At 50.4% G+C, this 69,763-nt stretch overlaps 3 protein-coding genes and 1 long non-coding RNA gene across 13 annotated transcripts in view; 1 reads left to right on the top strand and 3 right to left on the bottom strand.

The window, feature by feature from the left end:
- Positions 1-463, bottom strand: part of LENG8 (leukocyte receptor cluster member 8) — a 10,164-nt gene extending 9,701 nt beyond the window's left edge. For 4 of the 5 annotated variants that reach the window (XM_074369078.1, XM_074369079.1, XM_010961873.3 and 1 more), the window contains exon 1: positions 326-463. The gene's annotated coding sequence lies outside the window, so the exon portion shown is untranslated. Of the gene's footprint in view, positions 223-325 lie in introns of those variants that run through there. The other variant, XM_010961871.3, reaches the window with a different exon arrangement.
- A 3,730-nt stretch (positions 464-4,193) lies between these two features.
- On the bottom strand, positions 4,194-20,432 carry TTYH1 (tweety family member 1). 5 transcript variants are annotated; one of them, XM_074369104.1, is made up of 14 exons: positions 20,104-20,381; positions 16,886-17,064; positions 14,855-14,966; positions 13,796-14,016; positions 10,901-10,996; positions 9,525-9,597; positions 9,113-9,188; positions 8,524-8,579; positions 8,259-8,351; positions 7,993-8,085; positions 5,022-5,164; positions 4,853-4,898; positions 4,653-4,733; positions 4,194-4,532 (listed from the first exon to the last, which is right to left on the bottom strand). In XM_074369104.1, exons 1-13 carry the CDS (start codon positions 20,227-20,229, stop codon positions 4,695-4,697), a joined length of 1,353 nt encoding a protein of 450 aa, XP_074225205.1. In that variant the 5' UTR covers positions 20,230-20,381; the 3' UTR covers positions 4,194-4,532; positions 4,653-4,694. The 5 variants fall into 5 exon arrangements, with proteins under 5 accessions (XP_074225205.1, XP_074225204.1, XP_074225206.1 ...); XM_074369103.1 differs by lacking the exon at positions 4,853-4,898 and having other exon boundaries at positions 20,104-20,420; XM_074369105.1 differs by lacking the exons at positions 4,853-4,898; positions 8,524-8,579 and having other exon boundaries at positions 20,104-20,432.
- A 13,240-nt stretch (positions 20,433-33,672) lies between these two features.
- Positions 33,673-54,010, bottom strand: LOC123618804 (uncharacterized). 2 transcript variants are annotated; one of them, XR_012508944.1, is made up of 3 exons: positions 53,484-54,010; positions 47,603-47,757; positions 33,673-33,841 (listed from the first exon to the last, which is right to left on the bottom strand). It is a non-coding gene; the product is annotated as an uncharacterized LOC123618804 (long non-coding RNA). The 2 variants fall into 2 exon arrangements; XR_006727264.2 differs by lacking the exon at positions 33,673-33,841 and having other exon boundaries at positions 39,636-47,757; positions 53,484-53,745; positions 53,842-54,010.
- Positions 54,011-54,745: 735 nt separating this feature from the next.
- Positions 54,746-69,428, top strand: LOC105074340 (leukocyte-associated immunoglobulin-like receptor 1). Its single transcript, XM_074369125.1, has 11 exons — positions 54,746-59,917; positions 60,308-60,449; positions 61,402-61,489; positions 61,926-61,961; positions 63,671-63,967; positions 67,233-67,271; positions 67,567-67,677; positions 67,774-67,816; positions 67,898-67,935; positions 68,143-68,195; positions 68,740-69,428. Exons 3-11 carry the CDS (start codon positions 61,456-61,458, stop codon positions 68,884-68,886), a joined length of 798 nt encoding a protein of 265 aa, XP_074225226.1. The 5' UTR covers positions 54,746-59,917; positions 60,308-60,449; positions 61,402-61,455; the 3' UTR covers positions 68,887-69,428.
- The last annotated feature ends 335 nt before the right edge of the window (positions 69,429-69,763 follow it).

Genomic DNA, 69,763 nt, shown 5'->3' with positions numbered 1-69,763 from the left:
CGCCCGTCGCCTGGGGCAACGTCGTCCTCCCGGTGGAACAGCGGATCAATGGGGGTCGAAGAAGGGAGTACGCGGGGCCCAGGAATTCCGAGGGCGGGGGCGGAGAGCGGAGGCCGACGGCGCAGGCGCGAAGGTGCGCAGCTGCGCGCCCCACCCCTCATGCGCAAGCGCAGTGGCCTGTGCCCGCCACACCCTGCCGTCGCTCTCGCGCGGCGTCCGTTGGTGCGACTGCGGCCAAGGCCTCGGGGTCCGCGGGGCCTAAGGCCGAAAAGAAACGCCGTCTCCGCCCGTCCGCCGCCTACCCGCCGCCGCTGTCCACACTCACCTCGGCCGCACGCCCCCGAATGCACCAACCACGGCTTAAGGCGATAGCAACACGGCAGCAGGACTGCTCGCGAGCCGGCTGACTCTCGTCTTCCTTGCGCTTCTACGTCCTGACCGCGGCGTCTTTACGTCACGCGGAGGCCTCGCCCCGCCTCCCTGGACCCCGGACAGCCAGTAGACGCCGCGAGTTCAACTTGAGCCCGCCCTCCAGCCTACGCAATGACGCAGTGGGAATTTTAGTGGAAGCCAGAAGACTGGTTGGGGATGGTGGCCCCGAGGGGCCACGCGCGGCAGGGTTTGCAAGTACGGATCCTGAAAGGGCACTGATGTCTGGCTGAGGAATTGGGGCCATCTCCGTAAATAAGCCTTCCTTCAAATTCCTTGCAAGTGACCCTTTGAGTGTGCCAACAGTTTCCAAACAGGGCTCTTATAAAATTAAGCAGTCCAGTTCAGGGACCGGTCACCGTAATCATCACAGTAGGTGGTATTTGAGAAGCAGCAATTTCCTTCCAATCTTCTATTACTGTAAATTTTTCTGCTGATAACTGCGGATCATTTTGTTACTGTTAGCACTGCTGACCTTTTCCCATATTTTTACTCTTTTTACCCATTAAACGTTTTGTTTCTTAGAATAATGTTAGGCTTACAAAAATGTTGCAAAGATAATTCAGAGTCCTGCCTATCCTACATTCAGTTTCCCCTAATGCTATCGTCTGACATTCATGTAGTATGTTTATTAAAACTAAGACACCAACATTGGCACGTTACTGTTAACTGCAGACTTTATTTGAATTTCGCCACTTACCCCACTAATGTATCCTTTATGTACCAGAGTCCGATCCAGGGTACCCCATTGCGTTTAGTTACCCTTTACTTTTAAAGGGATGGATTTCTGGTAAACAGCATATAGTTGGATCTTTCTTTTTACCCAAGTGTACAACCTCTGTCTTTTAAAATAGGTGTTTGTAACTATATATATTTTTAGTCTTACTTTTTAAATCTTTTTAGGGGGTAACTAGGTTTACTTATTTATTTTTAATGGAGGTACTGGGGATTGAACCCAGGACCTTGAGCATGCTAAGCAAGTGCTCTTCCCCGGAGCTATACCCTTCCCCTATAATTGTATTTTAATGTGACTATTGGTATGGTTATCTTTAAATCTGTTGTCCTGAGGGGAGGATATAGCTCAAGTGGCACATGCGTAGCATGCATGAGGTCCTAGGTTCAATCCCCAGTACCTCCATTAAAAAATAATAATAACTAAATAAACAAACCTAATTACCTCCCCCTCCAAAAAATAGAGCAGGGTTCAGTAAATGTTAAAAAAAATAATTAAAAAAATTTTAAAAATCTATTGTCATGTTGTTTGGTTTCTATTTGTCCCATCTTTCTTTGTTCCCCTTTTCCTCTTTTTCTGCCTTCTTTTCCTGCCTACTTTTCATTTTGAGCCTTCTTTAAAAAAATAGACTTTGTCTTTTGGAGCAGTTTTAGGGGGAGCCTTTGGGAGGTGCTTTGCCTCAATTCCCCTTGCCTGTCCCGTGGTCAGAAACTCATGATCATAGGCCATGGCGATTTCAGGGGTCCCTTTGATGTCCATCTATCAGGGGTCACTCTCCCTCCTCCTTCCTTGCCTGATGTCGTCTTGGGAACCACAGTTTCACGTATTTTATCTGGCTTTTTGGCTGTTTCAGGAAGGAGTGCGAATCCAGTCCCTGTTACTCCATCTTGTTCAGAAGGCAAAGTCCTCGTATGTATCATTTTAAAATAAAAGTAGATTTACCTTTTGTAAAGGTCAGGGAAAATGTTTTTTCTTGGTTAGGGCTTCCTAATTAAAGCTCACTCCCAGGTCCCTTGGCAGGAGATCACATCTCAGGGAACTTTGTGAATATCTGGACGTGGACCCAGAGTCGCTAGAGGGCAGCATTGGAGAGCAGAGTGGCCAGAGCAGCAGGGCCCGCCCAGGGTCAGACAGCTCTGGGGTCCTGAGAAGAACGTGAGTCCATGCAGGTGGCCCCGGTGCCGCTCACTGGGAACCGCGGTCCATTTCTCTTTCCCAGCTTCAGACCCACACAAAGAAGGCTTCGGTGAACTTTCCTTGCAGTGTGCGAGATGGACATGATGAGCGAGCGTGGAGCGGTTCCCCCCTTGCAGGCCCCGCACTGGACTCCGGACACCTGGCTCTCCGGGCTCACAAGCCCCGAGCTGGAAACCCTCTGGGCTGTTTCTGTATTTTGGGATTCAGGGTTTCTCAGGCTTTCTAGGGAGAACGTGGTTTCCATTCCACAGAGCACACCTTCCCTCAGGAGCCTGCACAGCCCTGGGAAGCAGTTTCTGCAGAGGACTGGCTGAACGTTCACACAGGCAGGGAGACGGTTTGTAAGTAACCACACGCCAGGTCAGGCCAGGCTTTGCCATCCAGTGAGTTAGGGGAAGAATTCAGGTCTAACAGAGTTCTTTGGATTTTGGAATTGCTGTCTTTGACGCCCCTCTGATGGATGTCAAAGATGGCAGGCATGGTCCAACAAGTCCAGCGACCACCCGCGTCCATCTGGTAGTCAGGAACACGCCTGGGCCCTTAGCCCCGGCCCCTCTGCATTCGTCCACTCGGCTACCATTGTCTGTCACCCCCGCCTCAAATCTCTCCTCTCTCAGGTTTTCTCCTGAAAGTCCAAACCCAGCCGGGAGCTGCCGGGCTCCAGGGGGCCCCGCTGCTCGGAGATTTATTGGGCTTTTCCTTCTGCGAACTTGTTTCCAGAGGTCGGCCCATCCGAGTATTGCTGCAGCCACAGATGGAGTCCCCAGAGTAGGAATGTCGGTCAGAGGGTCTACACAGCTTGGATTTAACACACATGAGCAGATTATTTTTTCATAGGATTGCAGTTCATAGCCTCGGGGGCAGTGTGTGAATTGTCCCTCCACATCCTCGCCAGCAGAGAATATTAGCATGCCTTTAATTTTTTTGATAACTGGGAATATTAGCAACTCCCTTAATTTTTTTTTTTTTTTGATGGAAGAAAAGAAGAGTTTCTGGCTGTTTCAAAGTACACTTCCTAATTATTTGAGTTTGAGTGCCTTTTGGTCTGTCCGCTGGCACTGGGGTTTTCATTCATTGAATGTTCATCTTAGTGTCTTGTTTTTGAATAGGGCTGTCTCTTTCTTATTTGTGGAAGCTTTGTAGATGATACATACATGTTAATTACCTGTTTCTTTACACTATGTATTTTTAAAAAAACAATTTCCCCCAGACTATCAATTTGCCTCTTGACTTTATGGTAATTTTTTCATTCCACAATTTGCCAAATAAGGTATCTTTCCTTTGTCTTTAGGCTATCTTGCTTAAAATCCTTTCCTTCCAACATGTATGGTATACAACATACAAAAGTCTCCTTTCTCTTGAAATACCTGTCCCCTTACCTGTCTACATTTAGATTTTTCACCCATATCGTACGTAGACTGTCTTCTTCCAGATGGAGAGCTAATCATGTCAGCATTGCTTTGGAACTGGTCCTTTTCACCCTGACTTTAAGTCTGTCTTCTGTCACTCACAAACACACACACACACACACACACACACACACACACACACACACACAGATCTATTTCTAGGCTGTCTCTTCTGTTTCAGGGATAGCTGTCTCTTCCAGCGTCAGGACACGTGTGCTGCTTTTAGATTGGGGAGAGGGGGTGGTGAAGGGGATTTTTTCTTTTTTTAAGAGCAATCCTTCTTAACTGCTGCAGAGCCCAGACAAGAGCAGAAATACCTGGCAGCCAGGAGGCCAGGGTGGGAGCAGAGGTGAAGGGGTCTCTGCCTCCCAACCACGAGGCCAGACCTGGGAAGGGAAAAAAGAAGGACCCAGCTGCTTGTAAAATAAAGTTTTCCCTTTTATTTCAAATCAACCCATTCCCAAGTTGGTGCCGCACATGGAGATCGGGGCCCTAAGCCAACTGGGGCATGGCGGACGGGGCAGTCACATCCCTTCAGGGGACGTGGCTGGTGGCCAGGGGTGAGGGGATGCAGGGGCTGGCTGTGTGCCCCCTCCCTGGCCAGCCTCGGGCCCTGGCCTGCCCCCTCAGCATACTTCCAGGGCCAAGGAGACGCAGAGGGGGCAGGGCGGAGAGACAGTCCTGTTTAAGGTGTCCATGGCCAGGGTGCTGTTAGTGGTGGGAGCCCTGGTCAGTGGGGTCTTCTCCAGCAGCCGAGGAAGGAACTGAGGAGAGAGGCAGAGGCAGGACCAGATGGAGGCAGGAGGGCCGCCAGGGAGCCCAGTGGAAGGGAGAGGAGAGCAGAGGCCAGCTCTGGGAGCTGGGGCGCCACTCCGGATGCTCACCTGAGATGGGGAACAGGCTCCAGCCTGGCCTGGAGGAGGGGCTCAGATAGATGACTGCCACTGCACGAAGCGCTTGGATTCCTGCAGGAAGATTTGGGGCGGGAGGAGGGCATGAGGCGGGAATCTTGCTTTGCAGTGCAGACCCCCAGCCTCAGGGGTCCAGCCCCAGCCCCTCCTCCCGCAGACCCAGAGTCCAGTACCTGAGGGTTGAAAGGGTCGTCATCATCTGTGTCATCGTAGTCGTCACTGGGGTGTGACGGGGGAGTGGCAGAGAGGCAGGATGGGGTAGCCATCAGGAGGCTGCCCCCCAACAGTGGCTGGAGGGTTGTCCCCTCCCACCCCTGTCCCAGGACCCCCCCCCTTCCTGACCTGGGTGGGAAGAGGGCCCAGGCTCGGGGCAGGCTGCAGAGGGCGGCGGCCAGGGCCCCCGCGGATAGGAGGGAGAAGAGCAGCAGGAAGAGCAGGCCCTCCAGGGCGTCCTCGCACAGGCCCCGCAGGGCCGCGCCGTAATCCTGGGGGGGGGGGGCGGGCGGGTGGGGAGGGCGTCAGCGGGCAATGCACATCTGGCTGTGCAACGCTGAACAAGACACTCTGCCTCTCTGTGCCTCAGTTTCCTCCCCTGTCATCTGTGCTCAGCACAGGGCCTGGCCCACAGGAAGCTCAGCGCACAGCAGGGGCTGTGGTCGCTGTCCTCAGCACACCCTACAGCAGGAACCCACACCCAGCCATCACAGCAGCTCAGCCTGGATCCAGTGCCCGGCTTCCCAGTCTGAACATGACTGATGCTGGGACGAGATCACGTGTGGGTGGGGGCACCCTGTGCACTGCAGGAAATTGAACAGCATCCCTGGTCTCCACCCAGTAGATGCTAGTAGCACCCCCTCCCCCAACTGTGACACCCAAACGTGTCTCCACACATTGCCAAAGACCCCCTGGGGCAAAATCACTGGCTTAGAGCAACACAGAGAACAAGGCTTAGAAGCACAATGGGCTTGGAACTGCACCCTGCATGGAAAGCACACTCAGTAGACGCCAGCTGGCATTACTGTCATCCCTGCAAATCAGCAGAACCACCGTTTCCCGGACGCTCAGCTCTGATTCATTCAGCATGGACTGGCCAGGGGCCTGCTCTCAGCCAGGCATTGTTCCAAGGACCAGGGAAACTTCAGTAACTGAGCCCCGGAAGGTCACTTCAGACAAGAATGAGCTGCTGAGAGAGGAGGTTCAGAAAGCAGTCCTGGGGCCCCCACAGCAGCGATGGCGCCAAAAGGACAGAGCGGGAATGCCAAGACGTTAATCTGCTGAGGGTTCACTGGAGGGTTTTAAGCAGAGGAGGAAGTTGATCAGACTGTGTGGAAAAGGCTCAGCGGGCTACTGGCTGCTGTGGGGAGGACAGAAGGCAGGGGACAGGGGAAAAGCTCTGTCCCTGCAGGGCCGCAGGCAAGGACCAGGGCCGCGGCGGTAACAGTATGAGCTGTGCTGGGGGTCCAGATGGGCCTCGGGAGAAGGGCCATCAGAACTTGTTGGAGGAGTGGTTGTGGAGGACAAGGACAGGAGGCAAAAAGGATATTCCTAGGTTTCTGGGGAGAGAGGAGGAGTGCCACTGACCCCCCTGGGGAGGGGTCTGTCAGAGCAACAGGGAGGTCCGCTTTGACCAGATCAGGCACATATACAATGTCTATCCTCCGAACAGCCCAGCAAGGCGGATATCAATTCTTCTCACACTGCTGCCTTTTCCAGTGGCTGAAAGTTAAAGCCCAGAGAGGGCAAGGCTCTTGCCCAGAGTCACACAGCCTGGAAGGGGCAGAGCTGGGATTGGAGCCAGGTCTGTCAGGCTACAAAGCCCACCTTCCTTCCACTTCATCCCTGACATCCTTCATCCTGATTTTAATCTACAGGGACCCGGAGGAGGAGGCCTAGACAGGGGAAACTGAGGCCCGAGGTTAAATGGTGCATCAGGGAGAGTAGAGACCTGACCCACACTCTGCCTTCCTTCCTTTCTTCCACAATGACTCTTGGGAACTGTAATCCAGCCCCACGTCTGCCTGGACCATAGAGAAATCGTGGGCCTCAGTCTGCCCTTGAATAAAGGAAGAGGATCCCCTTCAAGAGTGCCCTAGTTCTTCTCAGGTGGTCTCTGATTCTGAGTGTGGGTTCAGTGTCTGCGCCCCCCACCCCAGCCCCCTTGTCAGAGTGCCAGTTTCAGAAGCTCTGGGGGCAGTGGGAGCCACGGAAGGGTTGTGGACCCGCTCAGATCCTTGCTATGGGACAGATCGGTCCCTCTGGGTAGGACTGCCAGATCACACACACAATGCCCAATTAGATTTGAATATCAGATGCCCAACTAAAAAAAATGTTAGGACAAGTATCGCCCCCTTAGGTCATGGGACATACTTATAGTAAAGAGGTATGTGTTGTTTGCAGAACCTGGCAGCCCTAGTCTAGAGGCTGTGGGGGGACAGACCAGAAGAGGAAGGACGCATATCTCCTCCCCCAGGGGAGAGAGGGAGCCTGAGCCTTGAGGGAGGAGATTCAGGGTGATAAAGACATTCAGGAAGCAGAAGGGACAGGACTGGGTGACTGCCTGGCTGTGGGGGCTTGGGGTTCAAGGATGCTGTGTGAGGTGCAGCCTCCACGGTGTGCACAATCTTGGGTGACCTCACCTTCCAAGTCTGTTCGCTGGGGCAATACGAGGGGTTCCTCTTCGATAGCGCTACTAATGAGGGCTCAGGGAGCCGCCACCGGCGAAAGGCTGCAGAGAGCCCACAGAGAGCCCGCAGAGGCCTTGTGCACACGAGGGGTTACAAGGGGGCACTAGTTTTCTTTTCGACCCTCATGACCGCCCAGGAAAGCAGGCATTATCTTCCTCATTTCATAGGCGAGGAAAACCAAGATGCAGGGCATTCACCAAGCCAAGACTGGACCTAACCTTCGGGACACAAGACACTCTCTTGGGTGCCCCGCCTACGCCTGCCTTGGCGTGATCACAGCAGACGCGACACATGAGCTTTACAGGTATTCACCCCTGGAATCCTGGTTCTGTGAGTGAGGAAACTGAGGCACAGAGGAGTTAGTGACTTGCCTGAGGTCTGGCCCCCAGGCAGTCTTGCTCCAGAATTCAGTAAGCTGCGATGGAAGGAGGAGGGGGGAGGGAGGGAGGGAGGGAGGAGAGGGAAAGAAGGAATATGGATGCTAGATGGATAGACAGTGATAGAGAACAGATGATAAATGACAGAGATTTCTCGGGGGCAATGGGAGGAAGACTAGAGGGGTCTGAGAAGAGGAAGGTCTAGGCAGAAGCTTCCCTGGGAGAAGAATTTGGGGAGGAGGACGGGGTCACCTTGTGCAGGCCGCGACAGTGCAGCAGTGCCACCAACTGGTGGAAGTTTCCTTCTGTCACATTCATTGTCTCCTCCAAGGACAGCAGAGGCTTCTGCGGTGGGAGGGGCTTGTTATCCCAGTACCCTTCAAGCCCCGCCCCTCCCACAGCTTGCTCACCATGGCCCCGCCCACAACCAGACCCTTCTAAAGCCCCGCCCACAGCCACCGACCCGCCCCTTTCCGCGGGCCCCGCCCACAGGTCCTGTCCGCGTCCCGCCCACCGACCTGCGCAGAAGGGAACTGGGGGACAGCTTCTCGCTCCAAGCCCTGCAGCTGGGAATGGATGTTGGCCAGGGCTCGCTGGGACAGAGTCAGCCTCTGCAGGAAGACAGAGGAGGGAGGTGGACCTAGTGGTTGATGCCCCCACCCCACTCTCCTCCCTGGGGACACAGGACTGGGGCCCCTGGCACTTTCATCCTCCCCCAGGACCCCTAAATCTAGGCCCCAGCCCCACCCTCCTCCAACCGGTTCCCTTGCCCGCAGCCCTAACCTGTTGAAAGGGGTTGGAGACGGCCTGGTTGCAGAGGAAATAATAGTTCAGGATGTCTGAAGCGGCAGGGGAAGAGGGGAAGAGGGGGAGGCTGTGAGCCTGAGCCCTGGGGCCTCCCTGGGGAAAGATCGGAGTGTGCAGGACCCTGTCTTTCCACACTCAGGGCCAGGGGCCCCCTCAGCTCATGACCTTCCTGTGGTCCCAGTGGCCACACATTCTGTGTCTGGCAACCCTCCCAGCCCTAATCCCTTCTGCTCCAGCGACAGCCAAAAACACGCTGATCCGCACACTCTCAGGAAAGCTCTGCCTCTGCCATCCCCTCCCCCCCCCACCCCGGCCATGACTAAACTGTGCTTCCCCCAACTTTTCCCAAGTGGCCTCCTGTCTCTCAGGTCCATCTCCCACCCCCCAACCCTCTTCTGACTCCAGCATCTTTATCCCTCCCTCTTTTCCAGACCACTAGGGGATGTGCTGAGAGCTTCTGCAGAACTGGACAGGGCATGCCACCCCACCCCACTCCACCCCACCCCAGGCAGGACTGGGCAGAGAGGCCTGAGGCTCCAGGGCCTGCACTGGGCGATGTGATCACCTGAGCCCAGCCCGGTCTCCTCCTGGGTCAGGTTCAGGATGTAGGTGTCAGGACTGGAGCAGAAGTCGCTGAGGCCCTGAAAGGGGCAACAGGAAAGGGGGCTTAGAACAGAAACTGCCCCAATTCCACACTCCTACAGGATTCAGTGGCCCCCCCAGCCCCTCTTCCCTCAGACCCAGGGGTCCAGGCCCCCAGCCCCTCCTCCCTCAGACCCAGGGGTCCAGGTCTCCAGTTTCTAGCCTCTTAGAACCTAGGAAACTGACCCCAAACCTCAGAACCTGTGATCCTGGCCCCCAGGTCTTTCCTCTCAGGACCCAAGGCATTTAATCCCATCCTGCCTTAGGATCCAGGAGCTAGGGGCCTTCAGCCCCCTTGAGTCTTGGAGCTCTGGGGCCTGGCCCCTAACACTCACCACGGCTGTGGCTGCCTCCAGGCCCAGGGAGCCCCAGCTCAGGACAAGAACCAGGAGACTCATCACTGTCATCCTACAGACAGGGAGGAGGGATTGGAACAGGGGTCTGGGGTTCTTAATAGCCTATCTCGCCTCTTCCCTTCCTCCATCCCAAATCCTATCACCGCCCCACCCTCCCCACAACCAACCTCTGGAGCCAAGAGGATAACAATTAGGGGCAGAGAGGTCGTGGGGGCCGAGTTGTGGACCTGTGGTTGTTGACGTCAAACTGAACATCTGGCCCCGCTGGTGGGTAGGGGGTGGGGCGAGGCCGTGAGGGTGAGAAGGGCCCTGGGCTGGCAGGATCCAGCCCAGGTCGGCGCCCTACCCCTGCTCCAGGCTCTGGGGGGGGGGGGCAGCTGCCCACCTCTGAGCTCCGTTTCCCCCTGCTTTGAACTCTTCAGGGCTTGCTTGCTCCCAGGTTCACCCATGGCTTGGTCAGCCTCCCGCTCAGCCCAGACTCCTCCTCCCAGGAGCGGAGACAGCTCCAGGGCTGAAATCACCCCCAGTTTTTCTCTGGGGATGGGGTTTGCAAGGGGAGAGGACTCAGCATTGGAGGGCCCATGGAGGGCTGGACCTGACCTGCCAGCACAGGTCACCTTCTCTAAGCCTCAGGGGGACCTGGATGGGAAGGCACGAGGCCCTCCCACCCCAGGGAAGGTGTAGGGGTGGTGGCGGGCACCAGCGTGGCCCCAGGGCCAGGGAGAAGGCAAGGACTCTTCCAAGTGGGATAGGCTGGCCTGGGTGGAATCCCAGCTCCAGCACTTCCTGGCTGTGCAGCCCTGGGCAAGTGGCCCAACCTCTCTGAGCGCCAGTCTCCCTTTCTGTTAAACCAGGACAGGGCAATGGCCTCCTGCTAGCATTGGTGTGAGGGTTCCAGAAAAGCATCGGGCATATCAAGTGAGACTGTAAAGTAAACGTGTGGTCCTTGATTCCGCCATGCCACGTAAGGGCCGCGGGACCTCCGCCCCGGGCGCCTTCTGCCCCAGGGCTCTTATCTGCCAGAGGGGTGTCCGACAGGCATCTCCAGAGGGTGGTCTGGCCACTGAAGGGGTCAGTGAGCACCGCCATCCTCAGCACCAGCATTACTGCTATTGCTTTTCTAGGATTTTGGTGTGCTTCCTGCTGTGAGGATGGCCTATTTCCTGCCCCCACACGTCCTCGGCTGCTCTGGGTCTGATTTCTTTCTACGTGCTCAGGGGCCCAGCCCAGGAGGTTTGCAGGGCAAGGGATAAAACCAGCGTGAGCCTGGGAACAGTGCCGTGAGACTTCGTACCGCAACGTGTGCCTACGAGGATGGCAGGTGTGCCACCTCCAGGAAGGCCACCCAGACTTACACGATCACCAGCCACTTGCTCTGTTTTGCCAGGCCCAGGAGTGTGAAGAGGCAGACCAGGAGCTCCAGGAGCAGCAGGAGGACATAGGCTAGCCACCTGGGGAGGGGGTGACAGAGATGAGGCCGAAACAGCAAATCCAGCCTTTGGGAGCCCAGACTCCCAGATCAGGACTCGGCAGAGGGCGATGGCGCCGCCGCACTCTCTGTCTGGCCATGTGACCTCCTTGATGCCCAGTCTCCAAACCATGGCCAAGCTCATCTGTGAGATCGGTGCACCGGGAGGTGGGCCACTATGCCCATTTGGAGCACGGGTCCAGGTGCAGAGCATCTGTGACCATACCCTACTGGACCACGCGGGAGCCCTGTGACTGGCACATGATTTGGCCTCTCAGAGCCCCAGTCCCCCAGCCCCACCCTGGAGAGTGGAGGGACTTACTCCCGGGCAGGCACCCAGCATCACAGTGCACAACGGAAGGGCTCTGTGTGCGCAGGCAGACCGCCTGGGTGGCAATGCCAGCCCCTCCGCTTCCTGCCTGCCTTTGCCTCCTGTGCCTCGGCTTCCCCACCAGTAACTCGGGGAGAACAACAGTTCCTCCTTCCAATGGCTGTTGTGAGGTCGATGGGCAAGCACCGAGGGGAGGGCCAAGCCTGTGGATGCACTTAAATATCAGCTTGAGCACGAATCAGGGACTTTTACATCTTACTTAAGAATTCAGCCTTAGTTATCGGTCTGTTCACTCTGACTGGAGAGGAGGACGCACATGAGGCCACTGCACAGCGCCTGGCATGTAGTAACTCCTCAGTAAATAGCGCCATTCTCAATGGCCCCCACTTGTCAGAGTGTTAAAGGAACTGCCACCCTCCTCTGCAGCAGCCTCTGCTTGGACCCCCGTGGGGTTCACTGCCCCTCCTTTCCCAGACTCCTGGAGGGTCCGGCTCTCCTGGGAAGGGGAAGCTGGGCGCAGTGGCTCCAGCTGACCTCCAGGCCTTCACTCACACTTCCATCAGGAGCAGGTGGCACTTCTGTCCTAAGTCTCCATGACCTCCTGCATCAAAGCTCTGCCCCTGGGGACCCCAGTCTCCTTCCAGGAAACTGGTCACATTCCTTGAAGGACTCCCGAGTGCCAGGCACTGTCTTATGGGTGCATCCAGAAGATAATTCCTGGTGATTGTGGGTCTTCCTCCAGCCCACCTGGAAGGGAGCTGAGGCCCAGTGCTTGAATCCCTGGGTTTGGCACAACCCAGAACTTGGATTCACTGGGACCCAAACCTGTCTGATGGCCCACGGGAGTGTCCTTGCTGTGGACTGCTTCAGCCCTGGTCTGCCCCACCCTGGAGCACAGAATCCGGGACCCAGTCTTCCCCATCTCTGCCCCCAGGCCTGGTCGGCACCCTCAGGTGTCAGATGAACAAAGGAAATACTTCCTAGTGCATGATGCAATGAGGACTCCATCATGTTGGCTGCTGGGATGGATGGCTGTCCCTGACGTCTGTATAACTTATCCCCTCCCCTCCTTCAGATGTCACCTTCTCTATGTCACCTTCTTCCAGGATTACCTCCTACACCAAAAACTACCAGCCTCTGTCCCCAGACTATATCGCTGCGCCCCCACCCTGTTCCCCTCTCCTGCCTAATTTTCTCCAGAACTCTTGCCACTCACCCCCTTACAATGTTTTACCCATGCCTTTGTTTCTTAATGCCCCCCACCGCTGCAAGACAGGCAGGAATCACTGTCTGTTTTGTTCATTGCTCCGTCTTATGAAACCCACTATTTTTTTTTTTTTAGCAGAGGCTCTTTAATGGGCTTTGGTGGCCCAGCCCTGTACCCACAACTTCACTCCAGGGTCGGGGGGAGGGGTGTGGGGAAACACAGGAAAACAAAACCAGACTTGCGGGGTCAGGAGTGGCTTTTCAATTGGTGGTGGGGGGGCGGGAGGAATGGTCCTAGGGTCTTCGGAGGGCAGTGGGGACCTCAGCACTGGGGGCATAGCAGTTAGGGGATGCACCCTGGGGTCTGAGGGGTGAACCTCGGATGGACCCCAGGAACTGGTGGACGGACCCCGGGGGTCGGGGTGAACCACAACAGGTGGTGGTGGATGGACCCTGGGGGCCTGGGGGTGATCCCCAGCAGATGGTGGAGGACAGACTCCCAGGGCTGGAGGGTGGACGCCAGGACCTGGGGGATGCACCCCAGATCTAAAACCTACATTTTATAGACACCTGTAGAATGTGTGCCAGTCGCCGCTGTAAGTACTTAACAGATACTGACTTATCAGGGCCTCCACGATTCAGTGAGGGCAGCAGTACCCATTATTCCCATGGGGCACGGATGGGGACACGGAGGCCCAGAGCTGGCATGTAACCAGTGTCAGGTCACGTGGTGAGGGAGCGGCCGGCTGGCTTGAGCGCTCGTGCACCTGACAACGGGGGCGTCCTCTCTCTTGCTGGAAGGCGTACTGAATGAATACCTGTCAGATGGACCGCTGAGCGGGTGAACGAGTTAGGCTGGGAGCGAGCGGATGAAGGGCAAGAGTGAGCCGATGAATGGCTGAGTCAAGGAATGAATGAACGAGTGAATGAGTGAAGAAACCGAGGGAGGGAGGAAGTGTGTGCACGCGCGGGGGGCACGGGCCCCGAGGCCTGCCCCCCTGCAGCAGGGCTGCTCCTCCTCTTATCGTTGACCCTTAGAACAGAGAATCCTTTGCTGTGGGCTGTCCTGTGCCCTGCAGGATGTTCAGCTGGCATCTCTCGTCTCCACCCACCAGGTGCCAGTAGCACCACCCTCCCCCTCTGTTGTGACACCCAATGTCCCAGACATCACCCGATGTCCCCTGGGGGAATTATCACCCAGGCAGGGGATTCCTGCTGCCCCGGGCAGGAAGAGTGGTCACCCACCTGTACTCCTCCACAAAGGACACCTCTTCGGCCAATTGCAAGGGGCTCAGGGGCACTCCCCGCCAGAAGGCCAGCCCCTGGAGCTGCTGGGCCACGGCTTCTGCCTGTCGCCGAGCCCCGCGGGTGGCAGCCACCAGCTCTGTGCGTTGTGTGAGCACCTCCTCCAGGGTGGTCAGCTCTGTCCTCACAGCCTCGCCCAGCCTCTCCACCGTCTCCAGCACCTGGGCACAGGGGTGGGTCTGGAGTCAGGGGAGGGTGTTCTCTGGGGTACCAGGGTTTGGGGGACAGGGTTGTGAAACAGGAGTGAGCAGAGGCAGGTATCTGAGATCTGGGTGCTAGGGCATCTGAGGACTGAGGAAGAGAAGGAGGGGGCTCTGCGGTCCAGCTCATGCAGTCCTCTGGCTTCTAACAGAAGCGTGGGGAGGTCAGTGGCTTCAGCCCTGGGGATAGATTTTAGCCCCAGGACTGAGATTAAGTCTGGGATTCTAGGTCTGATGTTGACATCTGCCTTTCGGAGACTGGGGTCTCAAGTCTGGGTTCCATGGTCCAGGGGCTGCAACTGGATGTGAGGTCTGAGGTCAGGCTGAGTCTCAGCCCAGGGTCTGGAATCCTGGGGCTAGGGATCAGAGTGAGGCCTCTCATCCGAGTTCTGACTCTCAGTCTTGAGGTCTCTGGCCTTGTACTTGGGCCAAGGATCAGATCTCTGGGTCTGACCTGAGGGCAGGGGCTGAGGTCCCCTGTGTTTGGTCACTGAGTGGTTTGGGCTGTGAGCTGTGGTCCAGGGCTGGGGCTGCAAGTGTGTTTGGGGTCTAGGTTTGAGTCCCGAGGTCTAGATCTGGGTAAAGGTTTTGAGGGTGTCGTGTGTGATGCCCTGATTTGCAGTTAGGGTTGGGGGTTGAGTGTACAGTCTGAGGTCTGCAAGTTTAAACCTGACATTCTGAGTCTAGGGTCTTGGCTCTGAGTTTAGATCACATTTCCCTGAGAGGAGGCCATTTGCCCAGGTGTGGGGAACCTGTCTGGGTTGTGGATCTGGGGTCTGGCCAATGCCTGGCCCCTCACCAGGTGGTCAATGGCGGTGAGTGTGTGGTTGGCATGCTGCAGTGCAGAGCTGAGCTGGGACACCCCATCACTGGTCTCGCTGTTGCCATAGAAACCGATGCCAATGCCAGCGCTGAGAGGAGGAGGGAAGGGAAATCACAAGCGGTCCTGGGACCCGGGGGGCTGCCACCCCCCACCTCCTCACATACCCAGTGCAGTCTCCCATCCCATTGGCCCAGCCCATCGTGGGAAAGGAACGTCTACAGCCTGGCCCCCACCGGTTGCCAAGGTAACTGGGAAGGTCTCACTCCCCCGGCCCTGGACGTCATTGTGATGCTAATAGTGGGTGGAGTGGCGGAGGGGAGGGGGCCCCCAGATTTAACTCGCACCTCCCCAAAGCCGGATCCGGCCCCTGGAGGAGAAGTCCTCTCCCCTAGTGACTGCTGGCCCCAGGCCCATCCCCTGCATCCTCTCCCCAAGCATCCAGGGTCCTCAGTACCTGTCCTCTCAGAATCCAGCCATCCCCTCCCCCGCCTCCTGCAGGTTCCTAGGAGCGCAGGCTCCCAGCCACCGTCTCCTGGGGGACCCCGAACCTGGAGCTCCCAGCCTTCCCCCACCCCCGGGACCCAAGCGTCTGGACAGCTGGGAGGGAAACAAGGGAGTGCGGGCCGACTGGCCAGAAGCCGGGCACCCCCGCCCCTCCCCCTCGGTTGCCAGCACACAGAGCTCCATTGTGGGTTCTGAATACAGTCCCCCCACCACCCCCACGACTTCGCTTCGCAACTCGCTGTGTCCCTCCGCGGAGGGAGCCAAGGCTGGCCCGGGGCGGAGGGCTCCCGGACGCCCTCACGGTTCCCAGCCCCGGGGCTGCGCAGGCCCCCACCCCCAGCCCTGGGATCCGACGCCGGCCCCAGCGTCCCGGCCCATTGTTCACTGTGCTACAAAGCTGCCCTTGTCCCCAGGCCGCGGGGGCCGGCCGTGGCTCTCCCCCGCGGGGCCTTTGTCCACCTCCCCCGTCCGCCCCGACTCAGGAGAGCCTGAAGAGGAGGCGTCTCGGGTACAGGACTCCCCCCACCCCGCCCCGCTCCTTCCCACCCCTACCCCCAAACACACACGCTGCTGCCCCCTACGAAGTGGCCGGGGTGGCGGCATCAGCTTCCCAGACACCCCCCAGGTCAGGTCGGTCCGGGGCGGGTCCTCGGCACCGCGACCTGCCCCACGAGGTGGGTGCTACCCCAGCCAGGCTGGGGGCTGCGCTCAGAGCTGGCTCTCGGTAAATGGCGAGTCCTCACGTGCCCTGTTGCTCTCTCTCCTGAGGGTGTCCCAGAAGAAGGCCCTGGGCTCCCAGGGGTTTGTGGGTCTGACTCTCCACTCTGCCTGCCGCTGGGGCCACGTGGCCTGGAAAAGTTGCCCCTCCCTCTCCCTGAGCCTTCCTCTTTCAAGACTGGGTGTGACAGCTCCGAATCCAGCACGGTGACTGCGGGAAGGACTTAGACCGGCTCAGGTCTGCTCCTGGCTGGTCCCCTGTCTCCCTGACTGGGACACCAGCTCCAGGAGGGCAGGGACCAGGTCTGGCTTGGTTGGTAGCTCCTGGCACATAGTAGGTACTCAGGAAATAGTTGTTGAATGAATGAATGGATGAGTAACTGAATGACATCCCTAGCTGACATTTATGGAATACAGCCGTGAGCTAGGCACTGCACATTTCATTTAACCTCACCACGACTAGGAGGTGAGTGTGACTATGTTGCCCATTTTAGAGCCCTGGAAACTGAGGCCTGGAGGAACGCTATCGCTCCCCTACGTTGCAGTGCGATTCCACGGCAGAGCCACCAAACCCAGCTCTTAGCCTCCTACCCCACCGTGCCAGGCCAGCTGCCCTTGGGAAATTGCTTCTCTTGGAATGCAGTTTCTCCATCCATCAAATGGGAGCAATTCTCCCTGCCACGGGGCTGAAGTGGGGTTCTGGGACATCTGGGACACCACCAGGAAGACTGACAGAGAGCTTGGGGGGCCCTGCCCCACTTCCCGCCCATCCTGGGGCCCCGTTACCAGCTGACGAGAAGGGCAACAATGCAGCTCCAGGTGACACAGCCGCCCCCGGGGGGCAGGCTCTTGGCCCCGGGGGGCTCTGGGGGCCGGCAGCAGCAGAAGCGGATGAGGTAGACAGCAATGAAGATGAGGCTGAGGCCCAAGCCCAGGCCTGCCAAGGCCACCACCAGCAACAGGGCCTGGGGACAGGGTGATGTCAGGCCTCAGAGGGGCTCCCTGCGTCCTCCCTACATGGCTGGAGGTTCTGGGTCCAGGATCTCAGTGGAGGCGGAAGGCATCCCTGGCAGTGGGTGGGGGGTGGGGGTGGGGAGCCCAACCCATGGCCTTTAGGTTTGTGTGGAAAGCTGGCGTCCCCTCCCAGGCTGCAGCTGGGGCTTTGCAATTTGGGGCTGGAGGGAGCTTCCGACTAGGAGGCCCAAGTCTTGCATTCCACCTCTGCGCTGCCTTCCAAAAGCTATGTGACCTTTGACAGGGGTCCTCCCCTCTCTGAGCCCGGTTCCCTCCTCTCCAAAACCAGGTAGTTGGAATGAAGTACCTCCCAGGCCATGCTGAGACCTGGGCCCCAGAACTGCGTGGGGCTGGGGGGCTGCAGCCGGGGACACCTGTTCCTAGAGGTGTGTGTGAGGTGGGGGGGGCAGGCTTTGTCCTCCCCCCTCCTTGCTGGTCCTCCCCACTCACTGCTTGCTCACCCTCCCCTGATGCTGAGCTCTGCACACCCACCGCAGCATGAGTCTGCCACCCAGGGATTCAGGGGGAGGGGGCATCACAGCCTCCATGACAGTGTGTGTGTGTGTGTGCACACGTGCAACTCAGCGATGGGGACTGGGAGGCTGAGAGAGTGAAGACAGAGCAGGGGGAGGGAAGGAGGGGAAAGCAGGTGGGGGGAGAGGGGGGCAGGAATGCAGGAGGGAGAACTCACAGATAGGAAAGGAGAGAGACACGGACAGAGACAGAGACAGAACCAAAGGCCGGGGGGGGGGGGGACACAGGCAGGGAGGGGAAGCCTGTGTGTAGCTGGGAAAGCCTTGCAGAAAACAGGGCTCTCCACACAGTGGGATTTTACAGTGGACACTGTGTGGTCCTGTTCTCTGCACAGATGCCCAGAGTGGGCCAGGGGTTTACCTTCAGCCACACAGCATGTTAGGGGCAACAGTGAGAACGGAATCAGACCTCTGGCTGGACTCACTAACGCTGTTTCCCGTAACCACAGTGTCTGCTTTGTCCTCACGCGGGGGTGTGCGTGACGCGTGTGTAGGTGAGTGTCTGTGGGTATAAGAGCGCCTGTACCTGCAGGTGTGAGAGTGATCTGTGTGCATTTGTGTGGTTCTGGGCATGATTCCTTGAGTCTGTGTGTGGTCTCTAGGGGTGTGTGTGTGTTTGAAAGAGATAGTGTGTGAATGTGAGTGTGTGAATGTGAACATACACGTGTGTCAGTGTATGTGTGTGAATGGGAGTGCAAGAACATGTGTATGTGACGGTGAGGGTGCATGTACATGTGCCCGTGAGTGTATATGTGTGTGTGTTTGAGCGTGTATGTATGAGATAGTGTGGGAACGTGTGGATGTGAACATATGCATGTGTGCATGTGAGTGATGTATGTGTGCATGGATGTGTGTCAGTGTGAGAGTGCAAGCACATGTGTATATGTGAGTGTGGGTGTGGGTGTCTGTGTGTGAGTGTATACATGTGAGTGTGAGTGTGTGTGTGTATGGGTGAGCGTGAATATATGGGTATATATGTGTGCACATGTGAGTGTGTATATGTAAGTATGTGTGAAAATGTGTATCGGTTGTGTGTAAGTGTATCACCCCCAGCGTGGTGGCACCCAGTCCAGGATTCTTTTCCCAGCTGTCGCCCTAGAGGTGGGCTCCCTAGGGGACAATGTTCCTTCCTGGGGTGTGTGCCCTGTGCCCGTATGTCCTAGTGCTGTCACCCAGACTGTCAACAGGGCAGAGTGAGCCTCCCTGAGTGCCTCCGGTGGTGGCTGGTGCTGGGACCTCGCATGTGGCTGTGTGGGCATCCGCGTGGGAAGGTCTCATTGGCAGTGAGCAGGTGTCCGTGGACCAGTGCTGGAGGCTGGGATTGTGTAACTGGGAGGCTGTGGGCGAGGGGACGGCAGTCCCCGTTTGGTGGGGAGAGGGTGGCGTGGAGTAGGCAGGGAGGAGCTGCTTATGGCTGGCACAGCCCAGCCGTGACCCAAATAGCTCAGAACACAGCAAACATCCCCCCCTCTGCTTTCCTGGGACCCCCCCTCCCTCATTCTAAGCTTGCCAGTCCCCGGCCCCCTGTCCCGGGAGATCCCCAGGACAGATCCGAGGGGGTTTAGAACTTAACAGGCAGGGCCCAGGACCCCTCCTGGGGCTTTGCCATCCTCCCTCCACCCCCCACCCCATCCCCAGCTCAGCCAAGCCTTGCTCATTAATCTCAAAGTCAAGGACTTGAATTAAACTGGGTCAGGGGACAGTCCTTTCGCCCCTTTTGGAGCTGACCCAGGCTGGGCCCCCTTCCCCAGGGACCCTGGTTTCCCTAAGGGTCCCACCCATCCCCACCCTCTGGCCCCAATTCTGTCATCCTCCAGTCCCCAAACTGAACCTTAACCCCATCCCCCACACCCTCCCAGCGCCCAGACCACCTCTTCCGTCCTGGGACAGGCTGGAAGTGTCCTCTTCCTACATCTCCACCTGGTTTTCCCAGCCCCAAGACCCCCCAGCCCCTTCCCTGTTCCAGATCTCGACCCCGTCCCAGAACCGGGCATCCCCCAGCCCTTTCCCTCTCCACCATCTCAGCTCCTCACTCTCCTGGGTCCCGCCTTAACTGGGACGTATTTAAAGAGGCTGTCCTGATCCTAGGAGGGAAGGGGTCATCTTTTAGGACACGGAGGATGGACCTATCCCCCTGATGACCCTGGAGGATAGCTTCCCAGGCAGCTCCTAGGGACCTGGGAATCCGAGGGCCCCCAGTCCCCTCCCTCCGCTGGGACTCAGGGGTCCAGGCCCCAGCCCTCCCTTATTTAAGGAGCTAGGGGGTCTGGTTTTCCAGCGCCTGTCCCGGGGGAACCTCCCGGTAGGGGAACGCCAGCTCCTGCTCCCTCAGATACCCCGAAGTCCGGCCCGGCTCCCACCCCCAGAGAACACAGGAATCTGCCACCTAGCCCTCTTCTCCCGCGGGACCCAGAAGCTCTGGTCCCCCGCCCCCCCGGACCCCGTGCCCGCTCGCACCTGCTGGTATTCTTGTTCTTGGGGCGCGAAGCCGCTGGGCACCGGGCGGAGCTGGAAGTCGGCGCGGGGCAGCTGGTGGAGCAGATGCACCCAAGCTGAGGGTCGGTAGCCCGGGGGCGCCCCCATGGCCCCCGGGGGAGGCGCAGCAGGGCCGACGCCGGGGCTGCGGGAGCCTCGGTAGCGGAGCGGGGCGCGGGCGGAGCGGGGTCTGGCGGGGCTCAGGGGAGCGAGCAGGGGGGAGGGAGGGGGTGGGGGGCGGAGACTGGGGGAGGAGTGGGGAGGCGCGGGCCGGGCGGCGGGGACGGTGCTGCCCCTGGCGGTCGCGGGAGGGACTGCGACACGGGGAGTCGGTCCCCGCGCACCGCCCCTCCGGCGGCGGCGCCCACCTGCCGCCTGCCCGCGCAGGTACCGCGCTGCTCCCTCGGAGGCCGCGACAGAGCCCGGCTGAACAGCGACCGCCAGTGCAAGGCCGCTCCAACTGTTACATAGTTCTACAGCGCAGCGATGCCTTTATCTTTAGGAAGAACCTTCAAGCCTGTGCAAAGGTCACTAGCATTTGCACAACATTTAAAAAATAATAGTCAGTTACAAATAATAGTCAGTTGCATCAATGAAAACCCTTCACTTCTGTGTGTAAGCCTCATCTCACCTGTAAAGGATGCCTCCGTTTGGGTAAAAGTCTTCTCCCACTTAAAAGTATCTGTATGAGGACACAGCTTCTACACACAAGCCTTCCTATGTGCATAGACCACTGCAGAACATATACCTGCGTATCTGTGCACGGACCCCGCCCGCCTCGCTCATCTGTTTAGGGACCTCTCCCATCTTTACAAGGAGGCCTCGCATGTGTTAAAGAAGCTCTCTAAACTTCAGTGTGTTACTTCAGTATATACTAGGATCCTCTGCCTCCTTGTCATTCACTTTACCGTTTATGAAGTATTTTTCCAGCCGCTGTCCTCTGCTGAGTCTCACAGGAACCCACTGATGCCACACCGATATAGGGGGAAGTAGCGGGGACCTGGCACTTCGACGTCACCACCTAGCCAGTCCCTGCTGAAGTTAAAGCCAAGGTTCCTAGGAATCTGCTCCAAGGGTTCCCCCACCCCTGAGGAGCAGGGCTAGGCCTTGCCACTGGGGGTCTCCACACATGGCCTACCCTGGGCGGGGGATGAAATAGGCAGGAGGAAGAAAGGGGAGGCAGTGCTCCACCGTCCCATTCCAGTATTTTCCTCCAGATTGGCAAGAAAGGGCTGGTGGCTAGTTTCCCATCTCCTTACTAGGGAGAAAAATAATGATGGTGGCGGCCCTAGGGATCATGACGATGATTATGGTGATGCTGATGGTGGTTATGTTGACGGTGATGATGATGGTGATGGTGAGGATGGTGATTTTGATGATGTTGATGGTAAAGATGGTCATGTTGGTCATGATGGTGATGACAACGAAGGTGAGGATGGTGAGGAGGAAGATGGCAATGATGAGGATGCTGATGGTAGTGGTGTTGATGACGACAAGGCAGGGGAGAGTGAACTCAGCTGCCCCTGTGACTCACACACATGCGCACACACACAGCCATCATCCCTGCCCTAGGTTTCCTCTAGCCCACATCCCATTCTGGCTGAGTCACGTCCTCCACCATCCCCAACCAGACGGGCTACATGGGACCTGGAGATGAGGAACATTTCAAGATGAGCAGCCATGAGCCTTGCTAAGTGACGTCAGGTAAGCAATTTCCCATCTTGGAATCTCTGCTTCCCTATCTGTAAAACGAGGGGAGAGAAGGTGGATTAAGCTGTCCTAAAAGCCCTGGGGTGGATAATCCCTTACATCACGTGCACAGCCAGTGTCTGTGAACTAGCAGGACTTGCTAAGGGGGGAGAATTCCAAATGCCACGTGGATGGGAGATGCTCTGAGGTGCTCACCATGACCCTACTACTCAAGAATACTCAGTGGCTCCCTATTGCCTATGGGATCAAGTCAGACCCTCTCAGTCTTGTCCTTATGCCTGCTGCCACCTGGCCTTGTGTCAGCTGTCCCCATTAGATAATATTTGAGGGTGGTGGGTTTGCAACTTGTAGGACCACAAACCACAGCAAGACATACATTGTACATCATGATCTGGCACAAACACACCCGAAGTAAAATGTTTCATGAAATGAACCTGACCTTCACTGAGTGCGATGCTCTCATACATTTTTCCATTCTGTGTTTATTCTATTTAATAAATACAAATCTGGTCACAACCTCCTAAGGTTTTCATGACTGGCTCATGGGTCTGGACCTGCAATCTGAAAAACACTGATCTCAAATTCGAGAAAACAATTGGAGTTAGTAGTAGCTACTCCTGTCCAACACCAAGTAGGAGTGGATTATGTGCACTGCTTCCAGGGGTTGCTCAATGTCCTGCTCCCACGCCGCGCCGCACCCACACGCACGCATGCACGCACACACACACGCACACGCAGGCATGCACACACCCTTTCATTCTGCTCAGAAAAAGGCTTGAATCCACCGAATCTCCCCCTTTCTCTGCTTCACCCTGGCTCTCTCTCTCACCTATGGTTGGGTCCCAGAGGTCTGCATTCTGGCCTCTTTAGAGAATTGCTTTAGCCAAGCCTACAGTGCACAGGACATCCATCCTTGTGCATGGGAGATCTGAGATACTGTCTGATAGAGACTTGTTCTCTTTGACCTTCTCCTGTCATTGTCCCCTGGGTCTGCTTCTCCTGGGGAAGACAAATGGTTATTCCAGGGTGGTACCCAAGCATTTCTAGGGTTCTCAGCTCAGTACCATCCCAACATCATCTCAAGCTTTATAGGCATTAATTCAGGGTTTGGGTGCATCAGAATTGCACCCCCACCCTGCCATGGGGGAGCGCTCAGAGCACAGGTTGTTGCTATTTTGTTTCAGCCAATTCTTGCCATATGGGAAGAGGGACACTGCATTGCCAGATGTTCCAAATTTCCAAGAGACGACAGAAATGTGGATATTTTTAAAAACAAAATCCCTCAGCTTTTAAATGTTAATACGAATTAAAATACAAAAAAAAAAAAATCTTGTGGGCCAAATAAAACCTGTCTGTGGGTTGGAGCTGGCTGGTTTTAAGCTCTGGTCTAGCCAGACGCTGAGTAGCACCACCATGGAAGGGGCAAGCGGGGGAAAATGGGCTGACAGAGAGGCTGAGAAGGAGCAGCCCAGAGAGGCAGGAAGGAAGCAAGCCAGAGAGGGGCAGAAGTGCCACCTCCTCCAGGAAGGCCTCCTGACTAGTCCCTCAATAAAAGACAAGGGCAGGTCCCGGCTGAAGAGCTCAGCATGTGCGCCCCATGACTTAAACTCTGGGAGACTCACCCGTTGTATGAGGTGATTGTAAGGATATGTGATTAAGAGTCCATTTAGACAATATTCAAGGACAGGCAAAACTAATCTATGGGGCAACAGAAATGAGAAGAGTGGTTACATCTGCAGGGGGTGGGGGGTGGGGTAAGGACAGGGCTGACCGGGAAGGTGGCCAAGGGGGCGCTCTGGAGTGATGGCACTGTTCTGTACCTTGATAAGGGTTTGGGTTGCACAGGGGTCTGCATTTGTGGTACATTTAAGATTTGTGCATTTCACTGCGAATTTTGCCTTGAAAAAAAAAAGAACTCTAGTTAATAATATGCATGCTTTATTATGGGGAGGAAGTATAGTGGTGTCTGCAGTTTCCTTTGAAATGGATCAAAAAAGAAATAAGGTGAGATGACAGAGGGGCAGACATGTAATAAAGCAAAATATTAATGGTAGCATCTAGGTGGTGGGTATCTGGGCATTCACTATAAAATTCTCTGTTTTCCCCATCTTTACTGAGATAGAACTGATACATAACACTGGGTAAGTTTCAGGTGTACAGTATAATTATATATACATGATATGCAATATACATTGTATACATCCCTGTTCATGCACCTGTTTGCCGCCTGGATATCTTCTTTGGAAACATGCCTATTCAGGTCCTTTGCCCATTTTATAATTAGATTTTTTTCCCACTGTAACATTCTCTCAACTTCTTTGTTTGAAAATTTTCCTAATAAAATGTTGAAGAAAAAAAGGGCAGGTCTGTAGTTAGAGCAACACAATGAAGTAGTATTGGATTATAAACCAAATAGGAAATGAATGGCCATGAGTCCAAAATGATATAAATAATTGATTGAATAAAGTAATAGATGGGGAGAGGAGAGATAAATTTCCCATGCAGAAGAATTCCAAATAATTTATGTAGACACTTTACTCTCAAGGGTGAAGCATAATTGCCTACTCCTTAAGTGTGGGCTGAGCACTGATGTCCTTCTGAAGGGAATGGCATGAAAATGAGGGAGAAGGAGTAACTTTGTAATCAAGAAACCGGACAAGCCCTGCCTCAGCCAGGAGTTCAAGGTCAACATAAAAATCATATTGATAGTATGTACCCTTGATGTGTTGAGAGGAAAATGGTATTTTACTGCTGTGGTTTTCTTCCCCTAAACCCAGGACTCCAACCAAATGATGAGAAAAACAGCCGTCAAACCCCAGTGGAGGCACATTCTACAAACCACCTGGCCAGTCCTCTTCAACACTGTCAAGTTCATCCAAAACAAGGAGAGCCTGAGAAAGCGTCAGAGCCATGATGACTTAAATGTCATGTGGTTCCTTGGATGGGATCCTGGGACCACGGAAGGACACAAGGTAAAAACCAAGGAGCTCCAAATAAAATGGACGTAACAGCGCATTTACCTCGACTCAGCAGCCGTGACAAGGGCAGCAGATGTCAGCAGCAGGGGAAACGGATCAAGGGTGTGTATAGGAACTCTGTGCTATCTTGCAACTTTTCTGTAAATGTAAAACTATTCTAAAATAAAAATTTTACTTAAAAAAAGCAATCCAAAAAAATTTTTTTAAATGATAGAGTAAAAAAAAAAAAAAAAAAAGTCTAGGCTCACTGGAGCCAACAGGAAACAGCTTCATTCTTTCTCGCCCTGCCTGCTCACTCCATCTGTGAGTCCCCTTCCCTCCTCCATGGCTCTATCAGGAGCAGATCTCCTAGATTTTCTTGCCACATGGGCGTTTTTCCAACTGTCCGATTTCAGGGGGTCAGTACTGCAGCCTAATTTGATATCCAAATGTCCATCGGCCATTCACAGTTCAGTCAGTCCCTGTCTCCTGCAGGGGGTTTGCGCTAAGACCCCACAGACCAAGGGGGGGGGAAGGGGGCACACGGTTGGTCTGCCCACTCACCTCCCCACTTTGCCCAGTCTCTGAGACAGACTCCTTTTACCCATGTGGCTTCATCCTGGCCATCACCTTCCCGTACTCTGCCAGCTGTGCTCAGCTCGTGGGAGTCCTTGAGAAGCCCCCTTCCTCCTTCCCTCAGTTCACCAAGAATGCCTGTTTCCCTTTGCCAGCATCAGATTACTGCTGGTGGCAAAGCTGTTCAGCCAAGGACCACCAGGAACACACCTGCAGTTGACTGAGCTGGGTTTACTGCTCACGACAACGAGAGAGAATGCACTCCACGGCGGGAGAGGTAACACACACCTGGCAACAGGGTGCTGTGGGCTGCACGTGCCCCCCCCAAGTTCACGTCCTGAAGTCCTCACCACCAGCACCCCAGATGTGACTGCATTTGGAGATGGGGCCTTTAACGAGGTAGCTAAGTTACCACGAGGTCACTGGGGGAGCCCCAATCAAACATGGCTGCTGCCCTTATATGAAGCCATCAGGACACAGACCTGACGGGGGGCGGCCATGCCAGGACACAGTGAGAACGTGGCCGTCCCATGCGAAAGGGAGAGGCTCAGGAAGAGACCAACCCTGCGGACACCTCGGTCTCGGACTTCCGCCCTCCGGGACTGTAAGAAAACACATTTCTGTTGTTGAGGCCACTCAGTCTGCGGTGCTTTGTCATGGCAGCCCAAGCTGACTGGTACAGAGAGAGTTGGAAATTAGCTATTGTTGGCTTTGGGTTTATTGGATCATCCTGAGCAGGATCGAAGGAAGAGAGAGCTTGCTCTGGATTTGGGTGTCATCAGGAAGCAGGGGCAATTCTGTGATTGGGTGTCTCAAGAAATCTAATCTACCAACAGCTCATACATCTCAGTACCAAACAAAACAAAACAAAACCAAAAACCAAAAAGAAAAAAAAACCCAATTAAAAAATGGGCAGAAGACCTAAAGAGACATTTCTCCAAAGAAGACATCCAGACGGCCAACGCCAACAGGCACATTAGAAGATGCTCAACACTGATAATTATTAGATACATGCAAATCAAATCCACCATGAGATATCACCTCATACTGGCCAGAATGATTACCATCAAAAAGTCTATAAATAATAAATGCTGGAGAGGGTGTGGGGAAAAGGAAACTCTCCTACACTGTAGGTAAGGATGTAAATTGGTGCAGTCACTGTGGAGAACAGTATGGAGGTTCTTTAAAAACTAAAAATAGAGTCACCATATGATCCAGCAATTCCACTTCTGGGTATATATCTGGAAAAGATGAAAACTCTAATTCAAAAAGATACATGCACCCCAGTATTCGTAGCAGCATTATTTACAATAGTCAGGACATGGAAACTACCCAAGTGTCCATCAACAGACAATTGGTTTAAGAAGATGTGTTGTATATATATGATGGAATATTACTTAGCCATGAAAAAGAATGATATATTGCCATCTGCAACAAGTGGATGGGCCTAGAGATTATCATACTAAGTGAAGTAAGTCAGATGAGAAAGAGAAATATCACATATCACTTACAAGTAGAATCTAAAAAATAATACAAATGAATCTATATACAAAACAGAAACAGACTCACAGACATAGAAAACAAACTTATGGTACCAAAGGGGAAAGGGAGGAGGGTAGAGGGATAAATTAGATGTATGAGATTAACAGATACACACTACCATATATAAATAGATAAACAACAAGGACTTACTATAGAGCACAGGAAACTATATTCAATATCTTGTAATAACTTATAATGGAAGAGAATCTGAAAAACATACATAACTGGATCACTTTGCTCTACACCTGAAAGTGACACAATATTGTAAATTGGGGGTGGGTGTGTGTGTATAGCTCAGTGGTAAGCGCGTGCCTAGCATGCATGAGGTCCTGGATTCAATCCCTAGTACCTCCATTAAAAATTTTAAAAATTAAAAATCTCAATACTGTAAATCAACCATACTTCAATTTAAAAAAATTGATATACAAAAAAAAAAAAGGGGGAGGGAGGAAGGAAGGAAGGAAGAAACCCTATCTACAGGAGGGCAGATAAAAATGAGGCTAAAGCAGTACCAGGTAAAGGAAGAACAGTCATCACTTAGCAAGAGAGAGGGGCTGTTTTGTGGGTCGCACAGTGATACTGACTGAGGTAGATTATGTGAGATGGTCTGTGTCCCACAGGGGACCATCCTGGCATGGCTGAGAGCATCACATCCGCCCCGCACGTCCTTTCCCACCAGGTGCCTGCATTTATCTCCCACACTCCCTGTGGTGCGGTGGGCATGACTGCCTCTGGCTGCTCCAGCATCTGCAGAGATGATGGGCATCACTTCCAGCCATGACTCATCTCCCGCCACCCACAGCAGGGTCCTCATGGTCCTGGGACAGCACAGCCCGACACGAGGCGGAAGTACCCTGGATGGTTAAGTCAGAGTTTACCCATGAGGGCCAGCTGCAGTCATCCCCTTTGCACCGCACCTGTCACTCACACTGGCTGTCTCCTTGTCCTGCCATGACCCTCCTGGCTCCTGTTCTTCTCCACGATACCCCCTGGGGCTCCCTCCCCCCAGGCAGTCCTCTGGGGCGTTCTCACTGCCAGGCAGCTCCCGTAGCATCAAACCTGCTTCTGCTGGGTGTGTGCTGGCTGTGCCCATGGGAGCCGCTCCTGCCAGCTGCCCAGCTTTATGTCCACCCACCCCAACTCCATACCCCCAAATTCAGGGGGTCACATCCTCTTCAGTCATGCTCCAGCTCAGTCCTATGGAGGCACTGAGATGTCTTAAAATATAGACTTTATTATTATTCAGGCATGGTGAGGCCAAAGGATCAGGAGGCAACTGTCACTGGAAAGAAAGTTTTTATACTCACAGGTTCTAAGGAGGAGGGTACGGGGCACCCCTCTCTTCCTGGCTTGCAGTGGACTCTCCTCACTGTGTCCTCACAGAGAGCAAGCGAGACAGAGAGGCAGAGACAGACAGAGACACAGGGTAGGGGACACTCTGGTGTCTCCTCCATTTCCTATAAGGGCACTAACCCCTTCCTGGGGGTTCCATCCTCATGACCTAATCACCCAAAGGCTCCACCTCCTAATGCCATCATGTTGGAGGCTAGGGCTTCAGTACATGAATTTGGGGGGCAGGGCACAAGCTTTCAGTCCATAATACCCTACAAGAAAGGAATGCACACTCTATTCTGCAAAGTGCATCTCTGAGACCCCACCTTCTTATGAGTCTTTCCTCTCAAGATGGGTGATGGGGTCAGTGAGCCACTTTGGGCCACTGCAAATCTGAAGCTTCTCTTTATTACAGGTGGACATCCACCCATGGGCTTCCTTGCTGGGACCTCAACCCAACTGCAGGGATACGGGAAAATCCCCTCCTTTGAACACACAGCTCTGTTGAGGCATAAGTGATACAGAGAGCCGAACATATTTAAGGTGTAGTATCTGATGACATTGGACAAACGCAAGCACGCCGACAACACCACCACAATCGAGTCAACAGATGATTCCAGCACCTCCTAGAGATTTCTTGTTCCCTCTGTTAACATCCTTTCATGCTCTCCTTTGAGTTTTTTTTTTTTCTTTTTCTTTTTCTTTAATGGAGATACTGGAGATTGAACCCAGGACCTCATGCACGCCAAGCACATGCTCCACCACCGAGCTCTATCCACTCCCTGGAGAAGGTCTTTGCACCTTCACAAAAAAACAACTCTCCAGCTCTCTAACTTTACAAATAGGTTGCTTTTTTGCTTTTTTTAAAAAATTAATTAAAACATTTTAAAATTGTGGTAAAAGATACAACATACAATTTACCATCGTCGGCATTTTGCTAAGTGTACAGTTCAGTAGTGTTAAGTACATTCACACTGTTGCAAAACTGTCACCGCCATCCAGCTCCAGAGCTCGTTCATCTTCCCAAACTGAAACTCTATAGTCATTAAATGACCACTCAGTAACTCCACATTTCCCCCAGCCCAGCTCCCAGTCCCCGGGAAGCACCACTCTACCTTCTGTCTCAGGGAGCGTGGGTACTCTACACACCGAATTCAAGCAATATCTTACACATTTGTCTTTTTGCGTCTGGCTTGTTTCACTAAGCGTAACGACCTCAAGGTCAATCTGTGTTGCAGCATGGGTCAGATTTTCCTTCCTTTTTAAAGGCTGAATAGTATTGCATTGTACATATGCCCCACCTTCGGCTTCTCTAGTCATCTTATGATGGACTTTTATGTGACTATACCTCTTGGCTACTGTGAATAATGCTGCTACAAACATGGGTAGACAAATTCCTTTCGAGACTCTGCTTCCAATTCTTTTGGGTTGTTAAAAGAAACAAAATTCAACTGAGGAAACTTTAAAGCTCTTATTGGCTTTATTCAACAATTCATGACTCAGGGAGCACCCAGTGTAGCAGGGAGAAAGGAGCTTTGAGAAGCGGTACAAAATGAAAGATATTTTCAGGCAGAGGAGAGCAGGAATGAAGACGTTATACTGGGCGCAAAAGCGGGCTGGTTCTCTCCAGGTCACTTCGAGAGGATGGCAGGGTCTGTCAGGCAGATTACCCATCTACTGGTTAAGGCTCCACTTCTGGGAGAGTGCAATTACGCCTCAGTTTGGTGACGTGGGGCTCCGCCTGACTTCACATTGACCCCGTTGCGCTGTCTGTAACAGGGTGTGCGCCCAGAAGTGCAGCTGCCGGTGCTTGTTTGCTCTTTGCATTTTCTACTTTTTAACCTTGCACTCTTTATTTTGAAGTAACTTTGGATTCACAGAACAGTTGTAAAGATGGTACACAGAGTTCTCACATACCCTTTGCTCAGTGTTCCCTGATGTTAACATCTTACATAACCAGGGTGCATTGGTTACAAATAAGAGACTTACAGCCATTATGGAAAACAGTATGGAGATTCCTCAAAAAACTAAAAATAGACTTACCCTATGACCCAGCAATCCCACTCCTGGGCATATATCCAGAGGGAACTCTAATTCAAAAAGACACCTGCACCCCAGTGTTCACAGCAGCACTATTTACAATAGCCAAGACATGGAAACAACCTAAATGTACATCGACACATGACTGGATAAAGAGGTTGTGGTATATTTATACAGTGGAATACTACTCAGCCATAAAAAATAAATAAAATAATGCCATTTGCAGCAACGTGGATGGACCTGGAGATCATCATTCTAAGAGAAGTAAGCCAGAAAGAGAAAGAAAAATACCATATGATATCACCCATATGTGAAATACGAAAAAAAAAAAAAAAGGACACTAATGAACTCATCTATGAAACAGAAACAGACTGGCAGATGTAGTAAGCAGTCTTACAGTTACTGGTGAAAGGGGGTGGGAAGGGATAAGTTTGGGAGTCTGAGATTTGCAAATGTTAGCGGCTATGTATAAAAATAGATTTAAAAAAACAAATTTCTTCTGTAGAGCACAGGAAACTATCTTCAATGTCTTGTAATAACCTTTAATGAAAAAGAATATAAAACAAATTTATGTATGTATCTGCATGACTGGGACACTGTGCTGTACACCAGAAATGGACATGTTGTAACTGACTGTACTTCAGTTAAAAAAAAATCTAAGGGATCAACATTCACACATTAGAGTTAAATAAGCGGCAGACTGTATTCCCATTTCCCATTTTTCTACTAGTATTGTTTCTCCAACCCAGGATCCCACAGGACATTCAGTCTCCTCCTGTCAGTGACAGTTCCTCACTCCCTCTTTTTTTTTTCCCTCAACTTTGACAGTTTTGAGGAACCTTGGTCAGGGATTTTGTTCAAACCCCCCAGGTTTGGTCTTGTCTGGTGCTTTTTCATGATTGGACCGAGACTGTGGATTTGGGGGTAGGAATACCAGAGGGGTGATGTGCCCTTCTGTCACACAGGCTGTTTCCCTTTGATGCATTTTTAGTTTCTGATGGTGGTGACGGGGACCCCGAGGTGCAGCACAACGTATATGCTGACAGACTGAACAGAGACGTGACAGGAGAGGATGAGGAGCTCTGAGAGGGGACCACAGGAGACCTCCTTTATTTGGTACAGTGGGGAGGTGTTTTGGAGAAAGTGATAGAAGACGGGACCTGAAGGATGAGAAGCAGCTGAAGAGAGTGACCTTCAGGCATCAGTAACCGCCTGTGCAAAGGCCCCGAGGCAGGGATGAGCTTAGGACTGGAGGAGAGAAAACGCTAAGTGTGTGGGGGTGCCTGGAGTGAGCAGGGGGAGGGTAGCTAGAGGACGCGCCTAGGGAGGTGGGCGGGGCCGCTCCTGCGTGGTCTGAAGGCTGCGAGGGAGTTCAGAGCCTATGTTCAGGCAGCAGAAGCCACTGGGCGGGGGGAGGGGGTGAAGAGTGTGGATTTTAAGCAGCTCTGGGCACGGCAGTGAGGCTGTGAATGGATTTTGCCGGGAAATGTTATGTGGGCTCAGATGCTGCGGATGCATTTATCTCTAGCTAGGTGTGACAAAAATTAAACGGTTTTATTTATAGAATGACAGCCATAGAGCAGTTGGCCACCCACTAAGAAAAAGGCAGCATAGGTGGGAGGGTGCAGCTCTGGGGTACAGCGTGTGCTCAGCATGCACAAGGTCCTGGGTTCAATCCCCAGCACCTCCATTAATACATAAGCCTAATAACTTACTCTCAAAATTTTTGGAAAAAAAAGGCAGCATAACTTGCAGGCTCCTGGAATCCCTTCTAAGTTTTAATAAGTAAACCTAATTACCTACACCCAAAAAATTTTTTATAAAAGAGACAAAGGCAGCACAACCTGCGGTCTCCTGAATCCCCTCTAAGCTGCTCTGGACGGGGCGCCTCACCTGGACGGGCAGGGAAAGGAACGTTCACGGGTTTTCCATTTTCCCCCCCTTTCCTCTTTTTCCTTTTGCTCTCACTTTTACACTTGCTCAGAGAGGTGGAGGGGCAGTGCAACTCGGCTCACGCTTGACAGGAGACCTTGCTCAGAAATGGAAGCACAGAGAAGTAGCACAGAGCTGATGGATGGAGGAAGGGGTGGGAGCCTTAAGCCCCACAATGTGGCCCTCCTTTCCCCCCAACCCAAGGATAATTTTTAAAAGGCAGGGCTCTGGTGCCAGATAGGCACCAGATCTCAGATCCGCCATTTGCCAGCTTTGTGACCTCGTGACTTGGAATATCCATCTTCAAAAATGAAGCAAATCATCCTGACCCCAGACAGGGCTGCAAATGATAAATTAATACCTGTCCAAGGGCGTACGTGCTGTGTGGCACACAGCAAATGCTCAATAGCGGTTACTTTTTGTCAAGATGAAATTCACATAACATAAAATCAACAATTTAAAAATGCTGGAGAGGGTGTGGAGAAGAGGGAACCCTCCTATGCTGTTGGTGGGAACATAAATTGGTGCAGCCACTGTGGAGACCAGAATGGAGATCCCTTAAAGGACTGAAAACAGAGTTACCACAGGATTCAGGAATCCCATTCCTGGGCATGTATCTGGAAAAAGTGGAAACTCTAATTTAAAAAGATACACGCACTGCAATGTTCACAGCAGCACTATTTACAACAGCCAAGACATGAAAGCAACCTAAACGTCCATCAACAGATGACTGGATAAAGAACATGTGGTGTCTTTATACAATAGAATACTGCTCAGCCATAAAAAGAATGAGTAATGCCATTTGCAGCAACGTGGATGGACCTGGAGATCGTCATTCTAAGTGAAGTAAGCCAGAAAGAGAAAGACAGATACCATATGAGATCGCTCATATGTGGGATCTAAAAAAAAATGATACAAGTGAACTTATTTACAGAACAGAGAGACTCACAGACACAGAAAACAAACTTACAGCTACCAAAGGGGAAGGGGGGGAGGGGAAATCAGGAGCCCGGGATTAACAGATACACAGTAGTACACATAAACTGGGCAAACAACGAAGTCCTACTGCAGAGCACAGGGAACTACATTCAATATCTTGTAATGACCTATAATTGAACAGAATCTGGAAAGAATATATATATACACACACACACACACACACACATATATGTAAAACTGAATCACTTTGCTGTACACTTGAAACTAGTACAACATTGTAAATCAACTCTATTTCAATAAAAAGTTGTTTGTTTTGGGAAAAAATTTAAAAATAACCCCTTAAAAGTGTACAGTTCAGCGACATTTAGCACATTCACAGTGCAGTGCGGCCATCACTCCGCCTACTTCCAAAATATTTCCAGCACCCCCAGGAAGCCCTGTATCTGTTAGCAGGCACCGCCCCCACCCCGTTCTCCCCACCCCGTTCTCCCCACCCCCCAACCAAGTGCCTGACAACCACTGATCTGCTTTTTGTCCCTACGGATTTGTCTCTTCTGGAGGCTGCGTATAAATGGAGTCGCTTACCGTGCGACCTTCCCTATGTCCGGCTCCTTTCACTCAGGGTCGAGTTTCCAGGCTCCCCACGGCACGGAACGTGTCAGTACTTCTGTGCTCCGTGGCTGGGCAGTCATCTGTTGCAAGGATAAAGTCCATTTCAGATATCACTTTTATATTTACGACTACAACAAGCACTATTTCTGCTATCTTTTAAAAAACTTTTTTGGCGGGGAGGGAATTAAGCTTATTTATTTAGTTATTTTAATGGAGGTCCTGGGGATTGAACCCAGGACTTTCTGTGAATGCTAAGCATGCGCTCCAACCACTGAGCCATACGTACCTTCCTCCCCTGCTTCTGATATTATTGTTGCAACTACTGGGAATGTTTGCAGTAGAGGATGGAGAACTTGCTGGAGAAGGAAAATGAATGAGCTTGGAGGGACACACGGGTGGGTTCAGATCCCAAATCCCTCACTGTCCAGGTCTGCAGTCCTGTGGAACTTATACCCGTGACGGGCCCCCAGTGTTCTTAGCTGCAAAGTGAGGATAACAATCTTCACTTCTTGAAGTTGTTTTTTTTTTATTATTTTTAAATTATGGTAAAATATATATAACATAAAACTTGCCATTTTAACTGTTCAGTGGCATTAAATACATCCACATTTTTGTGCAACCGTCACCAGCCATGCATAGCACTTTATCAGCTTCTAAAACTGAAACTCTGTTCCCACTAGACACCAACTCCCCCTTCCCCCATCCCCCAGCCCCTGGCGACCACCATTCTTCGGGGACAAAGGCTGTATTCTGTACCTTGATAGGGGTTTGGGTACCTGTCAAAACACAGAGATCAGTACCTTGAAGACCTGCCCATTTCCTTTCATTGTACGCACATTTTAACACAAGAGAAAAAAAAGGAAGGGACTCTAAATGAAGCTTGAACTGTAGGTAATCGTGCGCTTGCTGAAATACACAGGGTAGAGCATACTGACGTCTGCACCTTACTTTTAAAAAATTATTATTTATTACTATTTTGCTTTATCATTGTTTTATTTACTACATAACAGAGGTACTGAGGATGGAACCCAGGGTCTTGTGCATGCTAAGCACGCGCTCTACCACTGAGCTATCCCCACCCACCTGCAACTTCCTATATTTTTTTTAATTGAAGTCTAGTTGATTTACAATGTTGTGTTCATTTCTGGTGTACAGCCTAGTGATTCATATATATATATAATATGATATATTTATGCATTATTCCTTTTCATATGCTTTTCCATTATAGGCCATGCATTATAGGTCAATGCACCCCAGACACTCCAGACGGGCTGACGGATGGCTATGCGGTAAAACACAGTGAAACACCAGTGGCTGAATCCAGGTAATGCCTATGTGGGCATTCTCTGCAAAATGCTGTCAGCTTCTCACAATAACATGTGGGAGGGAGCACTCAGCCTGTGAGAGCCGTCTCGCCCGCAGGCTTGTGAGCCTCTTCAGTTACCAAGACAAGCTCTGGGCGCCTGGCGAGAGGCGTGTGGGAAGAGAGGTTTTATCTCAGGAGTCACCTGGATGGGCAGGCACAGTGGTGCAGAGAACGTGTGTCCTTGTCGGGTCTCCAAGTTGGGACCCGTTTCCCCTTTGGAAAGAGGCTCCGGGCCGTCCCCGAGTCTTTGCGGGAGGTCTGCTCTGCCTCCCTCTGGGGAGCCATCTCCACCCTTTGGGGTCGTGTGTTTCTAACACCCATTCCCATGTGTGTTTTTTTCCCGCACCACCGAGCAAAGCTTGGACAGCAGCTGGGTGCCCTACCGTTCAGCTCCGTGGAACAGGTGCACAGGGCAGAGTCCGTGGGAAGGGCGCGGGGCCTCCATGCTCTGTTCTCTGAGTGGACACTCTCCCCAGATCACCGCCTGTTCACCAGCCCGGAAGCTCTCCGAACCCCACCCTTTTGGGTTTTATGGAGGCTTCATTACATAGACAAGATTGATTAAGTCATTGGTCATTGGTGATTTTTTTTTAAGAATTACTTTTTTAAAAAATTGAAGTATAGTCAGTTGCAATGTGTCAATTTCTGGAGTACAGCACAATGTCCCCGTCCTGCATACATACATATATATATTAATTTTCATATTTTTTCATTAAAGGTTACAAGATATTGAACATAGTTCCCTGTGCTATACAGAAGAAACTTAAAAAAAACCTATTTTTATATATAGTGGTTAACATTTGTAAATCTGAAACTCTCCAATTTATCCCTTCCCACCCTCTTTCCCTGGTAACCATAAGATGGCCATTGGTGACTGATTCCACCTTCGGCCCCTCTCCCCTCCCTGGAGGTCAGGAGGGTGAGACTGAAAGTGCCAACCCTCTAATCACATACTTGGTTCCCCTGGCAACAAGCCTCCATCCTTAGGTGCTTCCCCAAAGTCACCTCATTAACACAAACCTGGAGTGACTGAAAGGAATTTGTTAGGCATACCAAGCCACCTGAATTGCTCTGATCACTTAGGAAATTCCAAGGGATTTAGGAGACTTGTGACAGAAATGAAGAAGGAGAACAAACATATGTATTTCTTACTATAAATCACAGAATCACAGAGTGGGCATAGGTCCTGGGCTCAACCCACCATGCAGTCCCACGTGGTGGGACTTCTCTTCAGGGAGTCAGGGCAAAGATGCTTGCCTCCTCTTTTCCTGCCCATTCTCAGAACTTGATTCCTCTAGTCTTCTCCTTTCCACAAGCTGGTCAACATCTTGGTAATAAGTTCCTTTTTTTTTTTTTTTTTTGGCCCAAACCAACCGGTCATTTTCTGTTGCTTGCAAACTGAGACTCTGAGTTGATACACGACCACAGATAAGACCACAATCACTGCTACTTTTTACTGACTAGCTTATTTAAGGGCTCATTGTATATAAAATGTTTCCAGGCATTGATCAACGCCTTTAGTCTGCTCAGGCTGCTGTAACACCATATTGAAGACCAAGTGACTTATGAACAAATATTTATTTCTCACAGTTCTGGAGGCTGAAAATCCAAGATCGAGGTGCTACCAGTTTCTGTGTCTGGTGAGGTCATTTTCTCTCCCTGCCATGGAAGGAAACCAGGAACAGGACCCTTATCAGAATTCAACCCGGCCGTCACCCTGATCTCAGACTTCCCAGCCTCCAGGACTGTGAGAAATAAATGTTATTGAAGCCACCCAGTGTCTAGTATCCTGTTACAGCACCCTGAATGGACTAAGACGGGACGGGATGACTCTCTGCTGAGGGACCTTCCTGCCTGCTGCTTCCCTGAACTCCACTCGCTAGATGCCACAGCATTCCTCTCTCTCCCAAGTTGTGACAATCAAAACTGTCCCCAGACATTTCCTGAGGTCTGTATTTGGGACTCTTCTGTTATTACTGTTGATTCCATGACTCTATGGTAATTATCCAACAGATTCCAGGGACTCTCCTATAATTACCCACCTGTTCCTAGGAGCTCCTGGTGCAATTATCCAGCTGGTTCCTAAGACTATGCCATGATTCCCTAGCTGAGTCCAGCTACTTTACACTCTTCCATCACTCTGTATAATTATGGGCCAGTTCCTAGGACCCTGCTATAATTATCTGGTCTTTTACAGAAATCTAATCATAATTACCCAATTTATTTTATTTACTAAGTAGAGAGCTAATTGAGGCAACCAGTATTTTAGCCCCTCTCTGGGTACCACAGATGTGGATGGAACTCTGATTCTGTATTGTCCTCAAAGAACTTATAGGCTTTTGGGAGGAGAGAAGATAAAACATTGTATTACCCAGAGAAATGGCATAGCGGGCACAGAACTTGGTGGGAACAGAGAGGAAGAACATCTGGACCTCCATGTACAGCTGTGTAGGTTGTACACTGCACAACTCTGCAGTCACCATCCCACAACCTCCATTTTGTGTGACGAGCCTTGTGAGACTTTCAGGACAGGCATCCAGGGGTCGGCCAGATACAAGTCCAGAGCAGGAGGGAGGATTCCTGATCCTTAGAAAGAAGGGGGAGGATTGCTGAGGATATTTGAAGGCTGCTGGGATGGCACAGCCCCAATGGGAGGAGTGGCTCAGCCTTCTAGTGGAGACTCAGGAGGCAGAATGGCTGATTAAGGCGTGTTCAACTTGGGGTCACTCTCATCACTTTCCATCTCACTTTGGGTAACAGCAGTGACTACGTGACTTGCTGCCTTCAACCCTTACCTCCCTCTCCCACTCCTCACTCTGCACCAGCCACACTCTTCTCCCCACTGCTATTCGAGTGAGCTGCACACACGCCCAGCCCCTGCCCCTCCGCTGCCGCCCTCAGCCGACCACGAACCAGCTTCCTCTCTCCTTCTCATCCTTGCTCAGACGCCACATGCTCAGCGCCTTCCCCGACCTCCTTATAAACATCGCAGCCTGTTCCCACCCTCTCAGGGAGGCTGGATCCCTTGGACCTGCCCTCTTTCTCATTTTTTCCAAATCGCTTTTCACCTTCTAGTAGACTATGAATTTACTTATGTGGATGGTGTATTGTCTGTCTCCCTCTGCAAGAATATAAGATTCTCGAGGGCAGGGATTTTTGTTTATTGATGACCAAGAGCCTTGAACAGTGTCTGGCACACAGCAGAGTATCAACAAATACTTATTGAATGAAGAAATGAATTTGTCAGATTAAAAAGCATTTTTCCTTCAACGTGGAAGGAAACTTCTCCGCTGCGGCCACAAGAGGGAGCCCAAGATACAAGTTAATTCTTTGCAGCCCCAGGTGGGTGGTCTCTGCCTCTGGGCCTCCAGGACCAGGGCCAGGTGACCCCCGACTACACATGTCCTATTTCCTTGGGGAGCCTCCACCTCCCCATCTGTATTCAGAGATGCAAATGCCTAGAATGAGCTGCTCTGGAGAACAAAAGGGACAGAAACTGCATGAACTTTAGGGAGACTTAATAAGGTTACAGCCTGTGTCCAAACTCATCAAATGGTAGACCTTAAACATGAGTAGATTTAAAAATATATATATAACAGTTATTCCTCGGTGAATCTGTTAATAAAGAAATAAAATTTTAAATTACATTGAACAGTGTCGGGGAGGGGCAATATTTCCCCTCGACCCCTCGAGTTCTTGTGGCTGGACCACAGATGGATGGTGGCGATGGCTGCACAGCAACGTGAATGGACTGAATTCTACTGAACTGCACACTTATAAATGGGTATGATGGTACCTTGTATGTTGTGTGTATTTTACCACAATAAAAAAATGAAAAAAAAAGTGGGTAAGAAAGAGGCAACGTACAGCGGTTCTCTTTGGAGCATAACGTGGGTAACTCTTATTCTCTTCCGTGCACTGCTCTGTGTTTTCCAATTACTTCACAGTGACGGGAACTGACACTAGTCTTAGGGACAGAGATCTTGGTACATTAACAGTTCTCATTAAATCTGTACCCTCGGCTCCCCACAGGTAACATTTATTTACTCACTTACTTATTATCAGAGCATCACACGCCAGCGGGAAAAGAAGCACTTCCATGAATGGACTTGAGACCGTTCATTGTCTCTTTGGGAAAATAACGCATTTATGTTCCTCACACAATATGCAAAAGTTAATTCCAGCTGAACTGAGAAACTGAATGTGGGAAAGGAATGCTAGGAAACCCCCCTTTGGTCCTGGATGTTAGAAAGTTATTCTTCCGTAGTATGTTCTAACTATTTAAACAATCAAAAATACTCTTTAGCAATAAAAACATAAGTAATTAGATTTTGAAATTAAAATTGAAAATAAAGTATATTTTTAAGATTTAAAATAAGTCTGAAATATCTTGGATGATACCATAAAAGTTTACCCTCAGAAGAAGTGTAGATTTCCATCATAACTATGCAAAGATGCTCAACTCTACTAATAACCAGAGAAATGCACATTAAAACACCAAGGAAACATTTTTACAAAAGAGAGGTAGACAAGGAGTGGGAAAAAAATGGCGAAACAATGTGTTAGCCATTTTGAAAGCATAGGGAGATGGGAAGGTCTGACTGAGAAGGGAACGTTAGAGCAGGACTGGAGGACAGGAAGGGGTGAGGGGCCGGCTGCGGGCAGCTCCGGGGGAAGAGCATTCCAGGCAGCGAAAATGGCAAGTGCAAAGGTCCCGAGGCAGACGCGCGCACGGTGCATTCTAGGCCTGGCAAAGATGACTGCGTGGCGGGAGCAGGGCTGGCGAGGGGTGAGCGGGAGGAGATGCAATGACAGCAGATGCGACTGAGATGGCAAAGCCCTGCATGCTTCAGAGCAGAGGAGTGATGCAAAGTGGCTAGTTTGGGATGCATTTGACTGCCAAATTGTCTTTTATTATCAGCATGCTTTATTCCATGGCATCGGAATTGCACTTTGGAAAGAGATTCTGGTTTTCTCTTTTTTTAATTGAGACACAGTCGACACACCATAGTGTGTAAGTGTGAGGCGCACCACATACTGATTTGGTACATTTCTACTGCAATCTGGTTGCCACTGTAGCGTCAGCTAACCCCTCTGTCATGATACATAGTTACATTCCTTCTTGTAGTGGGAACTGTTGAGATCTAGTCTCTTGGTAGGTTTAATTTTAGAATACAGTTTTTATGTCTACATTCAGTACACTGCGCATTAGATCTCCAGGACTTATTCACCTACTGCTTGCAAGTTTGTATCCTCAAAAGCACCTCTCTCATTCCCCACCTCCCAGCCCTTGGTCACCATTATTCCTCTGTTTTTATGATTTTGCCTTTTTGGATTCCACATATAAGGCGTATCATACAGTATTTGTCTTTCTCAGTCTGATTTATCTTACTGAGGCGGGAAGCCCCATAAAAAGACCGGCAGGACCCCCAGGCAGGGCCACTACTCTCCTGCTGGCACCATGGGTTCCCTGGCCCAGAGGCTCTCTCACTTTTTGCCTCTGAAACGGCTTACTTACCCCTAAAATTCTATTGGTTCCCTGAGCTCGCTCCTGGTTCGTTGTTTCCTTCTCTCCTGATTGGTTATTTCTCTCCCTCCTGATTGGTCCATTTCTGCAGAGCTTGTTCCTGGTTGGTCAGCTTTTGTTATACCTTGTTTGCATGTGATGTTGTGGGGAGTGGACTGGCAGCCTATAAAAGTCTGTGGGTCCAGAGCTTGGAGTGTTAAGTCATCTGGGCCCAGTGGCGTAATAGACCTGAGTTCTCCAACTCCCGGAGTGCTGCTTGGTCTCTCGCCCTGATCCAGGTTGCTGTCACACCTGAGCTGTAACGCATTTTTTTATGCAACATTACCTAACATGATGTTTTCAAGATCCATCCAGGTTGTTGCAAATGGTTGGATTTCGTTTCTTCTAATGGCTGAGTAGGATTCATAAATATCGCCCATCTTCTTTATCCGTTCATCTGTTGACGGACACTTAGGTTGTTTCTGTATCTTGTGCATATTGTAAACACGCTGCAGTGAGCACAGAGGTGCAGACACCTCTTTGGGATCCTGTTGTCATTGCCCTTGGATAATTACCCAGACGTGGGATTGCTGAATCACACAGTAATTCTATTTTTAGTTTAGTTTTGTTTTTTTTACATTTCTAGGCTAACTTTTATTTTTTATTATATTTTTATTGAAGTACAGTCAATTTACAATGTGTCAATTTCTGGTGTACAGAACAATACTTCAGTCACATAGGAACATGCCTACTATTTTTAGTTTTTTGAGGAATGAGAGATTCTGGTTTTCATGAAAGCACCAGTGCACGTGGAAATGGAGCCAGCCTCTTCAGGTGAGCTGCCTTCAGCCCTCTCGCGGACAGCCCTAAGCGGGTGCCCAGGCGTCATCCTGGCACTTCTGTTCTGAGGGCTGGCAATTAGGTGCTATGCACCGCAGACCTTCCCTCTCAAAGGAGACAGACCGGGGTCTCCCTTGACAGCCTCCTCCCAGCTCTGGGGACTGGAGGTGGACAGGGAGCATCTCTCTCGATGAAGATGCTCTTCTCAGTGGAGGCCTTTGCCCAAAGCCACAGTCCTATTTTATCCCATAATTTCCCAGGAATAACGAAACATTCCATAGGAATCAGCTCTTGGCTAGCTTATTTTCGAATCTTTTCAGTCAATTACTGCTTCATCTTTTGTAGGATCCACCTTTTTCTTTTAACAGAGTTTTGCTGTCAAGGCAATGATTTCCTAGAATGACAGCTGTAACACGGGCCTCTCATTTTCTCTCATCTGTATCTGCCCAAGTTCCAGAAACGAGCTTGGCCGGCATCCCCACTGCCTTGGCAGCCACGGCCGTGTCCGCCCGTCCCCAATTCTCAGAGGAACTGTTACGTTTAACAGGATGACACTGCTGCTCAGTTGAGATCAGACCAAAGTGGGGAGGTTAGAAACAAGCAGGGCGGTTAGGGGGCCCTTGCAGTAAACCAGGTGGCGGCTGATGTGGTTCAGACCAGAGTGGTGGCAGAGGCGGTGAGATGAGACTGCAGTCCTGCAACTCAGTCTCTCTCTCTCTCCCCCTTGATGGGACTCCAGTCATACAAGTGTTAACCCTGCCCACCACGTCCTATACTTGTCCTATACATGCCCGTGACTTCATTTTAGTTTTATTTTATTTTATTTTATTTATTGAGGTGACTCATGCCCTTTTTGGAACCTTTATTCTCTAGTCTCTCTGTGCCTCTGTCTGGCTATGTCTCCTGAATTGTGTTTCACTTCACTCTTTTTTCAGCTGAGTCCAGTTTGCTATTAACCCCATCCTCTGAGTTCACAATTTCAGCAACTGCATTTTTCAGTTCTAGAATTTCCATTTGTTTGCTTTCATATCTTCTAGTTCTTGGTCGAAATTCCCCATCTTGCCGGGCTTTTGCTTGTACATGGCAGTTGCCGTTACTCAGGGCCCCGTGTGGTCTATTTCTGTTACACGCTTCCTTTCCTCCGGGCGTTTTGGGCTGCCCTTGACCGCACGCTGCCTTGCCGCTTTTGACGGTGTGCCCACAGTTCTGTGCGGCGCTGTCGGGGCTGCCCTGCCGCCCTTTGTGGCTGCCCTCCTCCAGAGGGGGTGCGCTTTTGCTTCTGGCAGGCAGGTGGGCTAGAGACCAGGCCTCTTTATTTAGAACTGGGTTTCTGGCCTTTTGAGGTCTTGCTCATACTCAGTTCACCCTGTGCCCAGGAAGTGGCCCTTCAGGGTCCCAACCCAAAGCCCGGGTGTTCATGGGGTCCTTCCGCCACGGTGGACCCTTCTGCGTGCTGCCGCGAATTTGAAGCTTTTGCTTAAGGAGATGGCCAAAAGCTCCTTTTGGCTCTTCAGTCTCTTCTCTGCTGCTTTTACGTTCAGAGCCAGTAAACCATCAGTGTCAAACCACCCCCGGATGATGAATTCCCCTCTCTTTGTTTCCTTCCCCTTTTGCGTCTTCAAACCGTAAATTCTGCCTGCTTTGGAAGCCCGCCAAGGCCCACAGACAGAGGTTCTTTATATTTTGCTTCATCGCGTTTATTTCTTTATTTTTGCAGTGGGAAGCAGTTGCATCTAAAACAACCTAGTCAGACATTTCTTGGAACCAAGCTTCCATCAGCGTTTCTTTCGAGACCACTTTCCAGTCTTGAATCCATGCATTTATTTAAATTCTTACAGTCATGATCCTGCCCTAAGCAACTCATCTCTCTCCTGGCCTGTCTACCCAGTTTTTGTTTTCTTTAGTAAATATGAAAGGCATGCTTATAGTATGCATTATTGGTAAATATAATACAGCAACGGTAGGCGGGAACATAGGATCTTCCGAGGTGGAAATCCAGCACCGCCTCTTACATGACACACAGCACTCATCAGGTTAGTTAACACTCTGAGCCTCAGTGTCCTCATCAATAAAACGGGTCTCATAAAGGAAACTCCAGAGTCTCGTGGGAATTAAGAAAACTGTCCGCATGGAGGGCTCAGAACAGTGACTGGCATAGAATAGCGCTCAGAACATGTCAGCCGTTACTTTTACTGCCTCCTCCGATTCTGTCTCCACGAAGTGGTCATACGGGTCTATTTTAGACGAAAAGTCTGATTATACTGGGCTTATGTTTAAAACCTTTCCCATCATCCCAAAGATAAAATCCCAAATCTTTACATGGACTTTACAAAGCCCTACACATTCAGTCCCGACTGGAGCATCTCCTCAATGTTTCCCCATCTCTGATACTTTTGGAATTTTGTCAATTTCTCAGAACCAGCAAAATTATGTCCTGACTCGAGGCTTTCACAAAAGCTGTGTCCTCTGCCCAGATGCCCCCCAGCTCTCGCTCTGCCTTCCCATGTTGACGTTCATGGGTCCTCACACTCCTCCTTAAATTAGCATCATCGGGAGGGGGGCTTCCCTGAGGTCTGCAGTCAAGGTCATGTCCCCTTTTCACAGTCAGAGCCATTTTTTTTTCCACCTGGATAGAGACATCGATCTTGAGCTTTGGGATGAATATTTCACTGCAGTTCAGGAAAATGTCGAAATCACCCATCCTGTTCAGGGCAGCTGACAATTCAAGACTTTGCCACAGTCACTATGGCAGCCAAAGCCACAGCTGGTGATTTTGGGTTGGACACATATCTGGAGGCTGCCCATTCTCAGGTCCTGCCCCGTCCCTGCGCTCAGAGAAAGGGGGAAATGAAAGGCCATGTGGAGTCCTTCACAGGGTCAAGAACAGAAGGAGGGGGAGAGGAGGAACCAGCACCTACTGCCACACGGCCAAGTTGCTCTCTCCTGGTCATCCACGACAACTTCCCTCAGGCTCCCCAGGACTCATGCTGGTTTCTGGAGGGAACGGGGTCCCTTGAGTGTCTCTCGGAGCCCCAGTTCGGCTGGCTCCCTCTAGTGCTGAGGCATCAGTCAGCCCAGGTGGTGCATCGTTGGAGGGGTGTGAGGACATGCTTTTTTGCTATCCATGCTCCTGCGCATTTCTTCTTCAAATTACTTTCCACGTGGGGCGGAGTGGTCTGGCTGCTCCCGGGAGAGTGTGCTCCTCCTTTCACAGTGGAGCAGTCTCCGTGGGAGGCGGCCACCCACAAGGGCCTTTATTGTCTAGTCTCCCTTGTGTCTGCTTGTGACCACAGTGAGTATGCAGAGCCAAGAAATCTGGGCCAAAATAACACGTGTCACTTCCAGGCCAGCAACTTCTACAGGTGGACGCAGCCTTTGTACCTCTCTGTTTCCTTTGGTTGGAAGCAGAGGGGCATCGCCCAAGAGTATGGTGGAGCCACAAATGGGAAGAGGCTGATGTTCCTAAGGAGGAAATTCAAATTCTGCCCAGGAAGACCCACAATGGTCACTTACGTGAGTGAGAAACAAGCTCCCTTTGTGTTAAGACACTGGTGTTTCAGGGTTGGCTGGTTACAGCGGCAAGCGTTACCCTCTCTTGTATCACAATGGTAGTTAAATAATGGACAATTATCTGTTTGATTCTGTCCCCTCCTCAGATGGGAGCTCTGCTGAGCACGGGGACCACATCTGTTTTGTTCATTCCTGTGTCCCAAACACCAAGCACATGACAGGTAATGAGTAAATATCCTTCGAGTGGCTTCTGAAGGAAAGGAATTCATAAGGTCACGTTTATGAAAGTTTATAGGGAACTTGTCCAGGGGTTCTGAGACTGCGGAGAGGATCAGAGAGAGACCTCATTCCGTCTGACTTCTAGCCCATGCTCTGCATTTCTTGCAACATTTTAACAACCAAGTTTCTACTACACACCTATCCAGAGCAGCCAAAGTCTAAGACACAGACAACATTAAGTGCAGACAAGGATGTGGAGCTACAGAAACTCTCCTTCACTGCTGGCGGGAAACACAAAACGGTATGGCCACTTTGGAAGATCGTTTGGCAGTTTCTTAGGAAACTAAATGTACTTACCATACAGTCCAGCAATTGTGCTCCCTGGTGTTACCCAAATGCGTTAAAAAGTTATGTCCACACAAAAACCTGCACACGATGGAAGCAACCTAAGTGTCCATCAACAGATGACTGGATAGAGAAGCTGTGGTATATTTATACAATGGAATACTATTCAGCCATAAGAAAGAATAAAATAATGCCATTTGCAGCAACATGGATGGACCTAGAGATCGTCATTCTAAGTGAAGTAAGCCAGAAAGACAAATACTGCATGTTCTCACTTATGTGTGGAATCTTAAAAAAAAAGAAAGAAAAAAGAGGACACTAATAAACTCATCTACAAAACGAGAAACAGACTTGCAGACATAGTAAACAATCTTATGGTTACCAGGGAAAATGGATAGGAAGGGATACATTTGGGAGTTTGAGATTTGCAAATGTTAACCAGCATATATAAAAATAAATAAAAAAACAAATTTCTTCTGCATAGCACAAGAAACTAATTTCAATATTTTGCAATAACCTTTAATGAAGAAGATTCTAAAAATGAATATACGTATATATATGCATGACTGGGACATTATGCTGCACACCAGAAACTGACACATTGTAACTGACTATGCTTCAATAAAAAAAATAACCCTGCACACAGATGTTTATAGCAGCTTTTTTCATAACTGCCGAAACTTAGAAGCAACCGAGATGCTGTTCAGTAGGTGAATGGATAAACAAATGGGATGGCCCATCCAGACAGTGGACTATTATTCAGTACTAAAAAGAAATGAGCTATCAAGCCATGAAAAGACAGGGAGCAACTTTAAATGCTTTTGTCAAGTGAAAGAAGCCAATTTGAAAAGGCTATGTATCATATGGTTCCAACTATAGGACATTCTGGAAAAGGAAAAACTATGGGGACCCAGAAGGATCAGTGGTTGCCAGGGGCTGGCGAGGAGGGAGGATGCCCAGTGGAGCAGAGAGAAATATCAGGGCAGCGGAACTACTCTGTATGACACTATATTGGTGGATACATGTCAGGACACATTTGTCCGAACCCGCAGAACGTACCACACCGGGAGTGAGCCCCATGTTACTGTGGGCTCTGGGTGGTGACGGTGTGTCAGTGTGAGGTCAGCGGCTGTAACAAGCACACCTTCCAGGCGCCAGCGTGTTGGTGGCGGGGGAGGCTGTGCGCCCGTGGGGGCAGGCGGCGTATGGGAAACCTTGGTATCTTCTGCTCAGTTTTGCTGTGAGCCTGAAAGTACTCTAAGAAATACAATCCATTTATGAAAGGAACCAAGCTACCCATCTGAACTTGGTGCTGAGTTGTGGATGGTGTCCAGGACAAGAGAGCAAGGATTTGCGAAGCAGCTGGGACATCTGTTTTCCTCTAAAACACCCCTCGTCACTGCTGGGGTTAGCGGGCGAGAAGAACAAAGCTCAAGGAAAGGAGTTACTTCCTTTTGTGTGTGTGTTTGAGAAAATCAACAAGGAAACTCAAACACACTTGGCGTTAAACATTGGGACTTCACACCGTACAGGACCGTCGAGTCGGGCTGTGTCTGCACAGGCTGGCCCCTGATGGGACGTGCGTGCCTGTCCAGGCGCCCCAGCCCCGCTCCTCCTTGGGGAGCCTCCAATGTGACAAGCATCTGTGGACTGATTTCTCCCCCAGGCGCTATGGATCTGCCCTTGCAAGGGCTTTCAGACGCCACCGATCGATGGTGAACGGTGAATCCTGCTATGAACGATGGGCTCCCTGTGACACCCTGGGGCTTATGATCACATGTGACCTGCCCAGCCAACCCCAGTCTCCTCTGCGGGCTCAGACAGGCTGTTTTAAGCTTTTCACCTGAGTGGTGGTATAGGAGAAGCACACGGGGTTCTCGGGGCAATAGTGACACAGAAAGACCCTCCAGACTCAGGGGGACAGAAGGACACCGACAGAGACAGAGAGAGAGGAAAAAAGGAGAAATGAACAGAATTTGCAAGATGCCCAACAGTCAGGGACCAAGACTAAGTGAGACGGGGGAGAGAGCGAGCCACAGACAGAGACAGACGTACTGACAAGGAGACATCTGCTGACTTCCAGGTACCGAGGGTGTGTTTGGAGCTGCTCCGCCCGGCATGGCGCCTGCTGCCCGCAGGTGGCTGTCGAACACCTGACCCAAAGCCCGCCTCAGTCAGGATGTGCTCCGGGTGTAAAACATACTTTGGGTCTGGAAGACACAGGGCGAGAGAAGAGTATGAGTCATCTCCTGGATCTTTTATTTTATTTTTTTCTCTTCTAAAGATTCTTTAAATTTAACTATAGTCAGTTACAATGTGTCAATTTCTGGTGTACAGCATGTCCCAGTCTCTCTCTCTCTCTCACACACACACACATACACACACACATATATATACTCATTTTCATATTTTTTTATTTTTTCATATTTTTTCATTACAGGTAATTACAAGATATTGAATATAGTTCCCTGTGCTGTACAGAAGAAATTTGGTTTTTATCTATTTTTATATAAGGTAGTTAATATTTGCAAATCTCGAACTCCCAAATTTATCCCTTCCCACCCCACTTCCCCTGGTAACCGTAAGATTGTTTGCTATGTCTGTGAGGCTGTTTCTGCTTTGTAGATGAGTTCATTGGTGTCTTCTTTTTTCTTTTTTTATTCCACAAATGAGTGATATCATATGGTATTTTTCTTTCTCTTTCTGGCTTACTTCACTTAGAATGATGATCCCTGGGTCCATCCATGTTGCTGCAAATGGCACTATTTTATTCTTTTTTTATGGCTGAGTAGTGTTCCATTGTATAAATACACCACAGCTTCTCTATCCAGTCATCTGTCGATGGACAGCTTGTTGATCATTTTTTTACATCGAGAAGATAACACTTTTAAACAGATTGGGTTACATGAAATGTGATTATAATTAACGTCCACCAGTTTCTTTCTGCTTCTGTAGTGTGGCTGCTGGACACTTAAAAATGCCTATGTGGCTAGTATTTGTGGTTTATATTGTATTTTTATTGGACGGCGCTGGTTTAGAGAGCTGACTGGCCACCTTAACACCCACAATCTTTGTAAAGGAGACCCCAAGGGAAATGAACACTTCCCCTAAAGCAGACTCCGAGACAGTCTCTGGAGAGCGTGTGACCAAGAGGCATTATTCAGAAACCTGGTGTGACCTTTTCTGTCTGTCCCAAGAGGGATGAACTGACACCCCATGTCTTGCTTAGCAGATCGTGGCTAGACTGAATTCCCTTAAATTTTGTGACTTCAACACTGAAGAAGGCACCTGTCACAGTGGTTTTTCTGAGAATGACCTCTCATGTCACTGGATCCTAATGAGTTTTGGACCCTGACTTCATGGTCATGGGGGCTGGAACAGTGCAGAAGACAAAAACAATAAACTGGAAGTTAGGTAAATATATCCAAATGGAAGTGCCCAGAAGAGGAAAGTGGAAATCCAAGGGAGAAAGCATGAGGCTTGTGGAATGCAGGAAAAAGTTCCTTCAGATGATTAATTGGGGGCCCAGGAGTGAAGAAGAGAGAATGAAGAAAAAGCAATATTTGAGGAGGCAATGACTTAGAAGTTATCCAATTTTACCTCATTTAAATTTTATTCAATTTAAAAAATATTTTTATTATTTTTATTTATTATTATTACTATTGTTAATGGAGGTACTGGGGATCGAACCCAGGACCTCGTGCATGCTAAGCATGCTCTCTACCACTGAGCTATACCTTCTCCCCCTAATTTTATCCAATTTTTAATTATCCAGTGTGATCCATTTTTGTTTCTCAAATGGGATCAGCCATCAAGCCACTGCTTCCAGAAGCTCAGAGAAACCCAAGATGAATACAAATTAGACAGCGTTTAGTGTTCCAGCATGAATTTATCCAAACTTTAAAGGAAAAACTAAGGCCAATCTCAGAAAAATCACTTCAGTGAGGGAGAAGAGAGAATATACTTTGTACCTCATGTGTTTGTCTATTTTTTTCTCTGTTTTGAGACATAATTGATATATAAACATGGCATAAGTAGAAGGCGTACAAAGTGTTGATTTGAAACACTGTAACAGTTCACATTGATTACCGCTATAGCATGACCACCTCCATCCCATCACACAGTTGCCATTTCTTTTCTCTCATGGCTGAATAATATACCTTTGTATAAATATACCACATCTTTATCCATTCATGTGCTGATTGACACTTAGGTTGTTCTTAGGTTGTTTCCACATCTTAGCTATTATGAATAATGCTGCAATAAACATGGGGTGCAGATACCTCTTTGAGAGCCTGTTTTCATGTGCTTTACATATACGCTCAGGAGTGGGATTGCTGGATCACATGGTAATTCTATTTTTAATTTTGGGGGGAAGACCTATACTGTATTCTATATCCCATTTTAGAAGGCTAGTAAACCCTTGATCTCGAAACCCAATTAAGGACATTACATGATAAAATATTACAAACCAATCGTGTTCAAAAATCCTTAATGAAAATGAGCAAATAGTATAGTTATATGAAAATAATATTTTATAGCCAAGTGGGATTTATACAATGTAGGCCGGATGACTTAATATTTAAAAGTGACACGCACATTTGTAAAGCGTTCTGTATTTTTAAAAAATTTTAAAAACTAAAAATGCATCAGTATAGCTTGCCTCAATAACGGAGGAAAAACAGGTTATTTGCAGAGCATATGAGAGATTCTGAACACATCTAACAAAATTAAATGGCCATTCACAGTAAACAAGACAAAACAGAACAAAAAATCAAACCTTGGTGAGATGGATGGTGCACTGCCTTAACCTGGCAAAGGCTATACAAGCAGCCCCACAAAGAGCATCGTTTTAAGGCTGAGCTCTCGCTGTCATTGTTCGCATTCAGCACTGCACTAGCGCTCCAGGCAGCACAGGTGAGCGAGAGAAGGGAACAAAAGCACTGGAAATAAAGTAAAACAAACTGCCGCTGCTCACAGAACACACTGTTGTGTCCACGTAAAACCCAATAGAGTATGCAAGCTATCAAAATTAATACATGAATTTTGCAAAGCTGTTGTACAGAAGGGCAATTAAAAACTCAACTGTGTTTCTTCAGATCACCAAAAAAAAGGATAGAAAATGAAATTTTTTTTAAAAAAACCTATCACATACACAACAATCTGAAAACATGTAATAAAAGCAATAAATCTAACGAAGGACAGGTAAGACCACCAGACTGAGCTACAAAATTGAGAGAACTTCTGAAGCTCTGGATAAATGGAGAGCAGAAAGACTCACTATTGTAAAGGCACCGATTTACTCCCAAAAGGAGCCTGTGGACTTGATGCAACTTCAGTAAAAAGCCCAGGGAGACTTTCCTCCCTAGACATACTGAGGCTGAAAGTATCAAACGACATCTTGAGAAACAGAACAAAGCTGGAGGCCTCACTCTGCTCGGTGTCAAGCTTTGCTATGAAGCTAGAGTGTCTGGGTCTGTGTGTTCTCGGTACACAGACACACAAACTGAACTTGAGGAACAGAAGGGGAAGGCTGGGTACAGATGCAGCCAGCAGCCTGCAGGATGACCCAGAACACCAGCAGCCCCGCGGGGAAGGGATGGTCTTTCCAATAAGCTGTGCGGCTCTATGCACAGCCAAGATGTGGACGCAACACAAACGCCCACCGACAGGTGGCTGGGTGAAGAAGCTGTGGTATATTTACACAATGGAATACTATTTGGTCATAAAAAATAGAATAAAATAATGCCATTTGCAGCAGCATGGATGGATCCAGAGATCATCATTCTAAGTGAAGTAAGCCAGGAAGAGAAAGAAAAATATCATTCACTTATATGTGGAATATTAAAAAAAAAAAAGACACAAGTGAACTTGTTTACAAAACAGAAAAAAACTCACAGACATAGAAAACAAACTTATGTTAACCAGGGGGAAAGGGGATGGGTGAGCTTGGAGATTTGCAGATACTAATTACTATATATAAATTAGATAAACAAGTTTCTACTGTACAGCACAGGGAACTATATTCAATATCTTGCAGTAACCTATAATGAAAAAGAATATGAAAATGAATATATGCATGTTCATATATGACTGAAGCATTGTGCTGGACACCAGAAATTGACACAACATCATAAATTGACTACACTTCAATTTAAAAAAAAAAGAAATCTAATCCAGTAAATTTTGCTATATGAAGCAGATTTCCACATGAAAAATATATCTGCACCCTTGACACACATCACACATACACACACTCCCCCCTTATTATTTCTGAGGACTGAGGATATAAACCTAAAAAGTCCGTCTGTAGCTCTGGGAGGAATGCACAGGAAACGCCTCCACACTCTGTAGCAGCACTAGCACGAAATATAAAATAAGAATTAGATAAACTGGGTTGTAATAAAGTTCAGAAATTCTATTCTTCAAAAATACATCAATAAGAGAGCGAACTTCAAATTTAATTTAAAAAGAAAAAAAAAAAAAAGAGAGTGAACTTCAACCAGACTAAAAGCAGATATTCACAGTGAACATACCTGATGAAGGACTCACATGCATAATTAGAAAAAAAGAAAGCTTCCTATTGTTTAGCAAAAAAGAAAAAAAAGTGAACCCAATTTTTAAAAATGAGGAAATGAGAAAATGACTCAAGAAGACATTTCACAAAAATAAAATGAATATTCAAATGACCAAAAACCATATGAAAATATTCTCAGCTTCATCAGTCACCAGAGAAATGCAAACTAAAACCACAAGAAGACACCACCGCCCATAACAGCACGGCTACAATAAAAAAGTGAGACACTTGAAGAGGTGGTGAGGACGCGGAATAACCAGGACGCTCATGTGCACTGAGTACTGAGCGATACACTCTGAAAAAATGTTCTGAAGCACCTCCTAAAGTTGAATAAATGCACGGCACCGAACACAACAGTTACACTCCCAGGTTCACTCTGACAGAAATGCACGTGTGTGCTCAGTACTAGACGTGTGTTAAGCTATTCAAAGCTGCACTAGCTAGCGTCTCCTGATGCCAAGCAAACACCTGCTAACCCGAGGCTGGATATGCCCGCTGTGGTGACTTACACAACAGAACACCCTCGAGCAACTGGAGTGGAAGCTCTCCAGCTCCCTGCGTTACTATGGACACATCTTACACACATTTGAGCAAAAAAAGCCACACACGCACCCCTCCCAAAACACTGCAGAGAACGTTCATGTTGATGTAAGGAACCAAAATAAGCAAGTTTAATCCATGCTATTATTACAAGTCAGCACAGACACTGTGTTTAGAGAGAAGTTACTGGAAAACATACGAATGCTCAATTTGGGACAATTCATCAGGCTGTGCATTTGACACGCACACTTTTCATCTTACTCTTACGTTAGTCAACACACACACACACACACAGTGAGACACATCAGAGAAAAACTGCTGAAACCCAAAGACAAATCTTAGAAGCACTGAAAGAAAAAGGACACATTAATTTCAAATGAGCGGCAAGAAGATTTACAGTTTTTGCAAGAGAAATGATTAATGCCGCATTTAAGTGCCAAAAAACCAAAACCAAAAAACCTGCCAACCTAGGACTCTAGAACAGCAGAAAACACTCTTCAAAATTGGAGGTGGAATAAAGACATTCCGGGCGACAAAAAAGTATATTCATCACCAGCAGAGGGGTGCCAAAAGAATAAAAGTTTCGGGCAAAAGGAAAAAAAACATCCTGATGGAAACAGAGACACGCAGGAAGGCAGGAAGGACAATGGACAGGGGTAGACATTTGAGTAAAATCGCAGGTTTGAAGGATGACTTCATCGTTAAGGAACAGGTCAGAACATGGGCACATGCTCACTCTACTCCTGATTTCAAAAATCATTTTGAAAACTATCTGTTAAAGTTACAAAGTTGAAAATGACAACAGACACATACACCTACCATACATGTACGAGTGTGGTAGCGCTGTGTTTACGAAAACGCGAGGGGACTTTGAAGGCGCGATTCCAGAGGTCGGCTACGTTAGGTGGGGAAGGAAGGGAGCAGGCTGGCGGATACCAGACATAGGATTCTATCCGTCTTCTAGTTCTCCTGCAGGCTTTTGATTTCACAGTTTTTCTTTCCATGTTCTGTTTAATTCTCTTTAAAGTGGCCTTTGGAAATCGCCCAGCAGTGTGATGACGAAAGTGTAACGGTCAGCTCTCTGAAAGAAAATACCTGATTTGTAGCATCTGTCAGTTTCCAGGGTGCAAGTACTCGGAGTGGCTAATTTCAAGTTCCCAAAGTGACATCACTGAACCTGCGACTGGGAAGGGCTGTTTACAGTCAGGCGTCAGGAACTGGCTTGAGCTGGCTGGCTCCTCGCGTCACGGCCTACAGAGTTCAGTAAGGTGAAACTGTATTAATCTGAGGGCCTGGGGCTACAGGGCTGTCTTTAAGAAAATAAAGTTTAGAAAGAGGAAACAAGAGGGAGGGAGGGAGGGACAGAGAGATACAGAGATAGAAAGAGAGAGAGACAGAGAAAGAGAGAGAGACAGAGAGAGAGAGAGAGGGAGAGAGACAGACAGACAGAGAGAGCCGAAGAGACACACAGAGAGGAAGGGAGACAGAGACAGAGGGACAGGGAGAGAGAGAGACAGACGGAGAGGGAGAAATTTTATTTGGCCAACTAGTAAGAGGGTTTTAGATAAAACCCCAAGAAACAGTTTTTGTATGTAGCTTGCATTGCTAATTATATGGAATTCCAAGATGCAGCCAGCAACTTATTATTATTATTACCTTCACCGAGGAAAATGAGTAACTTTATTAGTGGTACCAAGTCAAAATCCCAGTTGGAATAATCATTTGAATTTGTATGTTTCAAATATTCTTTTTTCAAGAACGAAGTACTTAAACGTACTTAAGGGAGTATCGTGTATCATCATCATAGTGAGACCTTGCAGTGAAGGAAAGGAGCAAAGGAGACAAGCTTTTAGAAGCTCTGATATGCATTTAGCACTTGGTAAAACCGAACAATGACCAGGTTGGATAGGAGGCGTGGGGCAGAGACGGATGAGGGATGAGGGCTGCCCGACACAGCCTTGAGGCTTCTGTAGAATTTTTCAGGAAGCCGAGTTCTTTTCTCAGCCACGTCATGGGGAGGATCAGGGGCCTACGGGGCAGAAAGAAAACCGGCCGTTTTTACACACCATTGCCCACCGCAGGCTGCTAACTGCAGTGGGCACGCCTAGCATACCACATCCTGTGCGCTTTTCACACTGGCGAGGCGCCTGCCTCAGGTGCGTCAGAAGCGTTGTGAACCCCTCATGTTCATCACCTGTGTGCCTTGGTAAATTCTGGAAGAGAGGGGGGAAAAGCTTGGGGTGAAAAAATCCCGAGCTGAAGACGTGGACTTCCACAGCCCCGGGCTGGAGGCGGGGGCCCGTGTGAAGCCGGGTTCGTCCACCGTCCAAGTCCGGGCCAAGCTGCCAAGGCTGACGTCCACGGGACACGGTGACTGGGAGTTAGGGATCCTTCCTTGCAGGGTTCCATCAGGGCCAGAGGATCTGGACGCAAGTGGGTGAGTCCATCTTGCACGTAGGCTGTTGCCTTGGCCGAACACCGGCGGTTCTCCCAGCTGTGGGCTCATTCAGAAAACTTGAGGGGGGGCTTTGCAGAGGAGTCTGCTGGAAACAGCCACGGTGCCCCAGGCCCCAGGGCACTGCAGGCTTAGATTCTGTTCTGTACACCCCAGAGCAGAGACTCCTGTCTGGATGAGCCAGGCTGGGGACGCTCAGAAACGGGGTGTCTTTGAGATCTGAGCAGGCCATCCGTGTAATGAGGGAAAGACACAGGGCTGCAATAAACAGATGTCTTTGAGGACCAGAACCGCAGTCCGTTCATGAGAGCCACTACCCATCACAGCCCCAGGAGGGGGACTGGTCAGCAGAGAGTGACCATGACAGGCTATTTTTGGAATATTTGGACTACTCTGATGCAAACTCATCTTTTTCCTGCGGGGAGGGGATGCTATTTGGTTTATTTATTTATGGAGGTCCTAGGGATTGAACCCAGGACCTCGTGCATGCCAAGCACACACTCTACCACTGAGCTGCACCCTCCCCCCTCATCCTTTGTTTTTAACTGGGATATAATTAGCATGTAGCGTCGTGTAGGTTTAAGGTGTAGCATATTGATTCCATACATTCACCGCAGTGCAGTCTCCACGTAGTGACAGCTAACACCTCACCTCTGCTGGGTCACTTAATTACCATTTTTTCCGATGGTGGGAACAACGAAGATCTCGTCTCTTAGCAGACTCCGTGTTTAGAACCCAGCGTCGTTGTCTACACTCACTGTACTGTGCATTAGCGCTCTGGGACTTGTTTAGTAGTTGGTAGTTTGTATCCTTAAAAGCGTCTCTTTCCTTCCCACCTCAGCTGCTGGTAACCACTGCTCCACTCTGTTCCTTCAGTAAATCTGTAACATTTCATGTTGCATCTTAGGTCATTTTATTTACGTGGATTTGGCCTTTGCATCTGACGTTCTGTTCATATTTAATTTGCAAATGTTGTGTATCTACCTGCGTCTATTAAGGGAATCATTCCATACTTGTGACTCATTTCAAGTGGAAGTTTTGTGTGAGGATGCGCTATGATTATCCTGCGGTGAGCCTCGGGCACAAATGTTCTCCAGTGGGAGACCACTGTCTCAGAAGAACGCAAAGGTTGGGGGCCTTCCAGAGAGTAGGCCCCACATCACCTTCCTGAAGGAAGAAACCAGAATAACCACCCGGGGGATGCCCGGACCTAGTATGTGGACGAACCTGTAGGACCGAGTTGTTCTAGTCAGCCCACCCCCACATCCTCCCTGCACGTGCCCTTCAGGTACAAAGGGACCAGTAATTAGAATCCATCCAGGAAAACAGAAACTCTTCTCTGTATTTAGAAGAAAGAGAACTAACTCCAAATGATACTCTGAACTGGATCCTGACACAGGAAAAGAACAAGAGTGAAAAAAAAAAATGGATTAATTCCAAATAAAGCCTGGACTTTAGTTAGTGATCGGATCAATGTCAATTGCTTGGTTTTGACATGTACCATGATTATGTGAAATCTTAACATTAGGGGAAACTGGATGAAGGGCACGTGGCATCTTTCTGCGTCTTTCCAAATTTTCTGCACATCTAAAATTATTTCAAGGTAACTTTGTTTTTAAAAAAATAAGTTAGCAAACAAATACTTTCCAAAAAGAGAAAAAAAAAATTCAGCGCTATCAAATGAAATAAAAGCGCGCAGTGGGAGAGCTAAGAGTCTCAGTTTTACGTGGGCACTTACTGAGAACTGCAGCTCAGGAGACGGCCTCTCAGAGAGCTTTGAGGAGCTGCTCTGGAGAGATGCTGGGGGAAGTCAGCACACACATGATTTTGGAGACGGCGTACCTGTGACCAAGCACGCATCTCCATAGACGGTTGCCGCTAGTCACGAGGCGTAAGGTAGCTCAGTTAATGATTTTAAGCAGAAGAAGATGCAAGAATTTGGGTTCATGCAATTTTCTCCTGAAAATATCCAACTACCTGAAGGTCTGTGCTGCCAGCTTTCCCAGGGCCCAGAGCACCTCACTCCTGACCTCCGCCCTGGACTCCCCTCAGGGGGTGTTCAAGGTCAGCGACTGCAGTGGCCATGGCTCAGTCCTTGTAGAGCTGGTGGGGAGTGACATTCTCTGGTTGGCAGCGATTGCCTGGGACCCAAGAGTGTTGGCCTTAAAAATAATAATAGCCAGTTACTTTAGCAGCAAAATGAGTTCCTGCGGGAATCGCAGAGAATTGCAGTTTGGGGCAGGCCAGCTATGGCGGACCGCGGTCAAGTCTGGACAGACAAAGGGAAGGTCAGGCTTTATCAGGTTTTAGGAGATAATGGGGAGGGGCTGTTGTGAACAGAAGTTCACTAAAGAACAAAGGAGGTTTGGTATTTTCTTATTAGCTGCAGGCTGTGGTTAGAGCGTCATTGCGGAGGCAGGGAGGAAATCTTCCTTCTTTTTCTAAAGGCAGGAAATGAAATTTATACGTGATTAATGTCCTTCCTTGTCAAAGTAGCTCGCATCTTCCTTCTCCCGGATGCTAGCGCAGGCTGTAACGCGCGCTACCTGCCCGAGAACTTCCCCTGCAGGCTCCCCAGCTCCGTCTTAATGAGGTTACTTACTCTCACAGAGGGAACATGGAGTCTTGGTGGTGGTGGAAATCTTGACTATGATGGTGGTTTCACAACTGTCAGAACTCACTGAATTGCAGACATTTAATGCATACACTTAGTTGTATGCAAATTATCTCTGAATAAAGCCGGTAAAAGCCACCAGTGAAGATGAGAGGGAGGGAGAGAGAGAGAGAGAGAGAAGCCGTCACCCAAGTGAAGGGCTGTGAAGCAGAACGGGGCAATGACGCAACGCTGAGACTCCCAAGAGTGGGAAGCTGGAGCCACGCGTTGGAGGTCACCCGACAGAAGCTGGAATCACATCCGGCAAAGACTGGGGTCATGGGGGAGACACAGTTATCTGGAGAGAAACAGTGTGTGGGGAGGTTGGGAACAGCCTGGCCAGGTTACAAGGGCAAATGGGAAAGGCAGCCTTAGGGGTCAGCCCCTTGCATGAGCCACAGGTTGGGGGGTGGATCTGACCATAAAGGACCATGGAGCAGTGCTGTGAGGAAGGGGGACACGGAGCCACTAGACACAGAAAAGCAGAGAAAACAGAAGGAGACACCCAAGGTGGGGGCTGGGGACAGCGAGCGAGCAGAAAGACACAGATACGTAGGGCTGGCTGGTGTTAGTTAACTTGGCTGATCCCTGGACTTTATCCTTCAGCCTCTACAATTTGCAAGGCCATGAAAATAAAACTTCATCCATCACCGTCAAGATGAGAGCCATGTTCAGCGTTCAACTTGACTCTGGGGAATCTCATCTTCCTTTAAGTTTTTACTATGAAGTCTTTAATTGGCATTCATTTCTTGGACGCTTTTGAGGAGACATTTAAAATATTGTGTTAAGCAGTTTCATTTTTAAAAATAAGTATTAAGATTGATGTGGGTTATAGACTTAGTCTGACATTTTCACAGAAAATCTAGCATATTTATTGTTATTATTAAGAACTCCAGGGATAGGCAGTCCCAGGGTGGGTTCAGCAATTTGGGGACCTCCTAAGAACCCTGGATATTGTATTCTTACACCTCAATTTGGTATTTCCACTGCTGTGTTCAAGCTTGTTGCCTCATGGTGGCAAGATGGCTGTTGCAGCTCCCGATATCACATCATCATGATACAGCTGCCCATGGACAGAAGTAAAGGAGACAAAAGTCTTATGAGATCCTTTGTTATTAATAGAGAAATACGATTCCTAGAAATCCTGATATATTCTGCTTTAAGTGTCATTGGCCAGACATGGGCATGTGTTCCACTCTGGACCAATCACTGCAAATGGGATTACTGGATTGCCTTAACCCAAATTCATCCTTCCCACTCCCCCCAGCCCCCAGCCCCAGGGTTGGAACATAGCCACTCAAACAGAACTAGGTTTCTATTAGTAAGGAAAACACGAGCAATTGCTGCTGTGTAGACCACCGTCAACATCCGCCACGGCTACCCCTGGGAGGAGCAGCTCTCCCCTGTCCTCAGGGGCAGTGGACGTGAGGTTCCACGATGGGGCTCCTGTTCTACTGGGCTCCGTGTGCACAAATGCCTCCCCCACCACCAGTCCTGCTCTTTATTTTAGCGGCCAGCTGGGTGCCCCCTGGGGGGCAGCTCCCAGGGTCTATCTCCTGGTCGTTCAATCCCTTTAGGATTTTGCGTATGCTGCTAGACCAGCCTGCCGTTCCCTGGTTCCAGTGCCATTGGGGGAAGATGGGAAGACAACCCATGTTAGTAGGATAATTTGAATGTACTCAATACCTTGCTGCGAATTTAACACATATCACACTATTAAATACTTGGGGGAGGATTTTGGGCTTCCCATTTTATTTTGCTTTATTTGTTTGTTTGTGGGGGGAGGTAATGTAATTAGGTTTATTTATTTATTCTTAGAGAAGGTACTGGGGATTGAACCTAGGACCTCATGCAAGCTAAGCATGCAGCCTACCACTTGAGCTATACCCTCCCCGCTATTTTTATTTTTTTAATTGAAGTATAATTGGCTTATAATGTTGTATTAATTTCTGGCATACAGCATAGTGATTAAGTTATATATATATTCCTTTTCATATTTTTTTCATTATAGGTTATTATAAGGTATTGAATATATTCCCTGTGCTCTACAGAAGAAACTTGCTGTGTATTTTATATATGATAGTTATATCTGCAAAACCTGAACTCCTGATTTATCCCTCCCCGCCTCCCCCCTGGTAACCACAGGTTTGTTTTCTATGTCTGTGTTTCTGTTTTGTAAATAAGTTCATTTGTCTCATTTTTTTAATATTCCACATATAAGTGATATCATACAGTATTTGCCTTTCTCTTTCTGGCTTACTTCACTTAGTATGATGATCTCCAGGTCCATCCATGTTGCTGCAAATGGCATTATTTTATTCTTTTTTTATGGCTGAGTAGTATTCCATTGTATATATATAATGGACATTATATATATATATAAAATATATATCACATTGTAATATATAAAATATATATAATATATCACCATTTTATATATATATATATATACAATATATAATTATATATCATATATAATATATATATATATATCACCATAATATATATAATATGTATCACATCTTCTTTACCCAGTCATCTGTCGATGGACATTTAGGTTGCTTCCACGTCTGGGCTATTGTACATAGTGCTGCTCTGAACATTGGGGTGCACGTATCTTTTCAGATTAGAGTTCCCTCTGGATATATGCCCAGGAGTGGGATTGCTGGGTCATATGGTAAGTTTATTTTTAGTTTTTTAAAGTATCTCCACACTGTTTTCCACAATGGCTGCACCAAACTACATTCTCAACAGTATAGGAGGGTTCCCTTTTCTCCACACCCTCTCCAGCATTTATCATTTGTGGAGTTTTTAATTATGGCCATCCTGACTGGTGTCAGGTGATACTTCATTATCGTATTAATTTGCATTTCTCTGATAATTAGCGATATTGAGCATTTTTTCCATGTGCCTATTAGCCATTAATATGTCTTCACTGGAGAAATGTTTGGTTAGATTTTCTGCCCATTTTTTGATTGGGTTGCTTATTTTTTTTGTTATTGAGTTGTATAAGCTGTTTGTATATTCTGGAAACTAGACCCTTGTCAGTCACATCCTTTGCAAATATTTTCTCCCATTCCCTAGGTTGTCTTTTTGTATTGTTTATAGTTTCCTTTGCTGTGCAAAAGCCTTTAAGTTTAATTAGGTCCATTTGTTTATTTTGCTTTTATTTCTTTGCCTTTAGACTGCTGTAAGGATATTTCTGCGATTTATATCAGAGAATGTTATGACTGTGTTTTCTTCTATGAAGTTTATAGTGTCTTGTCTTATGTTTAAGTCTTTGTTGGGCTTCCCATTTTAAATATGAAGAAACATTGGCATTAAGTGGTGCAATGCTTTGCCCAGGAACGGACGGTTGTTGTGTGGAGCTGAGACTGACAGTCAAGTCAGTTTGCCACACAAACCCACGTTCTGCTTGTCCCGTTGAGAATGAAGCTCCCCGTCAGGCGGTGCGTCAGGAGATGAGTTCAAGCTCCTGATTTGGAAGCCAAGTCTCCCCCCTGTCTCATCAGCGGGAAGTGTGGAAAGGAGGGGAGAGGGAGCTCTTCCCCTTTGTGTGAGGCAGCTGATCTGGAAACCCCACGAAGGGCCCCCGGCCAGCACACCCTCTTCTCTTGTGTCATCTGCAGGCTCTGTCCTTCCTCCACAAACGCCAGGACGGCGCCGGCTGCAGGGGCTGAGCCATGTGCCTCCATCCCACCGGCCTCCTGGGCCTCGGTGAGTCCTGGAGCGGAGGGGCAGGATTCCGGGGAGAAAGGGGTCTGCCTCCCAGCTCAGTGCTGACTCCAGCCCAGGAGACGCTGGGACCCTCGGGGAGCAGGTGGAACCCCCAGGTCTGTCCCCTCAGCTCTGGCCAAGACGGAAGTCTGACCATGGAAGGTTCAGTCCTAGAAACGGGTACCTGGATGTGGGGTTGAGTTTTCAGACTGCGAGGGGCTGGGGGGGGAAGATGCCTGCTTGAAAGCGGGGCTTGGAGGGTTACATTGAGGCTGTCTCAGAGCGAGGAGAAGGCTTGTACTCAGGTGTAATGTGAGGAAGGGGGGCTGGAAGTTATGGGAAGGTGGCCCCCGTTTCCTCCCCAAGCCCTCTGTGACTGCAGCCCCGGGAGGAACCCGGGTGGAGGGTATTTATCTCACTGGACCTTCCCTTCCAGTGCTCTGTCTGGGCCAGACGATCTGCGCACAGGAGGGTGAGTCTTCTCCCCGACCCACCTCCCCGCACCCAGGACAGATCCAGATGGTAGACGGGAGTGTGTGCTGATCCTGGGGAGGGGGCTGGGGACCCTGACCTAGAGCCTGAATTGCACATAACCCTCCCCCAGGCCCCTCCCCCATTCTCCACCTCTGCCCCCGATGGTCCCACGGAGACAGTTCCGGTCCCTCAGGACCAGGCTGAGCCCACGAGCTCTCCCCACACAAGCCCGGAACCCCCTCGGCAGCCCCTGGGCAAAGGACACGACCTCGCCAGGGCAGAACCTGAGACTCGTCCTTGACCCCATCTTCTCCATCCTCCCGGACACAACACAGCCCCGGGGACGCGGTGTTAAATGACCGTTTTAAAGTTTTGCTTACATTTTACCATATGTATACTTTTTACTTTCATTTTCCTGAGAGGCCCCTCACAGCTGATCTGCAGGCAGACTGAGACCCAGGCCTCCCTCTGCTCTGCGTCTGTCTGTCCCCACGAGCTCAGGCCCACTCCTCTCTCACATCTTGGTTTTCTTTCACTTTGTAAATGCCGTCTTCCCACTCAGCTCCGGGCCTCCTCACAGGCCGACTTCTCCACCCTGAGTGCCCGCTTGCCCCCCAGCCCTCAGCTCGGCTGATCCGCACCTGACCTCTGACGTCCCAGAGGCGGGCAGCCCTGCCTCCCGCCGGCCCCGCGATGCCCACGCTCGCCCGAGGGCACGTCGCACGCTTGTACCCGTGGACTCGCACACTTTCAGCCCCAGGACGGCAGGGACCCGGGGGTGTTTCTCGTATCTGAAGCCAGCGGCGCAGGGAGGCACCTGCACGTGGATGGACGGGAACTGAGACGTGGCTGAAGGAGACAACGAGTGAATGAAGGAGAGAGTGGGCGAATGGGCGGCTCTCCAGCCCCCTGCCCCTACCGGGGGTTTTGCTGACTGCGAGGCCAAGTTCCTGTTTCAGGGCTTCAGACCCTCTCCCCCCCCCCCCCCCCCCGCCTCCGGCCTGGTTGAGACAGATGGCGTTTCCAGAGCCTCAGTCACAGGAAACGGAAACAAGCTGAGACGAGGGTAGAAAATACAGAGAGAACCCAGGGATGGCTGCTGGCTGCCCTGAGGACTCGCTCTGGAGACGGGGCTCCTCAGCTGCTGGGGTCTGTGCTCCGCTCCTCCTCACCCCCTGCCCGCACTTCAGCTGCGGCTTTGCAGCCTGAGCCCCACACCCCTCACGGTGCCCCCCACCCCAGGACTGGCAGCTGCCCTCCAGACCCAGCCCGGGTCATTCCTGCCACCCGGCCTCCTGCTTCCTTGTCCCAGGAGCAACCCTGTCATTCCTGTCCTGTGCGGCCCTCCCGGCCCTTGCTGTCCCCCTAGAGTGGCCGTGGGCTGGGAGGGAGCCACCCCCCTGGGCAGACATGCCTGGGACCCAGCCTGCTCTCACCCCTCCCATGTCACCCTGAGCAAGATGTGACCAAGTCTTGGTCCTTAAGTCAAGTGAGGGAAGTAACTCTGCAGTGATGGGAATTCATGTGCTCATAGAATGGGCATGGGGGGGGTCTTTTGTGGAGGATGATGGAAATGTTATAGAATTGGGTTGTGGTGATGGTGGTTGCACAGCTTTGCAAGGTTCCTTAAAAAAAAATAAGGTGACCTGAGCCAGTAAAACAGGTGAATTGTGTGATGTGATCATTTTCACATCTCGGCCCTCCTAGGGACGCTGCCCAGACCCTCCATCTCAGCTGAGCCAGACTCTGTGATCCCCAGGGGCCGGCCTGTGACCATCGTGTGCCGGGGCCCTGCTGGGTTTAAGACATTTCGCTTGGAGAATGAGGAGGATACAAATGACTTCAAGGATACGCGTGCCAGCTCTCCACTTGATCCCCACCAGACAGAGGCCAGATTCCTCATCCCGGCTGTGAGTGAAGGCACTGCCACGCACTATCGCTGCCGCTACATAAAAGAGCATGTCTGGTCTGAGCCCAGTGAGTCCCTGGAGCTGGTGGTGACAGGTGAGGTCCTCTCTGCTGCCCTCAGGTTTGCCCCAGGTCCCTGGACCCTGTCCCCAGCTATGTCCTCTGTCTGTAGACTCCCCCGCCCTTCTGTTGGCCCATCAAACCCTCTGCTTCCCTCTCCCCTCTGCACCCACGTCCCTCTGCCTTCACACCTGGCTCAGGTCCCTGGACCCTGGTCTCAGCTGGACACAGCCCCAGCACCAGGGTGGGCACAGAGCTGGCCCTGCTGGGCTGGTGGGGAGTGGGCCTCCAGAGATGTGGTGGGACAGAGCCCCCTCAAGGAACCCGTGTCTTGTCCCTCAGGATGTGTTAAATCGTCTTTTCCACTGGGGCAGAATCTGTGGGGCCCCAAGCAATGTGGTGTTGTCCATGCTCATTGGCAGGTCACACAGTCGAGGGGGCCCCAAGCAGGGCTGGACAGTACTTTGTGGGAATATCTGGGATGAGGTCATCCCTGTTCCTGTGTCTGGTCAGCCCTCTGGCTGTTCAGGGTCCAAAGGGGACATGACCCCCTCCACACCCTTACAGGCTCTCAGGGGAGCTGTTCCATGCTGATTCCGGGTGGTAAAGCAGTGGGAGGTGCAGAGGGTGTGGCCCCAGCAGAATGGAGCAGGCGGCTCTCCCTTGTTTGGTCCCCTAACCCATTTTCTCAGGAGTCTCAGGGTGCTGTTGGGATTGAGTGATGGCCAGATGTGGCCTGAGGATGGACGCTCAGGGTGGAGGGGGCCACGTGGAGTGGGACAGACCCTCGGCAGCCCCCATACAGCGCCAATCCTCGTCCTGCCCCTGACTGCAGGACCCCTTGGAGGTGAGCCCTGCACTCAGGCCGACCCCTCAGTTGGTGAACAGCAGACCTCAGCCTAGAGGGAATTCAGGGTGGGGGGTGTGTGTCTGTGCTGAGGACCAGGGCCCAGCCCTCTGCCCTGCACTTGGCTCAGGGACTGGTAAATCCACAGCAAAGGGCCGGCATGCGCAGGGCACTGGGGTGTCTCTCATATTCATAAGGATGCTGATAACAACACTGGTGCGATGGAGAAAACCCTACACCAGGCACCTGATGGCAGTAATGCCACAACAGGCCAACGTGGAGTTACCTCCCAGACCTCCCAAGAGCCAACACTCCTTTTAAGGAGCAGAAACGACGTTAAAGTTTCCTGTCCAAAGGCATAAGGCTCTGAAGGGGAGGAACCAGCTCAGGGCGGCCAGACTCCAGACCTCGGGTTTGGCCGCAGCTCTGGGCCGCCCCCTTGTGGACAGAGTCCACTGCTGGCTCCGCTTTGCACTGAGAGAGGGACGGGGACTGGGGGCTCATCTCTTGATGGTTATGCCTGAATAGCCTAGAAGAAGAGAGACCCCCCTCTGGGAGGGTCCTCCACCCACTGTGGGGAATAAGGCTAGGTCAGGTCCCCCCTCCATCTCCCTCCCACCCATCCTCCTCTCTCACACGGTGAAGACTTGAGTTCAGAGCAGAAACCCCTCACGCAGACTGCCTGGATCAGGGGTTGGACTCCAGTCTCGCCCTCCCAGCTCTGTGCTTGCAGGGCAATCACCAAACCCTCCATATTCTAGTTCTCCGTGTGCAAAACGGGCAGTAACGCACCCACCCCGCTGCGCTGCTTTGGGGACACAGGGCTTCACTCACACAGGCCACGTGCTTAAATCAGCACGGCCAAATGGGACACCTGGAGAAGTGCTGATTTTATCAATGCCGAGGAAGTATTTCTTCTCACACCCTCCTGCTGCAGGTTTGATGCACACGGTGAATGAGAAGAAGGGTCCCTGGCCTCCCAAACTTTAGTGGGGATACTTAATTAGAATGAGCAACAGAAATGCATATAATTTACATATATGGGCATATGTAACTATTAGCATATAATTTACATTGTAAAATTTCAGACCTATCATTTAAGTATATTAGAATACATATACACTATGTATTAAATACATAAGTAATACAATTAATATAATCATATACACTAATATATTGTTACATATGAATAATGCATAGTGTTATATATTATGTGCTTATAGATTATCATGTATTATGTATGATTTTTATATGTAAATATTAATATAAATACATATTAAATATGTATAATTCATGTTATAACTGATGTGTATAGCTTACATATATAAATAATTTTAAATTCTGTAAAGTTAAAGTTATTTATAGAAATTAAATTATACATATGTAGATTAAAACACATAATTTAAAATATATTTATATTTGTTATATATTAAATATTTATATAAATGTAGTATTAATGTAAATATATTGCTATGTATTATTTGTATGTCTATAACATAGATATTATTTTAAATTGCAGTAAATATAAAGGGAGCAAGGCAGCAATGGCGTTAAAGCAGCGGGTGGGGTCCTGGACCGTGGACCGTGGACCGTGGACCAAGGACAGGGTGTTGAGGGAAGGATGCCCCGAGAGGTGTTTTTTGCCTTTCTTAAAGGATACTGAGGACTAGCCTGTGGAGCAGCGGGAGGCAGGGGGCACTGTCCAGAAGAGAGGACACGGGGGATCCGACCCTGGGGGGCGACGAGCCCGCGGGACCCCAGGTGGACCACCTGTCACACGAGCGGTGTTGTGCCCCGCGCTTAGGAGGTGTACGGTAGAGTCGACGCTGGGCCCCCGGCGCACGCGCAGAGTGCAGACCGCGGCTGGAACTCGCCGGAGTCGCCCGCTCACTGCTGGGCGCGGGCAGCTCTAGGGCTCCTCGCTCCCAGAGGAGCGGTTCTACCGCATCGGGGATCGCGGCGGAAGACAGGGAAAAGTCAGACATGCGGGCCCTCGCGCTTGGCGCGGGAACCCGGAAGGCGGCGAGTGGGCCGAGGCTCCTGCTCCCCAGTCCTGCTGGGTGTGCGCCTCCGCAAGGGGGGAGGCAGGCTGGAGAGCAGCGCCGTCCACGCGCCGCCTCGGGAAGGGGACGCTGCGGGTCGGCGTCAGCAGCGGGGTGCCGTTGGCCTGGTGCAGCCGCCCAGCTACGCCGTGCCGTGTTGCTAAGTGCAGCTGGCGGCCTGAGTTTTAGTTTAACTTAGATTTCAGCGGAAATAGTCACGCGCGGTTACCGTACCGGACAGCGCTGGTGTAGAGCGTTCCATCCTCCCAGGAAGTTCCAGAGGGGCTGTTCTAGAGGGAGGAGGTTGCGGTCGGGGAGCAAGCGAGACCCCTTGTGTGGGGTGGGGAGCTCTCAGAGCCTTCCCTGTCCAGCTCAGGCCTCTGACCGTGTCCTCCTGGCCCCTCGTTCCTAGGAGACACACAGACGCGCTCGCAGGACGGTAGCAATAGCGGTGAGTGATGGGGTCGGAGAAACGCGAACCTGGTGTGTGCTCTTTGGGGGAAGGAGGAAAGAATGGGCTTTGGTATTGGTCCTGTTCCAGCTCTGCCAGTGCCCTGGGGACAGAGGCCTTCAGCACTCAGACCCCGGTTTTGTAAAGGGGGGATAGTAATTCCCATGTCACAGGACTATTTTGCGTGAGATAGATTTACATGTGTATACATGACAAGCATGCGGGTGGTGTGCGGCAGGTGCTCAATAAATGGCGTGCTGCCGATAATCCGCTTCCATCTCCTCTGCTCCCCCAGGCCTGTTGGCAGAGCATGTTTATATCCTCACTGGGGTCTCTGTGGCCTTTCTCCTCCTCCTCCTCCTCCTGGTCCTCCTCCTCCTCCACCGTCAGCATCAGAGAAAACGGGGTAGGTCTCAGGGACAGGGTGGGGCGTCCTTGGCAGTCCATTTGGGGTGCAGGGAAGAAGCCTTCTCTTCTTAATTCACACCCCAACTGTCCTCAGGGGCCCCCAGCAGCAAAGGCGAGGAGCCGAGGCCCCAGGAGAGGTGAGGCCCTGGGAACAACCCTCAGGCCCCCAGTCCTCTGCCTCTAGGCAGCCCCCAGGCTCACTTGTTCTCTCTCCTCAGGCTCAGCCCCACTGCTGACATCCTAGACGGGACACCAGGTAAAGACAAGTATGGGGGACAGGGCTGGGAGGAGGAAGCGGGGCTCAGTGTCATCCAGGAAGCAATGTGTGTGTGAGAACATTTGGGAACATTCTAGGATGTTCCATGACAGGGGGCAGGACAAAATATGAAGCGATGAGGTTTCAGGCAAATTTGCCTTCTGAGGTCCGCCCCAGAGACCTGACCCCTTGTCCTCTTCCCTCCAGATCTGGCCACTGTTGATAGACTTCCTGAGAAGGACGGAGAGATGGGTGCTTCGGTAAGTCCTTGTATTAGTCACCTGCCGCTGTGTCCCAAAGTACCTGAAATTTAGCAGCTTAACAAAATTATCTCAGTTTCTTGGGCCAGGAATTTGGAAGTGGATTAGGTGAGTGGCTCCAGCTCATGGTCTGTCATAAAGTCACCATCCAGATGCCAACCAGGGATGCATTCATCCGAAGGCTTGACTGGGGCTGGAAGGTCCACTTCAAAGATGGCTCAGTCCCCTGGCTATGGGCAGGAGCCCCAGTTCCTCACCACAGGGGCTTCTCCATGGCAGCCAACCTCTCCCAGACGGAGGGACTCCAGAGAGGGAAGGGCAGAAGCCACAATGTCTTCTGTGGCCTCACTGTGGACATGACTTGCCCTCCCTCTGTCACATTCTATTGGTCACACAGAACAACCTTCCTTCTCTGTGGGAGGGTACTATACAATGGTGATCCTGGAGGTGGGATCTTGGTGGAGGGGCTCCTGGAGGCTGGCTACCACAGTCTTCCCCTCCCTCACCTAGCCACCCAAACTCACCGTGCATCTCTCTCCCTCAGACCCCTGCTGCGGGAGGCCCCCAGGAGGTGACGTATGCCCAGCTGGACCACCGAATCCTCACAGAGAGGGCGGCCGGAGCTGTGTCCCTGCAGTCCGCAGAGCCCACAGCTGAGTCCAGCACGTATGCAGCCATTGCTAGACACTGACCCCAGGCCCACTTGGCCTCTGCACTAAAGACACAGGAAGTCACTCTTGCAAAAGCCTGAAATGGACATTTGGTGGGTTTCCCTGTGGAATCATCCCTTTCTGGAAGGTCATCCAATTAGTTCTCTTGGAGGCAAGAGCTGGAGTCCTGAGAACCCCCCAGTCAACATCTAGGAGATTCATTAGCCATGTGGTCCGTCCTACAATCAACTAGATCCTTGGAGAGGATGTGTAGCACTTGTTTCCAGAGACCAAGGTTTGGTGCTTGGCTTTTTCCAGGGACCCAGCTATGGTCCTACAGTCACCCAGCTGATTCCAGACATGTCTTGCGAATCCTCCACTGCCCCCAGAGATCCGTTTTGTCCTCTTCGCTGACTCTGCAAACCCTCCTAGAGTTCAGCTGTTGACCTTGAACCTGGGCTATCCTTGTGCAGCTGGTAGCTGAGACCTCGTTTTCTGTATCAAGCTTCACACTGTTCATCAATAAATGTCCTCACAGGCCCGGCTGCCTCAGCCCTGCAGCTGGAGCTGGGGTGCACTGGCACTGGGTCCCAGTCTCTGCCTCCACAGTGGCTCCAGGCTTAGTGAGGGGACCGAGGTGGACTACAATGGCATCAGTGTTTTCTGATCTGACTGTGTGTCTCAGGGCCGAGAGAGGGACACGTATCTGCACACACCCCTCACGCCACGCCATGCACACACCCGTGAATGCACAACGCACACACCCACACACACGGACACGTGTGGACGGACCAAGGGAGCGATGAAGCCACGACTGCACAGGGAGGGTCCCTCGGGCCCTAGGTCCACTCAGGGACGCACAGTCCCCCACTTCCCACTCCCACTCCAGTCCATGCCCACTGGATGCCAGCATTCTCC

The sequence above is a fragment of the Camelus bactrianus genome, chromosome 9, assembly GCF_048773025.1.
Source record: "Camelus bactrianus isolate YW-2024 breed Bactrian camel chromosome 9, ASM4877302v1, whole genome shotgun sequence".
NCBI classification, from domain to species: Eukaryota; Metazoa; Chordata; class Mammalia; order Artiodactyla; family Camelidae; genus Camelus; species Camelus bactrianus.
The sequence above is the reverse complement of the archived record's forward strand: the minus strand, read 5'-3'. Positions and strand labels throughout refer to the sequence as shown.

Coding starts and splice junctions, on each gene's coding strand:
- TTYH1 (XM_074369103.1), bottom strand. CDS start 20,229: ATGGGGGCGCCCCCGGGCTACCGACCCTCAGCTTGGGTGCATCTGCTC. Junction 9,598..10,900: donor AGCAAGTGGCTGGTGATCGT/GTAAGTCTGGGT, acceptor CCCTGTCTGTAG/GATGACAGTGATGAGTCTCC. Junction 4,533..4,652: donor GAGCCTGTTCCCCATCTCAG/GTGAGCATCCGG, acceptor CTCTCTCCTCAG/TTCCTTCCTCGGCTGCTGGA.
- LOC105074340 (XM_074369125.1), top strand. CDS start 61,456: ATGTGCCTCCATCCCACCGGCCTCCTGGGCCTCG. Junction 61,962..63,670: donor GACGATCTGCGCACAGGAGG/GTGAGTCTTCTC, acceptor CGGCCCTCCTAG/GGACGCTGCCCAGACCCTCC. Junction 68,196..68,739: donor ACGGAGAGATGGGTGCTTCG/GTAAGTCCTTGT, acceptor TCTCTCCCTCAG/ACCCCTGCTGCGGGAGGCCC.